This window comes from Aplidium turbinatum, chromosome 13 (genome assembly GCF_918807975.1).
Source record: "Aplidium turbinatum chromosome 13, kaAplTurb1.1, whole genome shotgun sequence".
Classification (NCBI taxonomy): domain Eukaryota; kingdom Metazoa; phylum Chordata; class Ascidiacea; order Aplousobranchia; family Polyclinidae; genus Aplidium; species Aplidium turbinatum.
Genome location: NC_137484.1, coordinates 19,428,257 through 19,490,809, shown reverse-complemented (window position 1 = coordinate 19,490,809; position 62,553 = coordinate 19,428,257). Strand labels below are relative to the sequence as shown.

The 62,553-nt window shown below is 38.0% G+C and overlaps 2 protein-coding genes across 3 annotated transcripts; one reads left to right on the top strand and one right to left on the bottom strand.

Annotated features, from left to right (window-relative positions):
* The first annotated feature begins 34,936 nt into the window (after window positions 1–34,936).
* Window positions 34,937–45,809, top strand: LOC145782053 (uncharacterized). Its single transcript, XM_082593786.1, has 9 exons — window positions 34,937–35,165; window positions 35,473–35,578; window positions 36,039–36,142; window positions 36,944–37,032; window positions 37,134–37,307; window positions 37,660–37,787; window positions 41,872–42,015; window positions 42,963–43,099; window positions 43,404–45,809. The coding sequence occupies exons 1-9, from the start codon at window positions 35,013–35,015 to the stop codon at window positions 43,515–43,517; spliced, it is 1,149 nt and encodes a 382-aa protein (XP_082449912.1). The 5' UTR covers window positions 34,937–35,012; the 3' UTR covers window positions 43,518–45,809.
* A 957-nt stretch (window positions 45,810–46,766) lies between these two features.
* LOC145782100 (prostaglandin reductase 1-like) lies at window positions 46,767–59,415 on the bottom strand. 2 transcript variants are annotated; one of them, XM_082593844.1, is made up of 9 exons: window positions 59,203–59,415; window positions 58,800–58,845; window positions 57,775–57,825; window positions 55,725–55,892; window positions 54,782–54,899; window positions 54,015–54,170; window positions 51,482–51,587; window positions 50,036–50,160; window positions 46,767–46,992 (listed from the first exon to the last, which is right to left on the bottom strand). In XM_082593844.1, exons 1-9 carry the CDS (start codon window positions 59,306–59,308, stop codon window positions 46,834–46,836), a joined length of 1,035 nt encoding a protein of 344 aa, XP_082449970.1. In that variant the 5' UTR covers window positions 59,309–59,415; the 3' UTR covers window positions 46,767–46,833. The 2 variants fall into 2 exon arrangements, with proteins under 2 accessions (XP_082449970.1, XP_082449972.1); XM_082593846.1 differs by lacking the exon at window positions 54,015–54,170.
* Between the last annotated feature and the right edge of the window lie 3,138 nt (window positions 59,416–62,553).

Sequence of the window (62,553 nt, the reverse complement as noted above, 5' to 3'; positions counted from 1 at the left end):
AAATTAAAAGAGTATGTCTTGTTTTATTAACCTAACAACTTTCACGTTTATATGTTATCCACAAAACGAGAAATCGTTGTTCAAACGTAACCGCTCGACGAAGCGTTTTTCCAATGCATTTTTCAAGGCGATTCGATCGTGGTTCAGTATAAGCCGCCCACAGTTTGCTGTGATCGATGAATACTGCCTCCACCAAATATGCTGTAGCTTTCTCATTTCTGCTCGGATTCTAACAATTTTACTATCGTTGGATGGCATTAGGCTTCATCTACAGTCAGTCAGCCGCGCAGCGGCTGAATCGGCGGCTGGAGTCCAAAGGGGGTCTGGGGGTAGTACACACGGGGTAGTCAACGGTACTACACAGAAAGCTCAAACTTGATGAAAATGGCAGTTAATTGGTTTAAATTTTTTCTACTTGGGTTGAAATTAGACTTGTTTGAGCCTTTAAATAGGGGTGGGGTATATCAAAATGTCATATGATGGGTCAGAACGGGGGGAGGGGGTTAGCTGAAACTGTCAGATAAGGGGAGAGAGGGTCCAAAATCAAGAGCGAATCCGCAGAAGTAAGTTACTGTTCCGATCAATGAACCAACAAAAGATATGAAACACTTCAGAACATAAACAATAAGTTAGTCCTCCCGACCTCGAATACCTTTTGAACATTCTCTGCGATTCGCAATGACAATTTACATTTTAATGCGATGGCTGCGCTTGGCAAATATATCAATGACTGCATCATGCTCGAGTACAATATCCTTGTTTAAATACATCTGAGCTAGAGCATCCAAACGTGGCTCGGTCATGGTCGTGCGGTAATAATTTTGCAGGTAGGCTGCTTTATTGAACTGAAACATCGCTCATTGGAGGCAGTTGTAACTGGAAGCGTAGCAAAGATTCGAAGTAATAATTTATGGATAATCGGATAAGTGCCGAGTTGTTCAGCCGCTTGATACGCATCCACAAGAGTCGCAGGTCGTTTATCCACAGAAACTGCAAGCCAATTCGCTCTCCATCTTCGCAATTCAATAGTAGCTGCAAAGCAATTGCTTGGTTCAACATCCAGCATTCCATGGTAGAAGTCGAAAATCTCGTCGATCGTGCAGTCCTCATCTTCAAGTATCAATGAAGGCAGAAATGTGCTGACTTTAAAAGCTGAGCAGTGCTCATTGAATCTATCGTGAATTTGTGCCATGCAATTGTCAAGAAAAGGAAGAAAAACTGTTGATAAATTACATTGCAAAAAGTATACCCCGCCCCCCGCGCTAGGATGAATCATCCAAGCAATTATTGCGCTACAACTTTTTTTTTTGCAAAATTTGTATTTTATTTTTTTACCTGATCATTAGGGGGAGGCCATCGCCCTTTATTCTCCCCCCTAAATACGCTACTGCCTTGGACAATGGACATGCAACCAATTGATTCGGGTAGATGCAGTATCGTGCTTTCCAACGTCAGTAAAATTGTCAAAAAAGCTTCATCGAGCGGCTACGTTTCAACAACGATTTCTCGTTTCGTGGATTAGATATAAATGTGAAAGTTAACATATGAATAATCCAAGACATACTCTTTTAACTTGTGTTGTTGATTTGGTATTTTTATTGTAAAAAATGAATTGCTGAGAATTGGTACAAAATAGTAAAGTTTAAGTTAGCGCTACATAAATGTAATGCCTACTTTAGATTAACAATTAATCCATTCGAGTAGATGAAGCATAATGCCATCCAACGATAGTAAAATTGTTAGAATCCGAGCAGAAATGAGAAAGCTACAGCATGTTTGGTGGAGGCACTATCACCGATCGCATCAAACTGTGGGCGGCTTGTAATGAACACTCGAAACTGATCGCTTTGTGTTTGCATTGTTTTGGTAAAAAGCTTCGTCGAGCGGTTACGTTTGAACAACGATTTCTCGTTTTTTAGATAACATATAAACGTGAAAGTTGTTAGGTGAATAAAGCAAAACATACTCTTTTAATTTGTGTTGATTTGGTATTTTTATTGTAAAAAATGAATTGCTGAGAATTAGTAAAAAATAGTAAAGTTTAAGTTAGCGCTACATAAATATAATGCCTACTTTAGACTGGCAATTAATCCATTCGGGTAGATGAAACATAATGCCATCCAACGATAGTAAAATTGTTAAAATCCGAGCAGAAATGAGAAAGCTACAGCACATTTGGTGGAGGCAGTATTCATCGATCACGTGAAACTGTGGGCGGCTTATATTGAACCACGATCGAATCGCCTTGAAAAATGCATTGAAAAAAAGCTTCGTCGAGCGGTTACGTTTGAACAACGATTGCTCGTTTTGTGGATTAAATATAAATGTGAAAGTTAACATATGAATAATCCAAGACATACTCTTTTAATTTGTGTTGGTTTGGTATTTTTATTGTAAAAAATGAATTGCTGAGAATTGGTACAAAATAGTAAAGTTTAAGTTAGCGCTACATAAATGTAATGCCTATTTTAGATTGGCAATTAATCCATTCGAGTAGATGAAGCATAATGCCATCCAACGATAGTACAATTGTTAGAATCCGAGCAGAAATGAGAAAGCTACAGCATATTTGGTGGAGGCAGTATTCATCGATCACAGCAAACTGTGGGCGGCTTATACTGAACCACGATCGAATCGCCTTGAAAAATGTATTGGAAAAAAGCTTCGTCGAGCGGTTACGTTTGAACAATGATTTCTCGTTTTGTAGATAACATATAAACGTGAAAGTTGTTAGGGTAATAAAGCAAGGCATACTCATTTAATTTGTGTTGATTTGGTATTTTTATTGTAAAAATTGAATTGCTGAGAATTGGTACAAAATAGTAAAGTTAAGTTAGCGCTACATAAATGTATTGCCTACTTTAGACTGCCAATTAATGCATTCAGGTAGATGAGGCATCATGCTTTCCAACGATAGGAATATTGTTAAAATCCGAGCAGAAATGAGAAAGCTACAGCATACTTGGTGGAGGCAGTATTCACCGATCACATGAAACTGTGGGCAGCTAACAATGAACACTCGAAATTGATCGCTTAGTGTTTGCATTGTTTTGGTAAAAAGCTTCGTCGAGCGGTTACGTTTGAACAACGATTTCTCATTTTTTAGATAACATATAAACGTGAAAGTTGTTAGGTGAATAAACCAAGACATACTCTTTTAATTTGTGTTGGTTTGGTATTTTTATTATAAAAAATGAATTGCTGAGAATTGGTACAAAATAGTAAAGTTTAAGTTAGCGCTACATAAATGTAATGCCTACTTTAAACTGGCAATTAATCCATTCGGGTAGGTGAGGCATCATGCTTTCCAACGATAGTAATATTGTCAAAATCCGAGCATAAATGTGAAAGCTACAGCATATTTGGTGGATGCAATATTGATCGATCACATAAAACTGTGGGCGGCTTATACTGAACCACGATCGAATCGCCTTGAAAAATGCATTGGAAAAAAGCTTCGTCGAGCGGTTACGTTTGAACAACGATTGTTCGTTTTGTGGATTAGATATAAATGTGAAAGTTAACATATGAATAAACCAAGACATACTCTTTTAATTTGTGTTGGTTTGATATTTTTATTGTAAAAAATGAATTGCTGAGAATTGGTACAAAATAGTAAAGTTTAAGTTAGCACTACATAAATGTAATGCCTACTTTAGATTGGCAATTAATGCATTCGAGTAGATGAAGCATAATGCCATCCAACGATAGTAAAATTGTTAGAATCCGAGCAGAAATGAGAAAGCTACAGCATATTTGGTGGAGGCAGTATTCATCGATCACAGCAAACTGTGGGCGGCTTATACTGAACCACGATCGAATCGCCTTGAAAAATGCATTGGAAAAAAGCTTTGTCAAGCGGTTACGTTTGAACAACGATTTCTCGTTTTGTAGATAACATATAAACGTGAAAGTTGTTAGGTTAATAAAACAAGACATACTCTTTTAATTTGTGTTGGTTTGGTAATTTTATTGTAAAAATTGAATTGCTGAGAATTGGTACAAAATAGTAAAGTTTAAGTTAGCGCTACATAAATATAATGCCTACTTTAGACTGGCAATTAATCCATTCGGGTAGATGAAACATAATGCCATCCAACGATAGAAAAATTGTTAAAATCCGAGCAGAAATGAGAAAGCTACAGCATATTTGGTGGAGGCAGTATTCATTGATCACGTGAAACTGTGGGCGGCTTATATTGAACCACGATCGAATCGCCTTGAAAAATGCATTGAAAAAAAGCTTCGTCGAGCGGTTACGTTTGAACAACGATTGCTCGTTTTGTGGATTAAATATAAATGTGAAAGTTAACATATGAATAATCCAAGACATACTCCTTTAATTTGTGTTGGTTTGGTATTTTTATTGTAAAAAATGAATTGCTGAGAATTGGTACAAAATAGTAAAGTTTAAGTTAGCACTACATAAATGTAATGCCTATTTTAGATTGGCAATTAATCCATTCGAGTAGATGAAGCATAATGCCATCCAACGATAGTACAATTGTTAAAATCCGAGCCGAAATGAGAAAGCTACAGCATATTTGGTGGAGGCAGTATTCATCGATCACAGCAAACTGTGGGCGGCTTATACTGAACCACGATCGAATCGCCTTGAAAAATGCATTGGAAAAAAGCTTCGTCAAGCGGTTACGTTTGAACAACGATTTCTCGTTTTGTAGATAACATATAAACGTGAAAGTTGTTAGGTTAATAAAACAAGACATACTCTTTTAATTTGTGTTGGTTTGGTATTTTTATTGTAAAAATTGAATTGCTGAGAATTGGTACAAAATAGTAAAGTTTAAGTTACCCGCTACATAAATATAATGCCTACTTTAGATTGGCAATTAATCCATTCGGGTAGATGAAGCATAATGCCATCCAACGATAGTAAAATTGTTAAAATCCGAGCAGAAATGAGAAAGCTACAGCACATTTGGTGGAGGCAGTATTCATCGATCACAGCAAACTGTGGGCGGCTTATACTGAACCACGATTGCTCGTTTTGTAGATAACATATAAACGTGAAAGTTGTTACGTTAATAAAGCAAGTATTTTTATTGTAAAAATGAATTGGTACAAAATAGTAACAGTTTAAGTTAGCGCTAGATCAATAATACTGCCTACAAATATTTAAAAATCAATAGGCATTCCGCTTTTACTTCTATTCCGCGTTTTTACACCCTTCCTAAAAGTAGTTGCGTTTTTTTGCATGACGTCACAGATTTTTGTGACGTCACTAACCAAGGCGGCCGATCCTAAACCAGCACCCAATTATAATGATGCTGGGGGCCAGTCTATCGAATAACACATGAATTTATATGAACAATTTATTTAATGGAAAAATACACGCAATCAAGTTACACATTGAGTTTCAGATATCTTGAAGCTCAGTTTTGTAACAAGCTCAATGTCTTTCTTGTAACCGTGAAATACCTCTTGTTGTTTGCTCAAAGACTTTTTCAACTGCTGCATTTTGTCAACCGTAATTGACCCACAATGCTATCATAATTAGCAGAGTGTTTTGCACAGTAGTGTCGCTTGATATTGTAGGCTACTCTTTCATTACTGCTATAGTGTTTTGACAAATCAGGCAAACAACATCCTGATTGTGTTGAACAACGAAGTAATTTATACACCACTCATTGTTGAACTTCCGCCTTTCATAATCAACCTTCCTTTTCTTACTTGTGGACATTTTTACTATGCTAAGCTTTTTGTAGAATAAATATTAATATATTCACCACACTGCACCCATAAAGTAAGATTTATGTTACTGAATCATTGCCAGAAAAACAAGACCACCGTCATTCTGGCAGAATAGTTTTTCCGCTTTCCGCCTAAAAAAGTCATCCGTGAATAAGTGCGAGGCATAAAATGCGACCTGACATACCTTCGAAAAACCTTAAATAAAACAAAAACTCGCAACACGTGCCACTTAAATTTTACATGCATCGGATTCAGTATTAAATTACCTTTCCAGGGATGTGCACCAATAGGTGGGCATTTGGAAGGAACTCCCAGCAGAACGCTTCAAAGATGGAGGATATATTTACGATAAACATTAAAACAATACGATTTTTGCATAATAGACACCACTTCAAACATCTTCAAATAGAACTATAATCCGCAACACGTGCCACTTAAATTTTGCATGCATCGGATTCAGTATTAAATTACCTTTCCAGGGATGTGCACCAATAGGTGGGCATTTGGAAGGAACTCCCAGCAGAACGCTTCAAAGATGGAAGATATATTTATGATAAACATTAAAACAATATGATTTTTGCATAATTGACACCTCTTCAAACATCTTGAAATAAAACTTTAATCCGCAACACGTGCCACTTAAATTTTGCATGCATCAGATTTAGTATTAAATTACCTTTCCAGGGATGTGCATCAATAGGTGGGCATTTGGAAGGAACTCCCAGCAGAACGCTCCAAAGATGGAGGATATATTTACGATAAACATTAAAACAATACGATTTTTGCATAATAGACACCACTTCAAACATCTTCAAATAGAACTATAATCCGCAACACGTGCCACTTAAATTTTGCATGCATCGGATTCAGTATTAAATTACCTTTCCAGGGATGTGCACCAATAGGTGGGCATTTGGAAGGAACTCCCAGCAGAACGCTTCAAAGATGGAGGATATATTTACAATAAACATTAAAACAATACGATTTTTGCATAATTGACACCACTTCAAACATCTTCAAATAGAACTATAATTCGCAACACGTGCCACTTAAATTTTGCATGCATCGGATTCAGTATTAAATTACCTTTCCAGGGATGTGCATCAATAGGTGGGCATTTGGAAGGAACTCCCAGCAGAACGCTCCAAAGATGGAGGATATATTTACAATAAACATTAAAATAATACGATTTTTGCATAATAGACACCACTTCAAACATCTTCGAATAGAACTATAATCCGCAACACGTGCCACTTAAATTTTGCATGCATCGGATTCAGTATTAAATTACCTTTCCAGGGATGTGCACCAATAGGTGGGCATTTGGAAGGAACTCTCAGCAGAACGCTTTAAAGATGGAGGATATATTTACGATAAACATTAAAATAATACGATTTTTGCATAATTGACACCTCTTCAAACATCTTGAAATAAAACTTTAATCCGCAACACGTGCCACTTAAATTTTGCATGCATCGGAATCAGTATTAAATTACCTTTCCAGGGATGTGCACCAATAGGTGGGCATTTGGAAGGAACTCCCAGCAGAACGCTTCAAAGATGGAAGATATATTTACGATAAACATTAAAATAATACGATTTTTGCATAGTAGACACCACTTCAAACATCTCGAAATAAAACTTTAATCCGCAACACGTGCCACTTAAATTTTACATGCATCGGATTTAGTATTAAATTACCTTTCCAGGGATGTGCACCAATAGGTGGGCATTTGGAAGGAACTCCCAGCAGAACGCTCCAAAGATGGAGGATATATTTACGATAAACATTAAAATAATACGATTTTTGCATAATAGACACCACTTCAAACATCTTCGAATAGAACTATAATTCGCAACACGTGCCACTTAAATTTTGCATGCATCGGATTCAGTATTAAATTACCTTTCCAGGGATGTGCACCAACAGGTGGGCATTTGGAAGGAACTCCCAGCAGAACGCTTCAAAGATGGAGGATATATTTACGATAAACATTAAAACAATACGATTTTTGCATAATAGACACCACTTCAAACATCTTCAAATAGAACTATAATCCGCAACACGTGCCACTTAAATTTTGCATGCATCGGATTCAGTATTAAATTACCTTTCCAGGGATGTGCACCAATAGGTGGGCATTTGGAAGGAACTCCCAGCAGAACGCTTCAAAGATGGAGGATATATTTACGATAAACATTAAAACAATATGATTTTTGCATAATTGACACCTCTTCAAACATCTTGAAATAAAACTTTAATCCGCAACACGTGCCACTTAAATTTTGCATGCATCAGATTTAGTATTAAATTACCTTTCCAGGGATGTGCATCAATAGGTGGGCATTTGGAAGGAACTCCCAGCAGAACGCTTCAAAAATGGAGGATATATTTACGATAAACATTAAAACAATACGATTTTTGCATAATAGACACCACTTCAAACATCTTCAAATAGAACTATAATCCGCAACACGTGCCACTTAAATTTTGCATGCATCGGATTCAGTATTAAATTACCTTTCCAGGGATGTGCACCAATAGGTGGGCATTTGGAAGGAACTCCCAGCAGAACGCTTCAAAGATGGAGAATATATTTACGATAAACATTAAAATAATATGATTTTTGCATAATTGACACCACTTCAAACATCTTCAAATAGAACTATAATTCGCAACACGTGCCACTTAAATTTTGCATGCATCGGATTCAACATTAAATTACCTTTCCAGGGATGTGCATCAATAGGTGGGCATTTGGAAGGAACTCCCAGCAGAACGCTCCAAAGATGGAGGATATATTTACAATAAACATTAAAATAATACGATTTTTGCATAATAGACACCACTTCAAACATCTTCAAATAGAACTATAATCCGCAACACGTGCCACTTAAATTTTGCATGCATCAGATTTAGTATTAAATTACCTTTCCAGGGATGTGCATCAATAGGTGGGCATTTGGAAGGAACTCCCAGCAGAACGCTTCAAAGATGGAGAATATATTTACGATAAACATTAAAATAATATGATTTTTGCATAATTGACACCACTTCAAACATCTTCAAATAGAACTATAATTCGCAACACGTGCCACTTAAATTTTGCATGCATCGGATTCAGTATTAAATTACCTTTCCAGGGATGTGCACCAATAGGTGGGCATTTGGAAGGAACTCCCAGCAGAACGCTTCAAAGATGGAAGATATATTTACGATAAACATTAAAATAATACGATTTTTGCATAGTAGACACCACTTCAAACATCTCGAAATAAAACTTTAATCCGCAACACGTGCCACTTAAATTTTGCATGCATCGGATTTAGTATTAAATTACCTTTCCAGGGATGTGCACCAATAGGTGGGCATTTGGAAGGAACTCCCAGCAGAACGCTCCAAAGATGGAGGATATATTTACGATAAACATTAAAATAATACGATTTTTGCATAATAGACACCACTTCAAACATCTTCGAATAGAACTATAATCCGCAACACGTGCCACTTAAATTTTGCATGCATCGGATTCAGTATTAAATTACCTTTCCAGGGATGTGCACCAACAGGTGGGCATTTGAAAGGAACTCCCAGCAGAACGCTTCAAAGATGGAGGATATATTTACGATAAACATTAAAACAATACGATTTTTGCATAATAGACACCACTTCAACCATCTTCAAATAGAACTATAATCCGCAACACGTGCCACTTAAATTTTGCATGCATCGGATTCAGTATTAAATTACCTTTCCAGGGATGTGCACCAATAGGTGGGCATTTGGAAGGAACTCCCAGCAGAACGCTTCAAAGATGGAGGATATATTTACGATAAACATTAAAACAATACGATTTTTGCATAATTGACACCTCTTCAAACATCTTGAAATAAAACTTTAATCCGCAACACGTGCCACTTAAATTTTGCATGCATCAGATTTAGTATTAAATTACCTTTCCAGGGATGTGCATCAATAGGTGGGCATTTGGAAGGAACTCCCAGCAGAACGCTTCAAAAATGGAGGATATATTTACGATAAACATTAAAACAATACGATTTTTGCATAATAGACACCACTTCAAACATCTTCGAATAGAACTATAATCCGCAACACGTGCCACTTAAATTTTGCATGCATCGGATTCAGTATTAAATTACCTTTCCAGGGATGTGCACCAATAGGTGGGCATTTGGAAGGAACTCTCAGCAGAACGCTTTAAAGATGGAGGATATATTTACGATAAACATTAAAATAATATGATTTTTGCATAATTGACACCTCTTCAAACATCTTGAAATAAAACTTTAATCCGCAACACGTGCCACTTAAATTTTGCATGCATCGGAATCAGTATTAAATTACCTTTCCAGGGATGTGCACCAATAGGTGGGCATTTGGAAGGAACTCCCAGCAGAACGCTTCAAAGATGGAAGATATATTTACGATAAACATTAAAACAATATGATTTTTGCATAGTAGACACCACTTCAAACATCTCGAAATAAAACTTTAATTCGCAACACGTGCCACTTAAATTTTACATGCATCGGATTTAGTATTAAATTACCTTTCCAGGGATGTGCACCAATAGGTGGGCATTTGGAAGGAACTCCCAGCAGAACGCTCCAAAGATGGAGGATATATTTACGATAAACATTAAAATAATACGATTTTTGCATAATAGACACCACTTCAAACATCTTCGAATAGAACTATAATCCGCAATACGTGCCACTTAAATTTTGCATGCATCGGATTCAGTATTAAATTACCTTTCCAGGGATGTGCACCAACAGGTGGGCATTTGGAAGGAACTCCCAGCAGAACGCTTCAAAGATGGAGGATATATTTACGATAAACATTAAAACAATACGATTTTTGCATAATAGACACCACTTTAAACATCTTCAAATAGAACTATAATCCGCAACACGTGCCACTTAAATTTTGCATGCATCGGATTCAGTATTAAATTACCTTTCCAGGGATGTGCACCAATAGGTGGGCATTTGGAAGGAACTCCCAGCAGAACGCTTCAAAGATGCACATCCCTGGAAAGGTAATTTAATACTGAATCCGATGCATGCAAAATTTAAGTGGCACGTGTTGCGGATTAAAGTTTTATTTCAAGATGTTTGAAGTGGTGTCTATTATGCAAAAATCGTATTATTTTAATGTTTATTGTAAATATATCCTCCAATTTTTGAAGCGTTCTGCTGGGAATTCCTTCCAAATGCCCACCTATTGGTGCACATCCCTGGAAAGGTAATTTAATACTGATTCCGATGCATGCAAAATTTAAGTGGCACGTGTTGCGGATTATAGTTCTATTCGAAGATGTTTGAAGTGGTGTCTATTATGCAAAAATCGTATTATTTTAATGTTTATTGTAAATTTATCCTCTATCTTTGGAGCGTTCTGCTGGGAGTTCCTTCCAAATGCCCACCTATTGATGCACATCCCTGGAAAGGTAATTTAATACTAAATCCGATGCATGCAAAATTTAAGTGGCACGTGTTGCGGATTAAAGTTTTATTTCAAGATGTTTGAAGAGGTGTCAATTATGCAAAAATCATATTATTTTAATGTTTATCGTAAATATATCCTCCATCTTTGAAGCGTTCTGCTGGGAGTTCCTTCCAAATGCCCACCTATTGGTGCACATCCCTGGAAAGGTAATTTAATACTGAATCCGATGCATGCAAAATTTAAGTGGCACGTGTTGCGGATTAAAGTTTTATTTCAAGATGTTTGAAGTGGTGTCTATTATGCAAAAATCGTATTATTTTAATGTTTATTGTAAATATATCCTCCAATTTTTGAAGCGTTCTGCTGGGAATTCCTTCCAAATGCCCACCTATTGGTGCACATCCCTGGAAAGGTAATTTAATACTGATTCCGATGCATGCAAAATTTAAGTGGCACGTGTTGCGGATTATAGTTCTATTCGAAGATGTTTGAAGTGGTGTCTATTATGCAAAAATCGTATTATTTTAATGTTTATTGTAAATTTATCCTCTATCTTTGGAGCGTTCTGCTGGGAGTTCCTTCCAAATGCCCACCTATTGATGCACATCCCTGGAAAGGTAATTTAATACTAAATCCGATGCATGCAAAATTTAAGTGGCACGTGTTGCGGATTAAAGTTTTATTTCAAGATGTTTGAAGAGGTGTCAATTATGCAAAAATCATATTATTTTAATGTTTATCGTAAATATATCCTCCATCTTTGAAGCGTTCTGCTGGGAGTTCCTTCCAAATGCCCACCTATTGGTGCACATCCCTGGAAAGGTAATTTATTACTAAATCCGATGCATGCAAAATTTAAGTGGCACGTGTTGCGGATTAAAGTTTTATTTCAAGATGTTTGAAGTGGTGTCTATTATGCAAAAATCGCATTATTTTAATGTTTATCGTAAATATATCCTCCATCTTTGAAGCGTTCTGCTGGGAGTTCCTTCCAAATGCCCACCTATTGGTGCACATCCCTGGAAAGGTAATTTAATACTGAATCCGATGCATGCAAAATTTAAGTGGCACGTGTTGCGGATTATAGTTCTATTCGAAGATGTTTGAAGTGGTGTCTATTATGCAAAAATCGTATTACTTTAATGTTTATCGTAAATATATCCTCCATCTTTGGAGCGTTCTGCTGGGAGTTCCTTCCAAATGCCCACCTATTGATGCACATCCCTGGAAAGGTAATTTAATACTGAATCCGATGCATGCAAAATTTAAGTGGCACGTGTTGCGGATTAAAGTTTTATTTCAAGATGTTTGAAGAGGTGTCAATTATGCAAAAATCATATTATTTTAATGTTTATCGTAAATATATCCTCCATCTTTGAAGCGTTCTGCTGGGAGTTCCTTCCAAATGCCCACCTATTGATGCACATCCCTGGAAAGGTAATTTAATACTGAATCCGATACATGCAAAATTTAAGTGGCACGTGTTGCGGATTGAAGTTTTATTTCAAGATGTTTGAAGAGGTGTCAATTATGCAAAAATCATATTATTTTAATGTTTATCGTAAATATATCTTCCATCTTTGAAGCGTTCTGCTGGGAGTTCCTTCCAAATGCCCACCTATTGATGCACATCCCTGGAAAGGTAATTTAATACTGAATCCGATGCATGCAAAATTTAAGTGGCACGTGTTGCGGATTGAAGTTTTATTTCAAGATGTTTGAAGAGGTGTCAATTATGCAAAAATCATATTATTTTAATGTTTATCGTAAATATATCCTCCATCTTTGAAGCGTTCTGCTGGGAGTTCCTTCCAAATGCCCACCTATTGGTGCACATCCCTGGAAAGGTAATTTATTACTAAATCCGATGCATGCAAAATTTAAGTGGCACGTGTTGCGGATTATAGTTCTATTCGAAGATGTTTGAAGTGGTGTCTATTATGCAAAAATCGTATTATTTTAATGTTTATCGTAAATATATCCTCCATCTTTGAAGCGTTCTGCTGGGAGTTCCTTCCAAATGCCCACCTATTGGTGCACATCCCTGGAAAGGTAATTTAATACTAAATCCGATGCATGCAAAATTTAAGTGGCACGTGTTGCGGATTATAGTTCTATTCGAAGATGTTTGAAGTGGTGTCTATTATGCAAAAATCGTATTACTTTAATGTTTATCGTAAATATATCCTCCATCTTTGGAGCGTTCTGCTGGGAGTTCCTTCCAAATGCCCACCTATTGATGCACATCCCTGGAAAGGTAATTTAATACTGAATCCGATGCATGCAAAATTTAAGTGGCACGTGTTGCGGATTAAAGTTTTATTTCAAGATGTTTGAAGAGGTGTCAATTATGCAAAAATCATATTATTTTAATGTTTATCGTAAATATATCCTCCATCTTTGAAGCGTTCTGCTGGGAGTTCCTTCCAAATGCCCACCTATTGATGCACATCCCTGGAAAGGTAATTTAATACTGAATCCGATACATGCAAAATTTAAGTGGCACGTGTTGCGGATTGAAGTTTTATTTCAAGATGTTTGAAGAGGTGTCAATTATGCAAAAATCATATTATTTTAATGTTTATCGTAAATATATCTTCCATCTTTGAAGCGTTCTGCTGGGAGTTCCTTCCAAATGCCCACCTATTGGTGCACATCCCTGGAAAGGTAATTTATTACTAAATCCGATGCATGCAAAATTTAAGTGGCACGTGTTGCGGATTATAGTTCTATTCGAAGATGTTTGAAGTGGTGTCTATTATGCAAAAATCGTATTATTTTAATGTTTATCGTAAATATATTCTCCATCTTTGAAGCGTTCTGCTGGGAGTTCCTTCCAAATGCCCACCTATTGGTGCACATCCCTGGAAAGGTAATTTAATACTAAATCCGATGCATGCAAAATTTAAGTGGCACGTGTTGCGGATTATAGTTCTATTCGAAGATGTTTGAAGTGGTGTCTATTATGCAAAAATCGTTTTATTTTAATGTTTATCGTAAATATATCCTCCATCTTTGGAGCGTTCTGCTGGGAGTTCCTTCCAAATGCCCACCTATTGATGCACATCCCTGGAAAGGTAATTTAATACTGAATCCGATGCATGCAAAATTTAAGTGGCACGTGTTGCGGATTGAAGTTTTATTTCAAGATGTTTGAAGAGGTGTCAATTATGCAAAAATCATATTATTTTAATGTTTATCGTAAATATATCTTCCATCTTTGAAGCGTTCTGCTGGGAGTTCCTTCCAAATGCCCACCTATTGATGCACATCCCTGGAAAGGTAATTTAATACTGAATCCGATGCATGCAAAATTTAAGTGGCACGTGTTGCGGATTGAAGTTTTATTTCAAGATGTTTGAAGAGGTGTCAATTATGCAAAAATCATATTATTTTAATGTTTATCGTAAATATATCCTCCATCTTTGAAGCGTTCTGCTGGGAGTTCCTTCCAAATGCCCACCTATTGGTGCACATCCCTGGAAAGGTAATTTATTACTAAATCCGATGCATGCAAAATTTAAGTGGCACGTGTTGCGGATTATAGTTCTATTCGAAGATGTTTGAAGTGGTGTCTATTATGCAAAAATCGTATTATTTTAATGTTTATCGTAAATATATCCTCCATCTTTGAAGCGTTCTGCTGGGAGTTCCTTCCAAATGCCCACCTATTGGTGCACATCCCTGGAAAGGTAATTTAATACTGAATCCGATGCATGCAAAATTTAAGTGGCACGTGTTGCGGATTATAGTTCTATTCGAAGATGTTTGAAGTGGTGTCTATTATGCAAAAATCGTATTATTTTAATGTTTATCGTAAATATATCCTCCATCTTTGAAGCGTTCTGCTGGGAGTTCCTTCCAAATGCCCACCTATTGGTGCACATCCCTGGAAAGGTAATTTAATACTAAATCCGATGCATGCAAAATTTAAGTGGCACGTGTTGCGGATTATAGTTCTATTCGAAGATGTTTGAAGTGGTGTCTATTATGCAAAAATCGTTTTATTTTAATGTTTATCGTAAATATATCCTCCATCTTTGGAGCGTTCTGCTGGGAGTTCCTTCCAAATGCCCACCTATTGATGCACATCCCTGGAAAGGTAATTTAATACTGAATCCGATGCATGCAAAATTTAAGTGGCACGTGTTGCGGATTATAGTTCTATTCGAAGATGTTTGAAGTGGTGTCTATTATGCAAAAATCGTTTTATTTTAATGTTTATCGTAAATATATCCTCCATCTTTGAAGCGTTCTGCTGGGAGTTCCTTCCAAATGCCCACCTATTGGTGCACATCCCTGGAAAGGTAATTTATTACTAAATCCGATGCATGCAAAATTTAAGTGGCACGTGTTGCGGATTATAGTTCTATTCGAAGATGTTTGAAGTGGTGTCTATTATGCAAAAATCGTTTTATTTTAATGTTTATCGTAAATATATCCTCCATCTTTGAAGCGTTCTGCTGGGAGTTCCTTCCAAATGCCCACCTATTGGTGCACATCCCTGGAAAGGTAATTTATTACTAAATCCGATGCATGCAAAATTTAAGTGGCACGTGTTGCGGATTATAGTTCTATTTGAAGATGTTTGAAGTGGTGTCTATTATGCAAAAATCGTATTATTTTAATGTTTATCGTAAATATATCCTCCATCTTTGAAGCGTTCTGCTGGGAGTTCCTTCCAAATGCCCACCTATTGGTGCACATCCCTGGAAAGGTAATTTAATACTAAATCCGATGCATGTAAAATTTAAGTGGCACGTGTTGCGGATTATAGTTCTATTCGAAGATGTTTGAAGTGGTGTCTATTATGCAAAAATCGTATTATTTTAATGTTTATCGTAAATATATCCTCCATCTTTGGAGCGTTCTGCTGGGAGTTCCTTCCAAATGCCCACCTATTGATGCACATCCCTGGAAAGGTAATTTAATACTAAATCCGATGAATGCAAAATTTAAGTGGCACGTGTTGCGGATTAAAGTTTCATTTCAAGATGTTTGAACAGGTGTCAATTATGCAAAAATCATATTATTTTAATGTTTATCGTAAATATATCCTCCATCTTTGAAGCGTTCTGCTGGGAGTTCCTTCCAAATGCCCACCTATTGGTGCACATCCCTGGAAAGGTAATTTAATACTGAATCCGATGCATGCAAAATTTAAGTGGCACGTGTTGCGGATTATAGTTTTATTTCAAGATGTTTGAAGAGGTGTCAATTATGCAAAAATCATATTATTTTAATGTTTATCGTAAATATATCCTCCATCTTTGAAGCGTCCTGCTGGGAGTTCCTTCCAAATGCCCACCTATTGATGCACATCCCTGGAAAGGTAATTTAATACTGAATCCGATGCATGCAAAATTTAAGTGGCACGTGTTGCGGATTAAAGTTTTATTTCAAGATGTTTGAAGAGGTGTCAATTATGCAAAAATCATATTATTTTAATGTTTATCGTAAATATATCCTCCATCTTTGAAGCGTTCTGCTGAGAGTTCCTTCCAAATGCCCACCTATTGGTGCACATCCCTGGAAAGGTAATTTATTACTAAATCCGATGCATGCAAAATTTAAGTGGCACGTGTTGCGGATTATAGTTCTATTCGAAGATGTTTGAAGTGGTGTCTATTATGCAAAAATCGTATTATTTTAATGTTTATCGTAAATATATCCTCCATCTTTGAAGCGTTCTGCTGGGAGTTCCTTCCAAATGCCCACCTATTGGTGCACATCCCTGGAAAGGTAATTTAATACTAAATCCGATGCATGTAAAATTTAAGTGGCACGTGTTGCGGATTATAGTTCTATTCGAAGATGTTTGAAGTGGTGTCTATTATGCAAAAATCGTATTATTTTAATGTTTATCGTAAATATATCCTCCATCTTTGGAGCGTTCTGCTGGGAGTTCCTTCCAAATGCCCACCTATTGATGCACATCCCTGGAAAGGTAATTTAATACTAAATCCGATGAATGCAAAATTTAAGTGGCACGTGTTGCGGATTGAAGTTTTACTTCAAGATGTTTGAAGAGGTGTCAATTATGCAAAAATCATATTATTTTAATGTTTATCGTAAATATATCCTCCATCTTTGAAGCGTTCTGCTGGGAGTTCCTTCCAAATGCCCACCTATTGGTGCACATCCCTGGAAAGGTAATTTAATACTGAATCCGATGCATGCAAAATTTAAGTGGCACGTGTTGCGGATTAAAGTTTTATTTCAAGATGTTTGAAGAGGTGTCAATTATGCAAAAATCATATTATTTTAATGTTTATCGTAAATATATCCTCCATCTTTGAAGCGTCCTGCTGGGAGTTCCTTCCAAATGCCCACCTATTGGTGCACATCCCTGGAAAGGTAATTTATTACTAAACCCGATGCATGCAAAATTTAAGTGGCACGTGTTGCGGATTTTAGTTCTATTCGAAGATGTTTGAAGTGGTGTCTATTATGCAAAAATCGTATTACTTTAATGTTTATCGTAAATATATCCTCCATCTTTGGAGCGTTCTGCTGGGAGTTCCTTCCAAATGCCCACCTATTGATGCACATCCCTGGAAAGGTAATTTAATACTGAATCCGATGCATGCAAAATTTAAGTGGCACGTGTTGCGGATTATAGTTTTATTTCAAGATGTTTGAAGAGGTGTCAATTATGCAAAAATCATATTATTTTAATGTTTATCGTAAATATATCTTCCATCTTTGAAGCGTTCTGCTGGGAGTTCCTTCCAAATGCCCACCTATTGATGCACATCCCTGGAAAGGTAATTTAATACTGAATCCGATGCATGCAAAATTTAAGTGGCACGTGTTGCGGATTAAAGTTTTATTTCAAGATGTTTGAAGAGGTGTCAATTATGCAAAAATCATATTATTTTAATGTTTATCGTAAATATATCCTCCATCTTTGAAGCGTTCTGCTGGGAGTTCCTTTCAAATGCCCACCTATTGGTGCACATCCCTGGAAAGGTAATTTATTACTAAATCCGATGCATGCAAAATTTAAGTGGCACGTGTTGCGGATTAAAGTTTTATTTCAAGATGTTTGAAGTGGTGTCTATTATGCAAATGTCGTATTATTTTAATGTTTATCGTAAATATATCCTCCATCTTTGAAGCGTTCTGCTGGGAGTTCCTTCCAAATGCCCACCTATTGGTGCACATCCCTGGAAAGGTAATTTAATACTGATTCCGATGCATGCAAAATTTAAGTGGCACGTGTTGCGGATTATAGTTCTATTCGAAGATGTTTGAAGTGGTGTCTATTATGCAAAAATCGTATTATTTTAATGTTTATTGTAAATTTATCCTTCATCTTTGGAGCGTTCTGCTGGGAGTTCCTTCCAAATGCCCACCTATTGATGCACATCCCTGGAAAGGTAGTTTAATACTGAATCCGATGCATGCAAAATTTAAGTGGCACGTGTTGCGGATTAAAGTTTTATTTCAAGATGTTTGAAGAGGTGTCAATTATGCAAAAATCATATTATTTTAATGTTTATCGTAAATATATCCTCCATCTTTGAAGCGTTCTGCTGGGAGTTCCTTCCAAATGCCCACCTATTGGTGCACATCCCTGGAAAGGTAATTTAATACTGATTCCGATGCATGCAAAATTTAAGTGGCACGTGTTGCGGATTAAAGTTTTATTTCAAGATGTTTGAAGTGGTGTCTATTATGCAAAAATCATATTATTTTAATGTTTATTGTAAATATATCATCCAATTTTTGAAGCGTTCTGCTGGGAGTTCCTTCCAAATGCCCACCTATTGGTGCACATCCCTGGAAAGGTAATCTAATACTGATTCCGATGCATGCAAAATTTAAGTGGCACGTGTTGCGGATTATAGTTCTATTCGAAGATGTTTGAAGTGGTGTCTATTATGCAAAAATCGTATTATTTTAATGCTTGTTGTTAATTTATCCTCCATCTTTGGAGCGTTCTGCTGAGAGTTCCTTCCAAATGCCCACCTATTGATGCACATCCCTGGAAAGGTAATTTAATACTGAATCCAATGCATGCAAAATTTAAGTGGCACGTGTTGCGGATTAAAGTTTTATTTCAAGATGTTTGAAGAGGTGTCAATTATGCAAAAATCATATTATTTTAATGTTTATCGTAAATATATCCTCCATCTTTGAAGCGTTCTGCTGGGAGTTCCTTCCAAATGCCCACCTATTGGTGCACATCCCTGGAAAGGTAATTTATTACTAAATCCGATGCATGCAAAATTTAAGTGGCACGTGTTGCGGATTAAAGTTCTATTTGAAGATGTTTGAAGTGGTGTCTATTATGCAAAAATCATATTATTTTAATGTTTATTGTAAATATATCCTCCATCTTTGAAGCGTTCTGCTGGGAGTTCCTTCCAAATGCCCACCTATTGGTGCACATCCCTGGAAAGGTAATTTAATACTGAATCCGATGCATGCAAAATTTAAGTGGCACGTGTTGCGGATTATAGTTCTATTCGAAGATGTTTGAAGTGGTGTCTATTATGCAAAAATCATATTATTTTAATGTTTATTGTAAATATATCTTCCATCTTTGGAGCGTTCTGCTGATAGTTCCTTCCAAATGCCCACCTATTGGTGCACATCCCTGGAAAGGTAATTTAATGCTGAATCCGATGCATGCAAAATTTAAGTGGCACGTGTTGCGGATTATAGTTCTATTCGAAGATGTTTGAAGTGGTGTCTATTATGCAAAAATCATATTATTTTAATGTTTATCGTAAATATATCCTCCATCTTTGGAGCGTTCTGCTGATAGTTCCTTCCAAATGCCCACCTATTGGTGCACATCCCTGCAAAGGTAATTTAATACTGAATCCGATGCATGTAAAATTTAAGTGGCACGTGTTGCGAGTTATTGTTTTATTTAAGGTTTTTCGAAGGTATGTCAGGTCGCACTTTATGCCTCGCACTTATTCACGGATGACTTTTTTAGGCGGAAAGCGGAAAAACTATTCTGCCAGAATGACGGTGGTAAAACAAGGCGGTTTTCTACACAAGGTTGCCAGATTGCTAAAACAAAAAAGGCCAAATGCATCCCCAAAAAAGGCCAAATTATAGAAAAAAAGGCCAAACCTGAGGTTCTGTTCTCTTTGTTGAAATCAGTGGTGTTTTTGCACTTATTTTCAACAACAAATTAGAAAATATGTACCCAGTTTCTATTGTTCTACATGTTATCTGTTAAAGAAGAATATTGCTTAGTAAAATTCCTGAAAAAATGCAATCCATAAAATACAAACAGATAGGTGTGGAAACAATTACAATACAACTGAAATATGTATATAACCAGAGATGTACGTATATTATACGCCGCAAATTTTATGCTGCATACTTGCGGCGTATACTTTTTGTTTGCGCTAGCGCTTACGGCCACATTTTTTTGGATAGTTTGCGCTTGAGGCTACGCCGTAAAGTTTTCGCAGTTTTTGAGCGCATAGCGTCAACGCATACTTTTTAATGTATTTTTTTTGCTACAACACGCCAATACCTTCCAGCGCTGCAGTTGAAAGAATGTTTTCAATGGGCAAAGACGTATTGGAACCAAAACACAGCAAAATGCCAGATGAACACTTTCAGATGCTTGTGTTTCTATGTGGAAATTCAAAATAAAACTTGTTTGTTTCGAGTGGTTTATACCGTGTGAATGTTTGGCACCTAGCAAACAAAATGAGTTTACGCTAGTGTATGCGTTCAACCGAACACCACCAACTTTTTTTACAAGTTACGTTGACGCATACGGCGTATGGTTTTTCGAATGTTTGCGTTTACGCTGACGGCGTCAATATTTTTTGTATACGCGTACATCATTGTATATAACATTAAGCTAAGCATCATCCTGTTGCATTTATGTCCAACATCCTTCCACAATGAACACTCCTTATTCTAGGAATGCCAACGCCTCTGCCATTTCGTTACTGCTAGTTTCACCATAAACGATATCAGATGTGAAACGCCTTATCATTATGGCACTGGCATCAAAGTTTGTGCAACATGTTCCATTCAGCAGCATGTCCTTTCGTATTCGCAAAATCGCTTCCAAAAGCTCAGTCTGCATTTTGTTTCGTGGTTTTGTTTTTACTGCAGTAAGTAATGAAAAAATCCTCTCTACTACTGCATTACTGACAGGGATGCAGAGACATGTTAAAGCATAGCTAGCAAGGTCTTTGAAATGGGCATGATGTAAAACGCTACACCAAAACTTTTCACTGTTGCTAGGAATAACCAAAAGAACTATAAAAACCAAAAATAAAAAAGGCCAAACAAATGCCAATCGGGAAACTAAAAAAGGCCAAAAAAAGGCCAAGCGGCCAAACAAAAATTGTCCGGCCAAACACTTTTCAAAAAGGCCAAATTTCTGAAATTTGGCCGTAAAAAGGCCAATCTGGCAACCCTGTTTCTACAACGCTTACTAATGACGCAACAATAATGCTAATGATGTAATAATGCTAAAAGTCAATAATGCTAATGATGACGTTACAAATAACAACATCCTCTGATCTAACAGTGAAAAGTATTTAAAAATAATGGACTACTTGATGAAGAATGTGCGGGCCACGTAAATGGGTACCGCGGGCCGTGCTCTGGCCCGCGGGCCGTATGTTGCACGCCTCTGCCTTAGAAGCACTATGGGGCAGGACAGGCTTTCTGGACTAGCTCTCATGCAAATCCATCGTAGGCTACTCAAATTCCAAGCGCGGAATTGGCGTTAAACGAACTTGCCAAATCAAGTAGAAAGTTAGACATTATGCTCTAAATTAAAATGTAATTTTGCATTTGCAAAGTCAACTTCTTTGGGCCTACAAACATAAAAACTTGTTGAGCCAACAAAATGCTTCAGGATTGTAATTTGTAGCCTAATTACCGTGTTGAGTTTATTCATATGTATCTGTTTGTTTATGTTGATGTAAATATATGTTATTGATTAATTTATGACTCCAGTTGTGCCAATGCAGTTCGTAGCCTACAGATGTTGTATTTTATTTGTAATCGACTGAACACATTACTGTATTATCGTAATTTTCTTCCTTGGGTAGTCATAGCTAAATGAGAAAAGGTTACAAAGACTAGTTTCCTATGCTGTACGGTACTAAACAAAAACGTGATTGACATAAGTTATGACCAATGAACCGTAACATGGTAGTGCCACACACTCTATCAACGGGCGTGGACATTAACATAAAAATGTCACAATGCATCATTTTAATGTTTGTTCTTTGATAAAAATTAAATGCCCCCCCCGAAAATATTTGCTGGTTGCGGGCCTGACTAGTGGTGTATACTGTAGAGTCAGGTTTTTTGAACTCCTGCTCTTTTTCGACTCTAAATCCACTCTGCTCCAAATGTTTTGAAAATATTGACTCCAAATGCAAAACATAAACCACAATCCAGATTTTTCTTGTCTATTACGTATAACACTTAGGGTCGAATGCAGAAAGGTAGCTCAAAATAAGCCTAGCTTAACGCCAAGCTCTTCTCAGGCAAGCGGAGGTTTAGTCAAGCTCGGTTTAAAACTTGAGCGCGATGCAGAAACTAATTTGCAAGGTCGCTTGGCCAAGCCACTCTTTGAGCTGCGCTTCCTAATAAAACTGGTTTTAAGCCACGTTTTTGACGCAAAGTGTGACGTCACTCGACTAGCCATGGTGATTTTTGACAAAGCATGTTGACAGCAACTAGCAAGCATGTAGTGGTAGACAACAATTTGTAGGCTACAAGTAGCAGTTGTTTTTTAACAACATTGTAACTGAAAAATAGCAGTGAACCAAAACTATCTGGAGGTTTGTCAAGGGGCTAAATAGGGAAGGGTAGGCTATTAATAAAAATTAAAAGTATTATTGAAGTCTACAAAATGGCGAGAGAGAGATGATTCTTTATGAGAGCCAAAAAATCAACTAGCAAGTATGAACAAACAGCAACTTGTACACATAGGCGCCGACTCCGGGGGGGCGGAGGGGCGGCGCCCCCCCGTGAATTTAGCTCGGGGTGGCTGCCCTCCCGCAAATTATTTAAAAAAAATCCTAAAGCAAATGTTTCTAAGTTCAAATTTGCGTTAGTTTGACCTTCATTGCGGATCGATCTCTATTAAAAGATCTACTTGTTGCAACAAGAGCGCTGCTCCTAAGATAACAAAAGAAACAGAAGTACGGTAGCTGATAAACGCCAGCATGGTGCCGTTGAAGCATAGTAACAATGATTGAAAAACGTTTTTCTTGATTTCTTCCGCTTTGTTTTTTCTTGGAAGTGTCAATAACGAGGTACAGTTTGCTCAGTTTAGCATCTACGCGTATTAAGAGCTAAAGTTCAAAGTGACCAGCATATAATTCGAAGTAGCCTACAGGCCTCGAAATTAGTTTTTGTTGACGGCGGACAAACGTGTCCCGTCTGAGCAGCTATCTCGGCGGACAAATCAAGTCTCACGGCGGACACACCAGTTTTAGCCGTCGATCGTCATGCTTAATCACTTTATCTTGATAATAATTCTTCGCCATTTCAGAACTATAACTACGGTTTTAGAAGGCTTTTTAAAAAGTCAGTAAAGTCACTCTGAAAGGCTTTCATCACACCAACGACTTGCGCTTGAAGAGTCAAAGCGTCGTGTAGCTGGTCAATACGTCACATAACTGATTAACTTCCCCCGATCGAGGTTGTGTGGCTTATTGCGTCACAATACTCTGGGCAGGAGTCGGAAAATTTCTACACCAACGCTACTATTTTCTGCTATGCAAAGTTTCACAGGCTTTTTTCTTTAAGTTTATTTTTGGGTGTCATTTGAGCGAAAGTGAATTTTCCTTGGGTCTTTTCTTTCTTACGGTAATACCAAAACTTAACAAATTTTGTTGCATCTTGCTGTAATAGCCTACTCGTATAACCTAATTTAGTAACCAACCTTGCCGTGCCATTATTACTCGGAGATCAAAGCCAGACATTGTGACGTAAGCAATGTCATCAATCCTGGAAGCAACGTAAAAATCGAAAGTTTTCCTCCTTGAATGGAAGCTAAGGGATACAGTATTCACATTTTCTAGATGCGCGCTAGAATGCGCGCTAGAATGCGCTGGAAACTATATTATTGCAACAATTGTTCGTGCTATGCAATGACGATTTGTATCGCTAGTTCCTGTGTTATTTATCGGCGGACAAATATGACCGATCTAGATGGTACTTCCCGCGGACATCACATGCGGGGATGGCGGACATGTCCGCCATGAATTTCGAGGCCTGAGCCTACATTACAAAGCTTGGCGTTACACAATGGCAGATAGACGCAAACAAACATCAATGCTGACAAACAAACATCAGCATTTTGAATGTAAGCAACCAGTCGGCTAGAAAGTTTGCCCCCCCGGCAATTTTCAAAACCCGGCGCCTATGCTTGTACAAGTACTGTAGAGTTTTTTCTTTTATATCTACAGAACTTCGTTGATAAAAAATGGTTGTAGAAAGGCAGAACCTCATCTTACTGAATGTATAGCCATAAAATAGCTTACCTGCATGCTGTACTACAGCCTCTGCAGGCAGTGGCGTACGCAGAGGGGGGGGGGGGCCATTGGGCCATGCCCCTCCCCAGGCCCGCAACCAGGGGGGGGCATTGGGGGCATCTGCCCCCCCCAAAATTTTTTGAAAAAATTTTAAGCGTTCTATGCAGTATGAAATGTACTATGAATAGACGTACGCGTACACGTACAGCCATACTATAGAGTGTAGACTATCGAAACCGAAAGTAGGCTACGCTGGATGGAAGCCATGCTAACAATTTTGTTCGATAAATTAGGCTGGCATCCTTATTATCTGTTTCGTTAGCGTATACACATAATGTCAGCATCCATCATCACCATAAAAAGCGTTTAAAAACAACTAAATAATGCGATGTCAGCAATAGAATCCCAAAAAGAGTTTTATCCAAACATTTACAAACTCTTGAAAATTTTTGGCTACACTTCCAGTCACAACTGCTTCTGCAGAAAGAACATTTAGCTGTCTACGACGCTTGAAAAATTACCTTAGAAGCACTATGGGGCAGGACAGGCTTTCTGGACTAGCTCTCATGCAAATCCATCGTAGCCTACTCAAATTTCAAGCGCGGAATTGGTGTTAAACGAACTTGCCAAATCAAGTAGAAAGTTAGACATTATGCTCTAAATTAAAATGTAATTTTGCATTTGCAAAGTCAACTTCTTTGGGCCTACAAACATAAAAACTTGTTGAGCCAACAAAATGTTTCAGGATTGTAGTTTGTAATTACCGTGTTGAGTTTATTCATATGTAGGCTATCTGTTTGTTTATGTTGATGTAAATATATGTTATTGATTAATTTATGACTCCAGTCGTGCCAATGCACTTCGTAGCCTACAGATGTTGTATTTTATTTGTAGCCTAATCGACTGAACACATTACTGTATTATCGTAATTTTCTTCCTTGGTTAGTCACAGCTAAATGAGAAAAGGTTATAAAGGCTAGTTTCCTTTAATGCTGTAGCCTACTAAACAAAAACGTGATTGACATAAGTTATGACCACTGAACCGTAACATGGTAGTGCCACACACTCTATCAATGGGCGTGGACATTAACATAAAAATGTCACAATGCATCATTTTAATGTTTGTTCTTTGATAAAAATTAAATGCCCCCCCCGAAAATATTTGCTGGTTGCGGGCCTGCCCCCCCCCCCCTTAAAATTGTTTTAGTAGTTAACGACGTAGATTAAGGCATTTAATTTGTTTTGCATTGCTCTGTCAAAGCAATTACTGTAACAATGTTGTTTTATAAACTAAGCCAATACGAAATGCATGGCCCACTCCACCTACCCCACCCCAGGTATGCCAATGTAGCATAGTGTTTTGTAAGCCTATTACAGTGATTAGTGAGAGATAAATGGATATAGTCTAAACTAAAACCATACTGGGATATCATGAAGACATCTGGGATATCAATGGCCAGTGGCGTAGCCAAGGGGGGGTGGTTACAACCCCACTTGGCACGCGTGTGACGTCACGATATTGAGAATGATGCTTTCAGTCTCTTTATGCTTGGGAATGATGCTTTCAGTCTAAAAAAACTAGCCTAATTTTAAACAAAACTGCATTAAAAGAGCGAGTTTTGCCAATACCAAACATTCAAACATTTCAGCCAGGAATTAACAAGAAAACATAGAGACTTAGCTTTATTTCCGAAAAATGCCGCAGAAAACATGATCTTATCCTTTTGCTATGCCACCTGACAGCGCCATTTTACAGGAATATTCATACCCACATTTTTGTTGAAAATGCTCTCAGAATGCACCAAATTCAAAGTAATTTTTCAAAATTTTCTGGGGGAGGGCCCCCAGACCCCCCGCCGCTGGGTGTCGTATTAAGCGAAAACGCAGTCGGGCTTCGCCCGCCGGTCGTCAAAACCCCCCCTTTCAAAATTCCTGGCTACGCTACTCTCAATGGCCCCCCCCTTGAGAAAATCCTGCGTACGCCACTGTCTGCAGGTATACTTCGAAAATAGTTTTTACACCAAAAACATAAAATTGCCGAGGTGATAAGCATTGGTTAATCATGCATCCAATATTTTGTTTGCTAGCAAGAGGAGGATAACAAACGTTTGTTTATTTTTTACCAGAAAACGGTTTACTTTTTAGCAATAACATACGGTACTTTATGGATACATTAGACTTGCTTGAAAGATTCATTGAAAATGAAGAACCAACGGTTAACTTATCACGCAGGATGATTAGGGATGCACAAAATCCATTTGATTATTACGATGATGACCAGCTTCATGCACGCTACAGATTTAGCAAAGCTGTTGTAGTAGAACTGTGCCAGCAACTATCCGATAGTTTCACAGAGCGAAGTCAATCCCTCTCACCAATGCTACAGTTGCTTGTTACCTTAAGATTCTATGCAACTGGACATTTTAAACTGAGTGATGGTGACTTGATTCAATGTCACCAAACGACTGTATGCCGTACAGTCAGGCCCGTAGCCAGCCGGGGGCCAGGGGGGCCTTGCCCCCCTGGCAAAATCCAAACATTCTCGAGCAACAGCTACAGATATAATGACTTTGCCCATTTAAATTTTTTCGCCCCCCCCCCTAAAAAAATGTGGGCCCCCCCTTGCTCTGCAGTCTGGCTACGGCCCTGCGTACAGTAAAAAAAGTTTCAGCGTACATTGTTGCAAGGAAAAACACATACATAAAGTTTCCATCATCGCCAGCAGAAATTCTAAATACCAAACAGAAGTTTTATGGTATTGCCTATTTTCCTTGTGTGATAGATGCAATTGGTGAAAACGCTGAAATTTTCTGGAACAGGAAAGGCTATTTCTCAATAAATACCCAGTGCATTGTTGATGCAGAATTACGCATTACAAATATTTTCGCATCATGGCCAGGAACTTCCACCGAACACACAACTTCACCGGAATCCTTTGAAATCCAGTTTGCAAAAATGCTTAAGTCAAGATCTGCCGCTGTTAAGTCGCCATTTTTGGCGACTTAAATTGGTGGCTCAAAACCTGAAATGAAACGAGTTTTAAGCTAAGCTTAAAGTAAGAATAGTTTCTGCAGCGCAAAACTCGGCTCAAGCCACTATTTAAGCCCGGCTTGCTCAAAACTAGTTTTAAGATGATTATTAAAACTAGTTTTAAGATTGTTATTTTAGATGATTGGATGTTGATAAAACCTTAACAAAACAACCATTACTCCTAATTGGGAGGTCTGCTTCCTACCCAGGACATAATTTTAGCTTTCTAGCTCCCAGATAAAATGCAAAAAAATCTTAACAGTCGAAGTTTTGCCAGGTATATTTCAAACACAAAAACGAAGAAACGTGCTCTACAACAAATTGTTCAGCATTCCAAGCAATTCTGAAGTTCTTCTGAAGTTTTCTGTGTCGTAGGCAAACCCGGCGGCTACAAGTGACACATGCAGATCGAGTATGCTTTGCACATCTGTAGCATCTTCCCCGTTTGATACTTTGAGCTGTGCGACTGAAAGTGCCTGAAGTAGCAGCATCGATGAACCCCAACTTTTCTACAAGTAGTTCAGTTTCTCCGCCAATTTTCTTTTGTTGACATACGGTTGAGCAAGCTGAAAGCTAAGTTGTTTGAGAACGTCTATTTTTTGTTACTTTTCCCATTGCTTCTCATTATGAGAAATGCGTTATTACTGGCATTTATCAAATTGTAATTTATAAGCATTGGCCAATGATTTTTTTCCTCAAGCAATTGAATTCTTCACAGTTTTCATCAAGAGTGTCAACTCCATCATTAGTCCATTATGCTTGTTGTAATGCATAATAACTGTAGGTTTCTAGTGAGAGTCAGTGATGGAAACAGAAGAGTGTGAAGAAGACATCGTGAGGACATTCCTGTTTCGTTTTGGTACATATAGCAGAATCTTGTTCAAATGGTCATTGGTCATACAACGCTTCAGTACTTTCCACCTCTCTTCCCCTTGCTGATTTGAGCTGCGATGGAACTTCACGGCGACTAGCCATTACTGTTCCTACCAATGTAAGATTTAGAAGCAAAAGATTGCAAACTAGACTATGAGATGTAAAACATCTGTCAACGTATATATCCTGACCAATACCAAAGTAAACAGAACACAGGTTCATCACTATATCACTTGCAAGATTTCTGTGAAGAGCCGAGTCGGGTTCTCTTCCGGAATAAATAATGCCACTTAGAGCAAAACCTGATGTGGCTTCACACAGACAAAAGAACTCTATACCATATTTCCACGGTTTCGATTGCATGTATGTTCTTCCAGGAATTTTGCCTCAATATCCAACCAGTTGTTCATCCACAGTCAATGCCTCCTTAGGGATGTAGGCGTTGCGCAGATTGCTGTTGAATGCTTCCCACACCTCTCGAACAGCAACTAACCTGTCGTCCCTTTGTCTTTCTGATCGATTGCGATAGTCATCAAAACGCATGCATCGTAGCAGAAATTTCAATCAATTTAGTGCCATAGCCACTCTATAAAATGGCCTACTATCAAGAGGATCCCACAATCGACGTAAATCGGTGAAGTTATCTCTGTCCAAGCCAGCACGTATCATAATTCCAAGACCTGCCTCAACTTCTTCAATTGTGAAGTTTTTGTGTTTAGAATTAGGCAACAGTTTATATCCGTGTCTCACGTCCTTTGTTTTTCTGTTCGTCTCACGTACTGTCTGAAGTATAATTTCAGGCCAATAAAATAATTTGAAGGCATCCACTTCAAGTTCAGGAGCAGCATCAATCCGAGGCTGTTGCGTCAATATATTTCTTCTTCTGAGCTTGCCTGGAAAAGGATTTGCATAATAGATTGCATTGCCAGCTGTTATTGGTACTTGATCTTCATCTTCTGAGGAACCATCATTAGATTCTTGATCTGCATCACTACCAGTCTCATCATCTTCACTTTCTTCCTCAAAGACATCTATATCGGACAGTTCCTCTTCTTCCAAAGGCAGTTCATCAACATCTGGTAAGGACTCACATTCACTACTACTTGTAGCCTCAGCATTAGAGTCTATCAACATCATCAGAAGTTATTTGCAGGTGTCTTAGGGCCTCTTGAGATGAAAATCTTCTCTGTCTGTCTATCAGTAAATTTGCATCTTGCTGTAATTAACCGAAACGACCTTTGAATTTCAAATAGTTAGCATTTCATGTAAGAGCTAATACACATGTAAAATCTTATAAGAGCTAATTAGAGGTAGGGCAAACGTTTCCAACACAACTGCTTAGGAAGTATTTTTCTTCTGAGTTATATCAACTGGCAGTCTAACTCCAGTCTGACTATAGGACCTAGTCACACAACGATTCACTAAATACACGTGCAACCTTCCTGAACGTCGCCAGTTATCACTTTGTAATAATAGCTAGCTACTGCATAGTGGCTTTAAATTGAAAACTCCTATACTTTCTGATTGTTGACATTTTGTCAACAGATGTGCCGATTAAGTTAAAACGCAAATAACTCATTGTGTAAACAATTTAACGTTTTGAAATCGCTACAGTAGTAAGCTACTCAGAAGTTCTCCTTCGTCACTGAATGTTGTTGAGCTAATGCATAAGGGGCGAGAGCAATCTCACACAAAAAAGTCGATGTTGACAAAATGTCAACGCATGTGCTGATAAGGGTTAACGCGTCAGGGACGAAAAAGATACTACACTAACTACAATAGTCGATATAGACCTACCAGCAAGGCAATGAACGGGAAAAGGTGGCAAAACCTTGAAAGGTTAATTAAAACTTGCCAGAGTAGAAAATCATGTAGTAGGCTACGGTATGTCTGTACAAAAGTTACAAAACCCAAAAAACAAACAGCAAAAAATAAAACAAAGAGAAGCACACATGTAGTAATGAATGACAGCCAATTGAAAAGTGTTGTGGATTGAATTTGCCAGTTCTTACTTCCAATATTGATGTGGATGAACATTGAGCAGTCATCATGTAGCCTGTTCGACAGAAAAGGGCAAAGTACAGAATCTGTGCTTCAAAGAGGTTGATTCGTTTGACATGGCCAGTACAGACTCAACAGAAAGGACCCATTTTCAGTTGCCTCGTTATTACCTAGTCTTTGTAGCGTTAATTTGTAGAACAATGTCAAAACTTACTCCAATAGGCTCAGGGGTAGATCCAGCAAGAAGATGTGGCACGAAGTTAGCTAAATCCGTTTTCGGGATTTTGCTTTACTTTGTTCTACTACAAGCCTAAGTTGTTTCTGATAGAACACAAGGGTCGACTTGCCTTCGCTGAGCACCCTAACATCGGGAGCTCCCACTCTCGCATGTAAGGCAACGTCGACCAACGGGTGTGAGGATTAGCAACCCTACCCCGCAAGAAGAATTAGAGGGAAGAGAGAGAGAACGACCTTTATTTTGTCTGTTGCGAGAATAGTAGTATGATACACAGTGACGATCGGTGAGGGAAAGCAAGGAAAGCAGTGCTTACCTGAGCGAAAACTATGCAAAATATAATGACTGAATTCTAGGTTTAACTTCTTATTATTTTTATCAAGTCTATTTTAACTTGAAAATTACTGTGTTCGTGACTAGAATTACTCGTAACTCTTGTGAGTATCTAAGTCCTCACCAAACCGCATTTCTTGCCTATAAATGCCAATTAACGCAAACGCTTTTGTCAGAAACCATCACTGAAGCTCCAGGGAAATCAACTTTCAAAAGTGCTTACCTTACATTGAAAAACGCCTTCGTTTTATCCAATCCTCAATCGTTTTGCAAAACGACACCAGCTGCTTAGCCAATCAGATGTGTTATCTGGTGTTATGGTTAAACTTGCTTTCCCAGTGACGTCAATGCGTATCTCATAGCGGCTGTTTTTGGTTTCAGGCGAAAGGAATACAGCCTCTACGCATGAGTGATTTTCGGGCTTGTAACTATAGGCTACTGAGTACGCTGAAAATAAAGCTGGTTCTCTTACCAAAAAAAACATAGATTCTACAATAAGACATGCAATTCCAAAGGGTACATTAACCAACCAGTACTGAAACAGCACAAGTGTTTTTTAAATTCTTTGGGTCAATAGACTGACATCACAAGTTCAGAGCAAACATACTTGTGTTCTTCAAGAATGGACTAGCTTAATTTATAGGCTAATTATTTGCTCTTTACTAGTGCACCAGTCCAATGCATGTTGTAAATGCTTACAGATGACATTGACAATAAGTTTTTGTGCTCAGTCTAAAAAAGCAGCCAACATTCTAGACTAGTCCCAGTTTGATTGATTGATTGAATCTTTATCCTCGGGCTGGGAAAGTCCGAAGATTTTGTTTTGGAAATGCTCTCAGAGCGCACCAAATTGGAAGTGTTTTTCAAAATTTTCTGGGGGAGGCCCCCCAGACCCCCCGCTGGAAGTGTTGCCTTCGGCAACACGCCTTCGGGCTTCGCCCGACGGTTACGCCCCTCGTGCCTACTAGCTTGCTGCAACATATTTCCAAGTTGCTTTCCCAATGGTTTAAGCCACCGAACGTCACTGATGATACAGTTATAAACAGCCATAGACAGATAAAACACCCACTGTCATTCTGGAAGAATAACTTTTCCTCTTTCTGCCTAAAAAAGTTATTCTTGGGTAAGTGCGAGGTACAAAATGCAACCTGACTTACTTTTGACAAATTTTAAATAAAACTATAATCCGCAACACTTGCCACTTAAATTTTATGGATGCAACCTACCGGTAGTTCGTACCCTGAACAGTTCGTACCCTGAACAGTTCGTACCCTCAGTTTGTACCCTGAAAAGATCAAGAGAAAAAATTAAAAAAAGCGGAAGTCGCTGATCGCAGTTTCCGCTTACATTTTTCCGCTAACCCTAACCATAGACTAATCTTCTATGCTCTAACCCTAACCTTCACTGACCGCAGTTTCCACTAAACTTTACCCTAACCTTAACTTTAACATAGAGTACAGTAATCTATGCTCTAACCCTCGCTGATAGCAGTTTCCGCTAACCTTTACCCTAACTAGAGATGTACCGATATATCGGTATCGGTGATATCGGCCAGTTTTTGAGTATCTGCATCGGTATCGGCAAAATTTGGCCGATACTGTGGCCGATACTAAACATGTAAAAAAAGGCGTTTGCTGCGGATTTTCTGCAGAAGCAAAGATATAGATTTTTTAAAGTAGTAACTAACGTCACATTGATGTAGAAAAATAACAACCTGTTCAAATTTTTAATACCTCACACTCCCATGACTTCATGCGCGCACCTTTTGTCATTGTTTGCTTACAGTGATTCTTTCACTCAAACAAAACGTTTTGTTTCAGCAGTTTTGCGTTGTTCGATTCTTAAGTTGTGAAGGAGACTCAATTTCTTCAATATTTATCATTTGTGTTTCTTTTTTACTCTCAGCAGAGGATAAAACCAGGCCAATACTACCCAGGTTGCAGAAATGTATAATTTTGCATCGTTTTTGCGTTGCTGGGCGTTTGAGGGAGTCATGTGGCTTGGTTCATTTTGGTGGGCTGGTTCTGTCAGTTTGTGATTTGGTTTCCACCTTTCGTTGTGGTGGACTCGCCGGGCTTGGGCAATGTCATGGCGGAGTGGGTGGGCTCGGGGTGGGGGCGGTGGGACTGCGGGTCCTCGCTGGGCTGATCAATAAATGGTCTTGTTGCGCCTGGGCTGTCGGCGCGGGGCTGAGCACTCACTGGTGCAGCGAGCTGTTGCGGTTCGCTGGCCACAACAGTGTGGCTTCCACGCTAGCCATTTACACTATCCAATCTCAACTATATGTTTCTCAGCAGCCGTTTTGTAGCAAGAATTGACATCGACAAGAATTGAAGTGGCTGGTGTGGAAGCTGCACCGTTGTGATTGGCGAGTCGCTGTGCTGGTGAGTGTTCGGCCTTGTGCTGGTGGCCGGGGGGAGCGCTCCTTTCTTTGCGGTGGGGTTGTCGTCTTAGGCGCAGTGGGACCATTTTGATTGGTTTGATGGGGATTCGTGGTCCCATTGCTTTCATTTTGAGCCTGCTTATTCTGCCATGACATTGTTTGGGCTTGGTGGGTTTGTTGCGGCGAGGGGTGGAAGTTAGATCGTGGACTGGTGGTGCCGGCTTACTGGGGGCAGCCGGGTTGCATGGGTTTTTTGGATGTTTGGCAACGTGGGGGCGATGCAGAGTTGTATATTTTTGCTGCCTGGGTAGTCTTGGCCTGGCAAAAGCTTTTCAACCAAACGACAAGCGCCCTTAGGTTGCACATTACTTGTCGAATAATTTTTGTACGACTACACAAATCACTTGGTTTACATTTTACATCTTATCAATTATGATAGCCTATTTGGAGAGTTTGCGCAAACACTTTATTAATTTTCAAGAAACCCCAATTATGATGTAATGTTAAAATTGAATTGAAAAAAAAATAAAAAGTGACAAGTTTCCTGATCTTTTTACCTTGAGAGTTTTCTGAAAGCATTTTCAAAAATGAATTGTGCTGTCACAGAAGATTCAGCAAGGTAAAAAATTGCAGGAAACCGGCTCAGTGTGACTGCACAAATGTAGAAAAAAAAGAAAGAAGTTAAAAACAAAGATACAATTGAGCAGATCATAAAAACAAGGTGATTAGTAACGTAACTGATGTACTTATTTAGACAAACTTTGATCTTTTAAGACTCAGGGGCATTTCAACAGAACACCATAATGTGTAGGTCTGCATTACTCCAACCTTGTTAGTACACCCTAAATACCATTGTTTTCTTTGTTTTAGTGGGAGCGATTGCCCCCTGGATCCGCCACTGAGTTTGCTAACTACCGGATACGCACAGTTATAGGAATGTAAAGATGTGCATTTTTTAGAATAAGCATTTGTGCAATATAAAGAGTTACACAATTCAGTGAGCTCTCATTATTACAGCGAGACTGAAACTCGAGTTTACCAACTTCAACCAAAACATTAAACTAGTCATTTTGATACAACATGACCTGATCTGCTGCTTTAAAAAGAAATTGTGATCTATTTAAAGTGTTTTAAAACTATTCCACATACTGTAAGTTTTATATACTTTTTGTGACATCATACCACCCCAAAACAAACCTGTTCAATTTCGCCCCTTAGAAAAAGCTCACCTGGCAAAAGTTGTTCCAAGGTAAAAATCAGACTTTCCAAATATTATTTATACAAGATAATAAAACGAGGCCTTGATTCATATATTTTATATAAGAAAGCTATAATCTGCTATTATGTTTTATTAACTGGTATGATAAAAAATTAATGCTTTTTCTTTATTGTATTAGATATTGATATTGTACCAATACTGGTTTTGTCACCGATAGGTTTACTACTTTTTATACTTGAGTTTCTATCGAGTTTGAAAAAATGGCTGAAGTACCTGTCTACATGCAGTCCATGCAGCAAATGGACAGAGAAGAACTGTATGTTTGTCCTTATGATCCTGTTCATCGAATTCGTGCAAACCGTTTTATCAGGCATTTATTAAAATGTCGAAAAAATTTTCCAAACACTGACTTGGTATGTGTCTGTACATTGTATGTACATTGTACATGTATGTATGCTTTAACTGTTGTTGTTGATACTAGAAGATACTGTACTTGATACTACTTTTTTAATATATTGGTTAAAGCTACAGTTTACATTTGTTGCAATGCGCATAAGTCTACATAGTACTTTGTCACATTAATTTTGATATTGATATTTTGTTAGTCGTGTTCTTTTTGCCGTATTATTTTGTATTACAGTAGTCGAACCTATAAGGTACCAGTAGCTTTATATATTTTAAGCTGCCGTGATATTTCACTTTTCACAAATTTTTTGTCAGGCTGTTTGTGTTTTCAATGCTCGCCATGTTGTTCCAAAGCCAGAACTACAGCTGCATCTTAGCACTTGCCCAGACAAAAGAATGATTGAACAAGAACGAGCTTATGGTAAGATATAACAATTATATATGAAATTCTGAAGGTTTTCCTGAAAATTCAAATCCCTTTTTTTCAAATGAAATTTACATACTTTTCTATTGGGATAAAGCTTGAAAGTATGAATGCATAAAGCACTAATTGGTGACAATTTATGACCTTATCTTATGTTGACTTATTGACAAAAGATCTGGTTTGTATTTTTAACTGAGATCTAGAAGCCAATGCATGTGTTTTGTATCAAGTTACAATTGTTATGTACTCAAGTACAAACTTTAATTTTTTTCATCATATCATAAATTGGCCATAATCCTTGTATTTAATAACAGTCATTTCTCTCTAGAGCACGCTTTAACTTCAATTCACGTTTTGTTGCTTTTATCTTTTCCCAGACCCCTGCTATATTGTGGCAGGTGATATTGTTTTTTTGCTTTGATGGCCGGAAATAAGACTGAACCGAATCTATTTTTAGAACGCTTAGCCATAGATGGCGACGAAGCAAAAGGAGACACCAGTGTTCCGCCTTATCATGATCAACCACAGGAAATTGACGATAGTGAAGATTGGGATAAAGAGGTATCAGGCCATCAGTTAGGCTAGTCGCTTAGATTCTACAGTATGGGTTGATGTATGATCATCCAATGAATGATCACCCAATTTAATAAGTTAGTTTTAACAATCTTGCTTTCTGTTGCTTAACATTAAGATTAAGGTGTTTTTTGGTACCGTACTGTCATAAAGGAAACTGCTCGTAATTATGCAAACAACTATGTGTGGTATCAGCCATCATTTCCAAATGATCGCATGAACTGGTATTTTTTTGTTTGTTTTGTTATTTGACATCGATTGAATCATCTCCGGCGTTTTTGTATTGACTTACTAGGGATTGAAATTTTCCGATAGTTGAGGATTCGAATATATTCTAAGTTTGCATACAGACGGCGACGCAGCATACATGTCAATTTTATGTGAGCAAACATTTTAATTTAATAGTTCAAAAATAAATTTAATTCGCTTTCTATTCTTCGCTAAATTTCAATTTATTTTTCTTTTTCGGAATGCAAAAGAAACGATATTGTGAAATACAATACAAATTCTCTAAATAAACAGGAGGCAACGTTGGATTTTCAAAAAAATATCCGAAAAAGGCTGTCTCCGAATAGGGATTTCTCCGAAACGGGCCATTCTGAAAGCCACTTGAGATCACTTTTAGAAATATTTCCTTCTCTAATATGCTTTCAAAGTTTCCATTCCAATATATTTCTTGATTGGTTAACTTTTAGACGGTTTTTCTGCTCAAGCTTCAATTAAGGCTCTGTGATGTAATAATTTAAAGACAAACAACCGATACAAAACTCAGCATTTGCTTCATTGCAGGTTGCTGAGTTTGAACAACACCGGCCAAGTTACAGAATTGTGAAGACAAGCACTCGATATACTTGGGATGACAGGAACAGCGAAGAACCGTAAGTCTGAGTGACACAATTTCTTCACACTGGGAATGTGTTTCGGATATTTCTCAAACTCAAACAGATTTTTTATTTTAAGTTTAATATTTTCTACACAGATTCCCTGAAGAAACACCAGCCCAGATTCAAGCTCGGCAAACTGCACAGACATGTCAGCCCTTCCCAATGGAAAGACGCCCCCGAAACAACCCTCAGCTGCGCAGTGGCGTTACAGGAATGGGCAGAGGACATCTTATAAAGCAGCAGCTTCAAAATCAAGGAAAACAAAACAAGTAGGATGTGATTGCTATTTTCTTTTAGGTAGTGCTGTATTTGGCATTATCAAAGTTATCGTTTATACAGTATATTACGTTTTTATGACAAAATAGATGTTTTTCTGGATTGGCAATGTATTGTATAGTATTCTGTGTATCCACAGTACATGAGAAGAACTGGTAAAATAGCAACCGAAATGGAGATAGATTTAAAACTTTATCTCATTAGGAATCTAAACCATTCTTAAAGCTACGCTGTTGTATCATGAATTAGTTGCAACATACAATTGAATGAAGTTGTGAACGTGTTTCACTTTTATTGACGAAACTGTCACATTGTGAAAACTAGTGTTGCCGTTTTTTTTTCTAGATCAATGGGTTCAAGAACGGGCCCCACTGTTGCGTCTCCATCACTTGCTGCCAACTTTAAATTCAAGCCTAAAACGCAGATGGTGCACCCCGAAAGAGAGAGGTTGTGTGATAGACCTACTCTACAACGTAAGTGATGTATTCAACAACGGAGCTATGAATTTAAGAATGCAGCTACGAGCATAAACATAAATTATATTGTCACTTCGAGCAAAAGTTGTGGTGGGATGTATAGACAAGTTATATGATTCGCGAAATGCTTTTAAGCTGCATAGCCAAACTTTTTTCTTACTATAAAATACCTTTCAAAAAAGCAAATCATGGTGAATAAACTTATTTGGTAAGGTGGCACGATAAGTAGCGGGCAATGAGTAAGAAGCTGGACTGAACTTGGCGGTTATGCCACTTGTATTTGACTATCTGATTATTCGAATGATATCCGTTTTAATAAACTTGTCGTTGAGTGGAATATCACAAGCATGTATCAGATCTGAGAACAAATACACAGGGTGTTCGTGCTGCTTTTGTTGGACCAAAGTTCCAATTTTGCCTTAAACTTTTGCGAAACCAAACCTTCTGTGGCTTGTTCTTCAGTAAGCTTAGAATTGTTGATTTTTGTTCTCCGGATAAAGCCGAGTGAAGACAAAACGACACTTCACATTGTTATGCAAGTTAGCGTTCGGTCAACATTTTTCACAAGTCGCGCGGCCAGCACCAGGGGATTTCCCTTCACTTCCCGACAGGGAAACTTTTTGTTGGTGCAGATGTCGTTTTGTTTGAACACTTCAGCACCATGGAAACATGCGATATATTTATAGAACCAGTGATGCCACGGCTTGTGTTTTAGCACAAGATCTTGTATTTTTACTTTTGATCTTGTGTTCATGTGCTTTCCGATCGATTTTTGGCTAAATCTTGTGCTTTTTGATCAAAGTCAAATTAATCGTTGCTACCATTGTTTGAGTTTGGTAGAGAATTAAGGACTGGAACTAAAGGTTTTGGTAACTAGGTTTCCGGTACCATATGGTACCGTACTTATACTTAGGCATATTGACCAATTTTACTCATTGAGTTATCAGGCCTGACAAGATTAGCTAAAAACTTGATCTGAAGAGAGTACGGTACCGGTATGTGCTTGTCGTCAGACTCAGAGGTTGTGTTGCTCGATACTAGATAATAAGAGCAGCGAAAAGAGTAACTTACATCAGCATCAAATAATGACAATCATTCACCAAGTCTCAAAACGATAAGTGGTATAAACAGCCTTTTAATCGTCAATGGTTGGATTATCCTGATTTTAAAATTTCGATACAAGAAGACAAAACTGATCGATACGCAGCCTTTTGTGAGATCATCATCATAATCCATCGTCGGTTTGTTCCCCACTAGTGGGGGTGGCCGATTGTTTCCGCGCAGCAATTGTTTTAATCCCTTTTCTCCATTTCACCCTGTCCCTTGCATCTTCCTCCTTCAGTCCGACTTTTTTAAATTCATCCTTCACTTGTTGTTTCCACGTTCTTCTTGGACGACCGCGTTTCCTCTTCCCATCCACCTTTAGATCCAGTGCCTTTCTAAGAAAACTTCCTTCCTCCCTCCTTATCACATGTCCATACCATCTTACTCCATTTGCCCTTGCCAGTTGGTCTATGGTCTCTCTCATCTCTAGCATATCCAACAATTCTTCAGTCCTTTTTTCCCTTCTCGTTTTCACCCCACACATTGCTCTCACCATTGACCTTTCCGTTCTTCTCAGGATTGCCAGTTCACTCTCTCTCAATATCCATGTCTCGCTACCATATAGCATTGCAGGCCGCACACAGCTCCGATATACTTTCCCTTTCATCCTTAGTGAGAATTTTCTGCCATACAACATTTCCCCACATTCCCTGAACTTTGCCCAGCCCAATCTTGCCCTTGTTGTCACCGCTGCTTCACATCCACCACTTCCATTTATCCGATCACCCAGATAACAGAAGTCTGTCACTGTTTCGATGCCATGGCAGAACTCATCATCATGGCCTTCCACTTCATTCCTTCCTTTACTGCATTTCCCACAAACAAAACACTTCGCCAATCTTGTTGCGGCTCTCTTGACATTAACACATCTTGCATGTACCCACTTTCCACATTCCTTGCATTGCATTGAATTTCTCATCACTCTCTTGCCACATATTCCACAGGGATCTACTTTGCTCTCAACAACTGTTCCTTCTGCTCCACTCACCATCACTTTTGTTTTTTCAAGATTCACCTTCATACCCTTGGTTTCAAATGCTTCTTTCCATTTCTCAAACTTTCTCTCCATTCCCTCCATACTATTACTTGTCAAGACCAGGTCGTCTGCATACAAAATTTCACTCAATAAGCCCTCCCTCACTCCTTCAGTTACAACGTCAACCACAATAGCAAATATCAGAGGTGACAAAACTGATCCTTGGTGTACACCAACCTTCACAAAAAACTCGTTTGAATAATTTGATCCAACTCTCACTTTTGTTCTTGCATCCTCATACATAGACATCACAGCTCTCACTAATACCTCCGGTATACCTCTTTTCCTCATTGCCCACTCCATCACTTTCCTTGGTACTCTGATATTAAATGTTTTGATATGATGGTAAACTGTTGGTAACTTTATACTGTAAACTGTTGGTAACTTTATCATTGCTGTTGTTTTCCGACAAAGAAAAATAAATTGAATTGAATGGTCAGAAATAAAAACAACTGAACTAATTAAAGACCACGAATAGAAAGAGAACAGTGATTAGTAAGCATGTATCTTCTCTAAACTGTTGATTTCAGAGTCATGTTATTCTTCAAATTCGCACAAAATGGGTTGCAAAGGTTCAATTTTGCAATCTTGTGCTTTTGTATCCAAATCTTGTGCTTTTTTTTCTTATATCTTGTGCTTTTTCCGAATTTGCTGTGGCAGCATTGTATAGAACTACCAGAAGCCTTTGTGTACGGCTGTACGCATGGCCAATCAACTAAAAAGAATGAAAGCCGCAATCAGCTGTTTCTGTCGCTGCTTCTCACTGCTAAAGCAACAAGCAACATGAGTGACATAACACAATAGACGCGTTACCTTTAACAAAATATACTGCAGCTGGGGATGGGAAAAATCGGAAACTTTACTCTTCTCCCTTAAAACATGTTCTTGAGGTGCAGGAGGTTTGGTTTGAATCTTTATCCTCGGACTGACAAAGCTTTGATAGGTTATTCCTGGTACTCTGGTAGTTTCGCATACTTATAAAAGCTTTTGACGCAGGGCCGGTTACCGAGATTGACAGGGTGAATTTTCCGATTGTTGAAGTGTTGTTACGGGGGAATTATATCATCCACTAGGTACCGGTGAATGGAGAGCAGTGCTTAGAATGCGTTGCTCAAACGCACACGCCGAGAGTCGAACTAGCTCCGCCGCTTGATCTTGAAGCTTCTACGTTCACGAAGTCACGCGCTAACCAACTGAGCCCGTGTCGATATTGCGCGTATTATTAAGTAATCATCGTTTTGTTTTTCCGTCATCGTGCCCTACAAAAAAAGCTTTTTCTATTAGCATTGTGGGAACTAGGCTAGACGTAATTGTATAACGGGATTTTGAGTTTTAAATTTGATGACAGTTTTTTGTAGAAATCCAGTCTTCAAAAAGTACCGTGTCCCATGATGTACCCAATCAGAAAAGTTGTTTTAATGTCTAACGACGTTGAAACAACATGAAAAAGCAGCCTTTTCTGATTGGCAACAATTTCCTTGTATGACACTTCAAGCGATCACTAGTATAAACAATAATTCGCCCTAGCAAAATGAGGCAAGAAGTTACTTGTGTTGTTCAACTATAGAACAAGGAAGGGGGTAAATGTGAAACAAGACTATGTTAGGACAATTTTTTCTCTACATATCTATTTTAATTATAACCCCTCAGACTGCATCCTTCCTTTTGAAAAGGCAGTCACTTTTTTCGTTTTATACTCTCATCCAGAAAATAGCTAAGTATTTTTTATAGATTTAACATCTGCCAATTAATCAATATTAAAAATGATTTATTTGCTTTGGTCTGACGTTTGGCGAGGAAAATCTAAATGCGGATTGAAGCGTTTCTTTAATCTGTCGTTTGGTTGTAAATGTCCCAAAATTGTTGCAAAGTTGGTAATACAGTACTAACACAACAGCTGTGGCCACGTTCAGATGATAATCGTCTGTTTACGTTTTTTAGATGTCGAGCGAACCCGTAAGCCAACACACACGCCAAAGTTTGCCGATCAAACTGCAACGCCCAGTTATGTAACCACAACAGTGCAAGATGAAGAGATCGGAAAATCTATTGGTGCGGAGATAGGAAGCTCGTCTCAAACGAATGGTATTGAAATGTTTACACGTAAACTTGGTTTATTCCTCAGTCCGATACCGTTGCTGCGAAATCAAATGATTTAGAAATTGGCTTTCATTTTATCACAACTGCCAACCTAAAAACGTGACCAATTTGACAAATCTCTAGAAAACTTCTACTTCATTTAATCATTTAAAACTTATGTTTTGTGAAAACATCTCTACTCAAACCAACACAGCCTTTTGTAAAATTTGCTTCACTATTTTGCATTCTGAAGTTACAGTAGATATACAAAGTTTGGTCGTTAACCTAATCGGAACGAAAACGAAAGTATTATCTGCAATGTGCCAGCGTGCCACTGGATAGAGGACGGTGGCAAACCTTCTGGTGTTTTTATTGTGAATCAACATTGAAAAGCTGTTTCGACGTTTTTGGTGGCAGCCCAGGCAGTAAATGAGTTACTTTTTACAGACGTTGAATCAATGTAAAACACGACTGATTTGCTGTCTGGGACGGCATGAGGTGGTGCGCGTTTGCGTTTGTACCACCACTAAACCTCCCATGTTTTTACCGTCCAAAACCGTCCGTATATGCCAAATATAATACCTCGCTCGAAAGCAACGTATTATATTTGGCATGCCGGGTAAATTTGGATCGAAGTGAAATGAACTTGGGAAACAGGAAATATTTCTAAACAGCGCATGGAATTACGATCTGATCATTGTGCTCAAGTTTTGTGTCTTGTCAGCTTGGTTATAATCTAGTCCTGCAAAATCTACTATTTTTATGTTGCTTCATCGTCTTCTAGCGACTTTCCAAACAGCAAATCAGTCATTTTTACATTGATTCAACGTCTGCAGACGTAAAAGATGGCTGGTTTGCTGTCTGGCTTGACGACAACTTTGCTGGCTGGGCAGCCTACTGTGGCCAGTGTCAATTTATATGCAAGAACTTCACGTCCCTCTGTGAATCTTTAGTCGCCCCACAATCGCCGCCTCGGTACGGGCAGATCTACAGCGAAAGGGCGAGCAGCCAGTCCCCTGCAGAAGATAGCCAGAGCCCGGCCGACATTTTGAAGAGGGAGAAACGAAAATTAGTGAAATCCTTAAAGCAGGTGGGTTGATGCCATAATTTAAGGTTGAATAATGCTTTATTACTTTTTGGTGCAATGGGAAGTACTGAAAGCGGTTCTATGTACGGTACAGTATTTGATTGTGAAAGTGCTTGATCATTTAAAAACCCAAAGTTTTACTGAATAGAGCTGTGTTCTCGTCTTGTCTAAAGTTATTTGCTGCGGCTTTGCCCGCAAATACTTTTTTACCCGCTTTAAGTGTTGGATGGCATTGGTCCTGTATGTTTTGGTAAAAAAATACTTCTCTCATTTTTAACCCGATTTTGACATGCCTTGTGACTTTTAGATCTCCAACATAGAAGCAAAATTGCGCGACGGAAAATCCATCAACGATGATGAAAGAATAAAACTGGAAAAGAAACAAACGATTGAAGAGAGATTAGAGGAACTGAGTTTGTAGGCGGACAGTTAACCTGCAACAGTATTAGGCCAATGACATTGCAACTTTCGTACATCAAGCGAATGGGTTTGGCACTATGCCGAAAAATGTGACTTTTTTCGTGTTTCTACAACTGAGTCAACCTGTGCACAGTTGAGTGTTGTGCTGATGAGTTACCCGGGCGCGAAATTTTTTCCCCACGTACTTTCTGTCTCATTTACATATTTTGGTAAAATTTTGTATTAAAACCGTGTGAATGCAACAGTTTCTCGTTGGCACGGTTGATTCAGTGGTTTCATCCTCTGCCTGGTGTTCGTTAGAACGAGGGTTCGACGCCCGTCGAAGTCAAACTTTTTTTTTTCTTTAAATTAATTTTTGCGGTGCACAAGACCTTTTCAAAAAAAGTAGGGTTAGGGAAAGCTTATATTTTATTATCATTGCAGAATTTCATTAGTAAATAGTTATTTCGCAATCTGAATCAACCAATCTCTCAAAACACTTTCGGAAAATCTTACTTTTAGAGTGACTAGAATCAATGAGACAGAAAACTCGTGGGAAAAAAAATTTCGCTACCCGGGCAACAAATCAGTCACCTTTTACATTGATTCAACATCTGCAGACGTTGAATTAATGTAAAATATGACCGATTAACACGTCTGGGTAGCATCACTTTCTTAGTGAAGATATTTCATCTGCCTTTTAATATCTGAACGTTTACAACCTGCGACCTGCGTTAATGCCAATCATGCAGCCGTGGCTCTAGGCCGGTTTTACCGAAGCATAACATGCCAACGTGTTTTTTTACAGACAATCATTGCTTTGTATATTAGCTTCAGTGCTTCACAGTCTTGAACAAATGCTTAGATATTTTGATCTTCAATAATATTTATAACTGAAAAAAATCGATTTAGTGGTTCATTATTGCTTGTGCGTAGTCAAATTAAGCTCAGCGGTGGTTCTCGTTTCGGTACAATCATGTGCCGGCCATACTATCTTTTAAGTAATTCATTTTTGCAAATGCCGTTACAAAATCAAGGAACATGTAATTGTGGCCGCAACATTATGTTGCATGTGTGATATTCAAGATGATCATGTCCACGTGAAACCAATAATCGAAGTGTATCGTGGTCTTTTCAATGCCTGGAGGTCTTGGCTTTGTGACTTTTGGTTTCGTTGGCACCACCAGACGAAGGTGAACTTTGGTTTCGTTGGCACCACCAGACGAAGGTGAACTTTGGTTTCTTCTTTAAAACTAATTTTTCTACTGGTGACGTGATTTCAAAACCGCAAATTTTAAGGGTATTTTGTTTCATCGACTTTCTTGAAAGCAACTTTTCCAGCGGAAACTTTCAGTTGTGATTTTGTCCTGCCAAAGCCCAACAGTCGAGGGTTTGTGTCACAGCTTGGTTTATCTAAGTGAAAGGAAGACAAAGGAGCCGATATTCTTGTCTACCTTCAAGCATGTGATTGTTGTACCCAAACCCTGCGGCGTGTACTGATGAGTACTAATGAGTACTGATGAGTGCTAAAGTACTAATGAGTGTCGAAACGACGTCCTTTCGAACGTCTGGCACTCCCAGTCCTTGTTTTAAGTGCGCTGACCAAAGCCGTAAACATCAAAATCCGTTATGTTTACATTAGATGTAAAAATGACAGATTTTGATGTCTAGAGCCTTCTAAAACTCTAAAACCAAGGAAATCTTTCGTTGAATTGATGAGTTTTGATTGAAATTTGATATCACGAAGTTGGTTGCAGTTTTCCAACATACTAAGTTTGAAGTTGCAAACATTTTACTGAAGTGGCTATAGTTGTCATTTTTACGTTTAGTCTTGTAATGTTGCAACAATGTAGCAAAAGTTTTGCGAGCTACGAAAGCAACGAAACGAACATTTTAGACAAAACAAACGGCACGTTTTCATTTCAGAACTTGCATGAACCTTTTTAATTTCACTGTTTTTTCGTTGACGTCATTCCTGTCGCTTTACGTCACACGTTTGTTTGACCAAAGTGATGTTTATCAGAGATGCAAGCTTGCTTAAGGTGAAATCATGACTTTGCTGCGTCGCTGATTTGCTTTGTCGCTTCCCAGATTGAAAATTAGTCGCTTTTTTCATTGATTTAACATCTGCAGACGACTGATTTACTGTCTGGGCTTTCATACACCATAAATGGGAGCTTTGAGACAAACAAATGGTCTCGAGTTGGTTTCGGTGTTTTTATTCCGCTGGATGACATCATCAATCATCATTGCCTTTGAGTTTCTTTTCGACTGTCGTCTGCTTAAGTATTTTCGAAATAAACAGAATTCAAATTTCTAACCAGTTAGTTGTTATCCTTCAAAATGTGAAGTTACACAGCGTATAGCGGTGGTGTTTCACTATTGCAACGTGTAGTTTGATGTTCTTCTGTTTAACTCGGCCGCGGTGGTACATTAATCCTGTGCAGTGCATGCGAAAACAGTTGCTTTTCTAGCAGCCTTGGACTCAAGACTTTAGCGTTGACGAGGGACCCGGGGAATATTTTTGTCAGTTTTTTAAGCTCTCGACTTTGTGTAGCCTACAAATAAACTGCAAGATCAAGCGACGCCGGATCGACTCAGGTTGTGCGCAATCCAAGCGCAGCTCCCTGCTCAACGACACCTGATAGATGGAATAATCGCACAAAGACACTTCAAGAAGCGAAAAGTTCTCTCTCAGTTTCGGTGACTTAGCTGCGTCAGTGTTTTAAAGCCTCTACAACAAGTATGTAAAACTGCCAAGATTAAGCTTTCAGATAGAGCAGTAATATTTTCTCAGTCCGAGAATAAAGGTTTCCATGATCATTCAAAACCTCGGATGATTTTGCAGGGCCGGAATCTTTCCAGTAGGTCAAAGTCATTTGCAACACTTGGTTCTCTAGAACGGTGACTTACCGATGTTCTATCGAGAGTCGCGGGGACGTTCTTTCACTTGGCCAACAACCAACTTTTGGAAAGATTTTATTTTTGGTAAGGTCCCATAAAATTTAGTCATTCATTAAGTGACACGCTTATCTTAGAAACCGATGTCTATGTTCACCTTCGAGCAAGTCTACGCTTGTGTTTTGCTAAAACATTAGCACGTGTTTTTGAGATATGTCTAACCGAACTGCTCTTAAAACATTCAAACGGTTTCACCGCTGAGCCGCCAATATTGCTGCACACCAATTTAATTAACCTGCACATTGTATCTCATATGTTAGGCCTGGTTGAAAAGTAGGTTATACATTTATACAAGCTTGCAAAGCATTAGTACATCGCCAATTCATTAGTTTATTGAATTCAATCATTCAGTCTACAAAAAGAAACAAAAATCAGCATTATAGTCGTTTGAAGTTGCCGGAATGCTGACACGCGCACATTGGCATCCGCAGACGAACAAGAGCTTTTCCTATTTCATCACCGCGTAGCATTCCAAGAAAAGCTCTGGCTGTGTTTTCAAAATCATCGGTGATTACTTCTCGGATTTTTATCCTTCGCTGAAAATTAGTCAAATGGTACATAAATAGTTGAAAAAAACGAGTGCTCACACAAGATGCACACTCTTCAGTGCACAGCACTCTGCAATGTACATCCAGTGTCGTAAGATAGTCTGTTGGCAGACACAGGGCCGGACTTAGCTGATGGGAGGCCCGGGGCACTTTTAGATGGGGGGCCCCCCCGTGCAAAAATTTTTTCGCGCCTACGGTGCAAAAAACCACCTCTACGTTGGCCCAATGTTGGGTTAGTTAGTTAGTTAGTTACTTGACAGGGTTAGTTACTTGGCTGTTGGCCAACTGTTGTACCAACTGTTTGGCCTCATGTTGCCCACTGAGTTTCCAGTCCAGATGCTACTATTTAGAAGTCCATGGCTGAAAGAAAAAATAATAATAACACAAAATCACATGTTTTTCACGTAAGGGGGCCCTTGAAAAGTCGGGGGGCCCGGGGCACCTGCACCCTCTGCCCCCCCTTAAATCCGGGCCTGGGCAGACAGAGACTTTAACTTATAAAATTGAAACAAAATTTTCCGAATTTTACTAAACGCTCTTTTTCGCTACGGAAACTAAAGCTGCAGTTGAAAATTTCAACGTAGGCCTAAATGTTTTTGTGTGTTCGTGCTATGTTCCCACAATTGAAATAAATTTCATTTATATATTTTTTTAATTTCAATTTTGCATTTTTGATACAAAAATTGTAGGCTAGCCTACGAGGATTAAAGAAAAAATAAAATATGAGTAGGGATAAGGTACCGTAAACTACTAAAATAATTACTTAATTTTACTCAACATCAAAACAGTCTTTATCTTAGAACAGCGTTTCTCAAAGTGGGCGAAATCGCCCCCCTGGGGGCGATTTTGAGCGCCAAAGGGGCGAAAAAATCAAAAGGAGCAATCGGGGAGCGAAAACATTCAAAGGAGGCGAATTTATCAAACCACCAATAACAGTCCAACGCTCAAACCATTCACTGCAAGTAGATGAATCCACCTTGACTGACAATGTGTCGCTGCTGCTTGGATATGTGCGTTTTGTTCATAATATGAGAAAAAGAAGAAATGATTTTTGCGCTCAGTCTTCCTACACATATAATTCTGGCATCAAGCACCTTTCATGCAGTGAAAAACTTCTACGAAGAGAAGGGGATTCCACTGAAGAATATTCTACAATGCGCAACTGATGGTGCTCTGGCAATGGTTGGATAGCATCGAGGGTTCATTGCACTGATGAAAAGATAAATTCCTGACATTGTGTAATTCACCGTCAGCATTATTTTGGTTGCCCGTAATCTCAGTCCTGAACGGCATGAATCACAGAATATTGTGATAAAATGCGTCAACAAGATAAAAGCGCATGCTTTCAACGACAGATTATTTCGTTCACTTTGTTGGCAAAATGATGAACAATTTGAACGTCTTTGCATACCGCGGTAAGATGGCTTCAAAAGATGCTTGTTTGAGCCGCTTTTATGCCTTTTCTGTTTCAGTTATCGAATTCCTATCAAGCACTGACGTGACATTAGCTGAAGATGTGATACCCTTAAAGAGCGGGGAAACCCAAATTAACTTTGCGAGTTTTTTTGTTTCAGCGTGATGTCATTGTGTACAACATGCGTTTTAGCAATAAAAAAATCCAAATTTTGTTGCCCTCGTCTCGCTAAGGCCGCTTTTGTTTGATACCTGTTTGCGAGGTCTCGTTGCGCATCAAGCTGTGATTCTGTTCACTGTGACGTCACAAGGTACATATAGTTGTGGCCAAAAGTTTAAGACCAGACTTGATTTATGACGATTTTTGCATTACTTTAAAATACTGCATCAGATATAAGATGATGCATAAAGATGATGCAACTGAAACAATATATGATGCAGTATTTTGAAGTAATGCAAAAATCGTCATAAATCAAGTCTGGTCTTAAACTTTTGGCCACAACTATATGTACCTTGTGACGTCACAGCGAACAGAATCACAGCTTGATGCGCGCGAGACCTCGCAAACGGGTGTCAAACAAAAGCGACCTTAGCGAGACGAGGGCAACAAAATTTGGATTTTTTTTTTGCTAAAACGCATGTTGTACACAATGACATCACGCTGAAACAAAAAACTCGCAAAAAGTGAATTTGGGTTTCCCCGCCCTTTAAAGAATGACATCGCATATTTGGCGGGCATTTTCAATGCCATAAACGAAGTAAACAAAAAGCTTCAGGGAGAAATGATAACCCTCATCAAGTGCAAAAGCGTGATTACCTCATTCATTGCAAAGCTATCTTTATTCAAACAAAGTTTGGCTCAAAATGTCTTAACTCAGTTTCCCAATTTGAGCGAGAATGTTATTACAGAAGAACAACGGCAAAAATACTGCTCACATTTAGACATGCTTCATAAAGACATGAAACTTCGTTTTGCAGATCTCGTGGACTTCCATGTTTCAAACTGGGTGGTACAACCATTTTCTACCGAACCCACAGTCAGACATAGAAGTGGAACTTCAAGAGCAGTTCATTAATATGCAAACAGATGATGAGTCAAGAGTGAAATTCAGAAAGGATCGATACGATTTGTTTTGTCCCAGGTTGCTGGCAAATATTAGCTTCTCTGGAAAAAAAGCTAGAATGTGGATTTTGTCGTTTCCTACTTCATATATGGTTGAAAGGGGGTTTTTGTCTGTGACATTGATGCTTTCAAAGCAAAGAAATCACTTGCTAGTTCATAAACGGGATGATCTTCAACACTATCTTACGAAGATGTCGCCAAACATTTCAAAACTTTGTAAAAGTCGTCAAGCTCATCCTTCCCATTGAACATTATCATGTTACTGTCAATTTTGTTGATTAAATTCCCAAAACTAAATTTGTCTATCACTCTATTATCAATGTTTATTTTACTTGACAGAATTAGGGGGGCGAAATTTTATTTCAATAACGAAAAGGGGGCGATGGACTAAAAAAGTTTGAGAAACACTGTCTTAGAATGTCAAATTTTTGACCACGTTCTACGGCTAGCTTTCCATGAACTGAAGTTAAACAAATTCAAAAGAACAAATTGTACCTTTGATACCCAGGTAGCCAAGTCTCTAACCGCTTCTGGAAACCTTGATTTGAAACGAGAAAGTGTAACTACCACCCCTTTCATTTTTAATTGTTTGGAAACTATGGCCGGCTGCACAATATCAGCTAGAAAAATTGCTCAAGTTATATCTCAAAGCAATGAAATAGTTCTGGTTCTAGAGCAGTGGTTCTTAACCTTTACTAATCTGCCGAACCCTTGTGTTAACCTGCGAGCTTTCGTTGAACCTCAAATTTTCACTAAATCACAAAAACAAAAATCTACCATATTTAATAGCCTACATTACTGTATCAATGAGACTTTTGTTGTTGTTTTTCCGAAACCAATAGTAAGATTCGAGGCTTTGTCTCGGAATTCTCATGTCATTCTCGCATATTCTCGAAACAGCAATTCTCATGTCATTTTCGCATGCTGCATCGCTGCAAGCTGGTTTCGTTTTTTTGCTTTAACATCCACCAGAATAGAAAACACATGCTTGCATAAATGAGTGGTTATGAATGGCATGAGGACTTCAAGGTCAACTTTTGTAATAAGAGGATAACTTTCCATTAGTTGGCACCAAAACGTTTGAAGATATTTTGTATTGAAGATTCTTTTTTTTGCACCTCGATTTCTTGAAGCTCGATAATTGTCATCCAAGTATGGATTGTTTCTGCTGTTGTAGTATCATAAGCAAATGGTTGACGAATCCATGCTGGATATTACGTTTGTTCAGGAAAGTAGTTTGAAATGAATGTTGCAACTTCTGCAAATGCTTAGTAAATAGGCTACTGGCTTAAGCCTCTGAACTTCTGTTACTTCGCCATTAATTGCTGTATCGGAACTACTTACTACCTCATCCAGACGTGGAAAGTTAGCAAAGTTGTTATTTTTCAATCGCTGCCACCACAACTGCAATTTCCTCTGAAAAGCACTCATTTGCTCTTCAGCTTCTATTACATTTTGACCATCTTGTTGCATTTGGTAACTTAGCTGATTAAGATTGGTTGACAAAGCAGAGCACTTTTCAAGAACTTCAATAATTCTGTGCGCAAAGCAAAAACGCGATTCATCACTTTGCCCCTCGATAGCCATCATACTTCAGTGTGGTTCAAAAATGTTTCCAAAAATTCGGGCGTTCGCGCCGAACCTCTGAAATAGCTTCGTCGAACCCCAGGGGTTCGATTGAACCCCGGTAAGAACCACTGTTCTAGAGTTTGTAAAATGGTATCTTACGTAATCACACAAATGTAATAAGCTAGTCTTAGGAATTGTTAGATAGGCTGCTATGTAATTCTTCTATCCAATCTATCTTATTTGCACAACTGCTTGCCACTTGACTTAAATTGCGTAGGTTTACAATTTGTTTTGAGGGATAAAATTTAGCAAAGCTGAGAAAGATATTTCTTGGTTTAAAATTAACTTTGCAAAACAAAAAAAGATTTGTACCTTTAGTCGGATTTGCGTTGCCGTAAAAGTTAATAGAACCGCAAACTGCAATTCTTCCATTTTCATTCATATGATTGATGACGTCAGAAGATAGCTGTCCTCCAACCTAAGCTGACATAAAATAATAAAGTAAAAAAATGTAGGTAGATTTTGTGCCCCATTTATCTGTTGCAAGTATTGAATGAGAATCATTATCCTTGGACTGAGAAAGTCTTAAAAGGTTGTTTCTTGCAGTTTTGCGGACATGCAGACGGCTTTAGCGTCGACGCAGGCCCGGTCTTTGAGGTTGCCAATGAAGTTTTCGATTGTATTGAAATTGTGCTGTGGTTCTTCTATGACTGCCTTTTGCATGGTAATGAGCATCATCTTCTTCTTCAACAGATTGATCATGTTTGATCAGCTGTGATCTCCCTTATGAACTGCCTCCATTTTGTTCTGTCCTTTGTTTTTATTAGTGTTTCCGGTATGCTTTTTATTCCTGTAATTTGCTTGATATTGTCAAAATATTTCATTTTTTGTCGTCCTTTTGTTCGTTTGCCTTGCGCCATCCCAGTCAACATTGAATTTTCCAACGAGTTGCTTCTTGCTATGTGTCCGAAATATCTCAATTTTCTGAGGTTAATGTTATTAATCAGACTCCATTTATCGTTTATTTGTTGGGAAACAAATTCATTTGTTTTTCTTTCCATCCAGCTGATGCGTAATAGTCTTCTGTGACACCACGTTTCAAAACTTTTTAACTTTTTAATGTCACGTTTTTTGCATGTCCAAATTTCACATCCATATGTGGCAATTGGGAAAACGAGAGTTCGCAGCAATCTTAATTTTGTGTTTTTACCAATTGACCTCTGTTTCCACACCGTTGTAAGTGATGTCACAGCTGTTTTTGCCATAGTAATTCGCCTTCTAATTTCAGTGCTATCATCATAAGTGTCAGTTATGACACTGCCAAGATAGCAGAAATTACTTACACTTTCAACAACATTACCACCAATGTATAAGTTTGGACAAATTTCATCCTTTTTACTTATGGCCATCACTTTTGTTTTTGTGGGATGTAGTTGCAAACCATATTCTTCACTTCTTGACTTGACCCTATTCAAAAGTTCTTGCAGTTCCGTTACACTTCCACCGACCAACACTATGTCGTCAGCATATCGAAAGTTGGTTACCATTTTTCCTCCAATTTTCACAGTGCCATCAAAATTCTCCAAAACTTTTCTCATTATGTGTTCAGTATATAGATTGAAAAGATATGGTGACAATATGCATCCCTGTCTGACACCTTTTCCAATGGAAAACCACTCGGTGAGGTCATTTCCAGTTCTTACTGCTGCTTTTTGAGCAGTATACAGGCTTCGCATTAAATTGATCAGATGTGTAGGAAAGCCATAACCTTTCAGAATTGTCCACAATTGTTGGTGCTTCACTGAATCAAAAGCCTTTCGATAGTCTAGAAAACATAAGTGAGTTGAAAGGTTGCGTTCTCTTCGTTTCTCTATCAGCATTTTAAGATTGAATATTGCGTCTTTTGTTCCTTTGCGGGGTCTATAACCAGCCTGTTCAGGAGCTAATTCGTGTTCAATTTTGTTTTCTAGTCTTTTTTTAATTATTGTTAACATTACCTTGCTGGCATGACTAATTAAAGCAATTGTTCGGTGGTTGCTGCATTCCGTTATATCGCCTTTTTTTGGTAATGGGACAAATATTGACTTTACCCAATCATCTGGCAAAATGTTTCCCATATTCTGATACAAAGTTTATGAATTGTTCTTACTGCATTTTCTCCAATATATTTCAATAGTTCGATGGGTATATCATCAGATCCGGGACTTTTTTTGTTTTTAATAGTGTTTAAGGCATTTTCTACTTCACTCAGCAGTGGTCGTGGCTCTGTATCATTTTCATCTTTGCATTGTGTAATTGGATTTGTTTGTACATTATCGATAGGGTCTTTTTCTTTGTATAATTCTTCGCAATATTCTTTCCATCTCTTTTTTACCTCCTCTTTCTGCCACAAAACTTCACCATCTTTACTTTTTATGTTGTCTAGCTTTGGTTTGAACTTATTGGTTAAGCTTTTTACCGCTTGGTATAAATCGCGACATGAGTTATTTGATGCGTGTTTTTCGATTTTACAACATTGTTGTTCTATATTGTCTCGTTTGTCTTTTCTCATGGCCTTTTGTAGCCTACCTCCCTATTGAGCTGAGCGTACTCTTGTCTGGCCTCTTCTGAATGGAAAATGTTTGCTTTCAATTTTTTCCGTTGTTTTATTTTCATTAATGTCTCTTCTCTAATCCAGTTGTTTCGCTTCCTGTTTTTCATTGGTAATGTGTTCTTGGCTGATTTTAAAATTGTTTCCTTTGTGTTATTCCAAAGCTCCTGAGGTGATGATTCCCCCTCTATACCCAATAAAACCTCAAATTAATAATTGCAATTTGTCCAATGAGCATCATACCAGGATTTAATCCGACATTCACAGTGTTTGCACACATCACTGTTTCGGCCTGCTATTTATTAAAAAGCTTACGTTGTCGAAAAAGCAATCTATTCCATCACGAGCACATTTCCTTATCATTCTTGACCACTGCGTGTCTTTCTTGTAATTGAAAACTTCGTAAAATCCAATCGATCTGGCAAATTGAACCTTTTCATCGGATCCACAACAGCCAACCGCCCTGCAACCCTACACAATGAGATGCTATATTTTTGTTCATTGCATTGTGATTATTGTACAGCAGTTGTCCAGCGGACTTCACACTCCACAGGCATATCATACCAGATGCAAGCGTATGCATGCAACAACAGTGCCAACACAATTTAGTTTTCAGTGCCTTAGTTCTTCTTTCAAAGCAGAAAAATAAAAATTACTGTATTAGCTCTATATTGTAGCTCTCGCATTTCACGTAACGGACCGTCTAAGCTAGTGGTTTTGAAACTGTGACCTAAACATGGGTTGCAAAGGGTACAAAAATGGGGCGTGCAGGGACGATTTAAATCTTTAAAAATGGGATAAAAAGAAAAAAGTTGAAAAAAGCATTGAAAATTGTTTATAAGCTATAAGTTCTCCGTGGTCTTGGATCGTGAGATGTTCACAAAAATCAGATTTGAGTCTCACTTAAAAAGTTCGAAAACCACTGATTTAAGCAGTGTCCGGCCTCTAATGGCGTTCCAGGAAATCTTTTGCAATCGTCCACTTTGCTATTGCGTGCCACAGGATTGGGTACCGTAGGCTGCCTAGCAAGCTGGCATGAAAATACAAAGATTAAGAGAAAATCTCATTCTTAATTTTTTTACCTTAATAATTGCAATTTGTCCAACAATGCTTCCAACAACACTTGCACACCCGCTCACAAAAACTGTTTCCCTTTGCTGTGGCTTGCAAATGTCCAATAATCCAAAATACGCTGTTAATCTAGAAGTGATGCATATTGTAGTTAGCTTTGTAGCAAATAAAATAGTAATAAAATATTATATGCTGAGATATTGGGAATAGCCCACTGTAGCGTTTAGATCGAGATTACTTTCATTTTTGGAAATCATTGCAACATTTTTCAAACGATCTTGAAGAGCAAAGATAAATATCAACCTACTCAATAAGTTAAGGAACATCTTTCAAAAGTGGAGCTTTCTTCTTTAATGTGAGCCTTATCTTGTTTTAACTTCAGGACAGGGTGTAGCCAGCGAAGTCAGAAAAGCTTTCTGTTACGCACTGGGCTGTTGAGAGGATAATTTGGGCCCGGTACCAATGAGATCTTCCCGCCCCAAATCAGGACATTTCTAGAAAAACTAGGCCATATCTAAAAAAGACGCCCTGGTTTCATCAAGTTTCAGGGTCTTTAAAATCCCCCTGGGCCCGTGTCCAAAAGTACCCCCTTTACCACCATGTCAACGCTACTGGCTACGCAAATGGCATTAGTCTCATTTGGTGAAATATTGGTGGAGCACTCGAATGACACAGTCATCAGTTTAAACGGAGCCTTTTGGCGCTAGCTAGGTGTGAAATTGCTCACAGCTCGTAGTTTTTTAATTTCTTTTTAAATAGTTCACGGCAGATCTAATCCTGTTGGCCTTGTTCACAGCGTTTCGACGAGGATAACCTAATTCAAACACCGAAAACTGGTTCTTAGAAACTTTGTTTATAACCCAGATAATAAAATTCGTTCATTCTACATTGATCCAACGACAGCATTAATTTAAAAACAACGAATTTTGCTCCTTGGAAAAAGGGAAACATTACCCTGGCATTCCAACCACGCTCACACAATGCAATATATCCACTCTTGGACGAAGATTGTCAACTCTATACCAGATGAAATCGTCGTCAGAAACGCATATCGTCTTCCATCCAGTTTTTTGCAATACCATGCAGCCCTTCGGATAGTTTCCATTTTTGCTTTCCAGCACTCTGGAATAAAAAAATAAAAAACTGCAATATTGATTAATCTATGTCTGAAATACTTGCGCTCCTAAAAAGTTGGCATCTTCAACCGTTTTATACAGGGCTTTGGAGCCGGGGCCCCGGAGCCATGCATTTTCAACGGAGCTGGAGCTCTACGTAAAATTCAAGTGGAGCTGGAGCAGAAGCTGGAGCCAGTTGTTTGAAAAATATGTCCGGCTCCGATGGATTTCATAAGATGCTACTACTATTGGCTGAATTCACATAATTTTACAGCAACTTTTCACAAAATTAAAAAATTATTTGCGTAATCAGACGTCAAATTAACGAATAAGCTTCTGTTTTGAAACGCAGTTCCGCATGACATTTTGATGAAAGTACCTTAAATTTCATAAAGTTGTGCCATGTTTTAGCAACAGTTGACTGCAGGCAATTTTAAGCTTTAGAAATTAAATTGATATGTCATCATTATTTTAATAAAAGCACTTTTCGAAGCCTGAAGCTGGCGCAGTGGTATCAATAAGCTCCGGAGCAGGAGCTGGAGCTAATTTATGATAAAAGAGAGCTCCCGAGCTGGAGCTGGAGCAACTTAACATGTACGCCTGCTCCAAAGTGCTGGTTTTATGTTAGGTCTTTAAATAGTAGGCTACAGAAAATTTGGTTAAATAGGCTACTATGCCAAGATATAGCGGTTATAGCCTCGTACTTTCCGTAGCTGTCAAACCTATGCACTTCCTGCAAGCAGGCCTTAGCATCTAATTCCACAAAAAAAGACAACATGGATAAACCAAGCTTCTATAAGCTATATTTGAAACTAATTTTGCCTCAATGTAATTTTGAACTAATTATTTCATTAAGCGGTAAGTAGGTGAATATTAAATTTAATTTTTTTGTTTCATTAACTCAGTGATAAAGTTAGGCAAACCGGGGCGTGTTGTCACAGGTTTGGGGTTTTTCGATTTGTGCTTTTGCTATATACAATGCAAGTGATTTAGTTATATCATTCGCACGCTGTCCACTTACACTTCCTTTTGCAACTAGTTAAACTTTTTAACCGTAAAAGGATTTCAAGAAAATCAAATTTTTGTAAAAAAAAAATTGTGACGACAATTTTTCACAATTTTTTTTTTTACAAAAATTGCAACTGTTCTTTTGCACGTTTGCAGTAACTTAAAACCTGCTAACCGGTGCCGCATCAAGTCCATTTGGGGCCCCGCCCAAATTCTAGTAAAAAGGACCCTCTTAAAATTAGCCTATGTTAAATATTTACGGTTTGAAATCCTAAAATGTACTTTTTAGCACTTTTACGTTTTCACTATAAAGTTAATAGAAAAATCCGTAAACTAAACAGAATTCAAAGAAAAGGCTTGTGTTGATGGGGTAGTGTTGTTGAAGTCCCCAGTTTTTGAAATTGTTTGAAATGTTTCAATGAAATTTATTAATATTCTTGCATTAAACTTGTACGTTGGGGCGTGTTGTCACAGCTGTGACAACTCGCCCCGGCGTACGCAGTCAGACAAAAGTTTTAATGGCGGCTAGAAAAGGTACGCTATTAACTTCTAAAGTGTCAGCTAAACTCCTAACATTATAAGCTATAAAACTGATTTCATACTTGCGGTCAGACTGCTCTTACGAAAGCGTCACACAATTTTGAAAAGTTAGTAAAATTTATATCGATGACCAAATTTTTGATAATAATTTAATTTAAGCTAAACCTGCTGTCTTTTCTTGATTTTGCTAACCTCAAAATGAAGATGACACATAACGAAGCACATGCTACAAATATAGACTAGAAGTCGTCAGTGTAAGTACAAAAAAATTGCTGTGACAACACGCCCCGGTTTGCCTTTTTATGTTTTTCTAATAGTAATGTAATGCTAAATTAGATGACCTGGCAATCTGAAAGCCAACAACCGGACTGTCTGGTGGAAACGGATTGTCTCTGTAAAAACAGTAGCCTAGATTACGATTTAATTTACGGTTGTTTGTAGTAGGCCTGGCCTAGCCAGTAGCCGATAACGGATCTAAAAAAAATTGGACTTTTCGGACCAAAGTAAAAAGCCTACAAGAAAATTTTGTGAAATCGGAGAGAAATTATAAGTTGTTTTCTTTGCTTTGGAGGTGACGTGACCAAACTTCCCTTTTGTATCCGTTATTGAACCTACTTAGGCTATATCTAGCCTACAATATTTGCTATTATAAGTTATAGGCTATTTCTGAAAATTAATTGGAATTCGATGGAAAATAAAAGCAGTGGTGGATCAAAAAACCTTTAAAACACCTTTAGGCTAGTTCAACTTCAAACCAACATCGCAAGACATAATAAAACAAAGAGCCAAGTTAAAAAGGGTTAAACTTCAGATCTGGATGTTTGGGCAGTGAGCAGAGATGAGCGTTCGCCCACCTTTTGTTAGTCATACCAAATTATCTTCTTTTTACGTAATTCAATCAAATGCCCGATAGATCCATAATTATATGAAACGGTTTTCAGATTAATGTATAGATTCAAAAATCAGTTAGGTGCAAAGTAATTGATTGAAAATCTCATTTTTAATATCAGAAATTGTGATAATCTTATCTTAAGAAGTAAGAAAGCCCCTTTAGAAGTTCAGTGTCGGTAATTTCGCATATTTGTGTAAGCTTAAACCATTCACGTAGGCCAAGTTAGTTGATAATGTAAAGTTTCTTCTTGTATGGGCTGATAAATTGAAATTGAAATATTGTCTGTAGATTATTCCATCCACTAAAGATCGTTATGAAACTGCGTCGGAACTTTTTCATAAAATTATTATTGCTTTTAGCCTTTTGTCTATTGTTGTTTACATAAGAAAAACAAGTTTTTAAAATAAAAGTTAGCCTACAAGTTAGTCGGTTCAGTGGATAGGCTACTCAAATTAAATTATTCAAATATCATACCTGATAAACGGGTCGATGCTGATGCACAAGGCTTCAGTCAAAACTTCTGTCAATGCAATCAACGTTATGGATAAAGTAATTTTTACACTCGTATTGATAAAGTAATAGTTTTAACTTATTAGTTATGGTATTACGATTATATTATTTTACAGCGATTAATTGAACTTAATTGCACATTACGTTTGAATTTTTTATGCTAAATTTTTTCTGAAGTTATGCGGAGATTATTGTAAATTTAGCCAACAAAGTTGTTTTCTTAAACCAAAATAACCCATTCCCCAGACTTCCAATCAACCGTTTTTTACATTAGTTCAACGTCTGAAAACGGTCGATTGCTGTCTGGGCAGTATAAATCCAGTCTATAAACCTATAATTGAAAGCACTGAACCAGCCACCCATCTACCTCCTTGTTTAAGGTCATCCTCCACTTCACCTTCAACAATACAAAAATCTTCTAAACGAGGAGCGCCATTAAAATCTTTTTTCTTTATGAAATATTCTGTTAACATAGTTTCAAAACTTTGTGGTTAACGAAGAACTAATTGCATATTTTTTGTAGATAATGAAGTGGAATTGGTGAAACAATCATGCAAAATAAAACAAGTTCACTTGAGTTTTTTTAAATTTAACGAATAAACAAGTTTTGAAGCCAAACTGTTGTGGTATGAGTGTATTGTGACGTCATAATTGTATCAATATAGAAAATGCTTCCGCATTTTCAGAATTTTTTTGCTTGTGGAAACATCAAACATTTAATTGCCATTGCGGAAATTTGATGGATTATGGAGAATTTCTCAATGTGACTTAGGCGAACTTCCTGTTTTTAGCAAAGAAGTGTGCCGATGGTACCAGCTCTTGGTTTCACATAGCGATATCATTAAGTAGGCTATTTAAAACATGGCATTTGACACAAATCAGTGCCTCCACTGGAAAGATATCGCGCTAGGGTTTAAAATAACTTTTTCCCAATTCCTACTCACTTTCCCCTTCCAAAGTACGGTAGTTTATTCTCTAATTCTTTCAAACTCGGAGACTTGCCTACACTTAAGCCCGGCATTGAATCGAAATACAAGCCTAGAATTAAAGTGCAGTGCAGATAAGTGATCCATTAGCATTGATAGGTGTAGAAGTTCGTTCAATCGATTTCCTGTTTTCAACAACATCACACTACTGAACTTTCCCCTTCATTTTTCTGTTTTTGCATTTCCTTTTTTTGATGAATAAAACTTTTTCAAGAAATGACACAATCAATCGTTTAAATACAATTTTAACTTTCTAAACATGTTTTTAATATTATAGGTTTGGGAGAGGAGCAATTTTACAATACCATAAACAGATGACTGACAGTAACTTAATGGGATAGAATAGCATTATTCAAAACAAATACAATACCGTACTCTAATTCTAATACAATAACAACATAATAAACTCAAACATTTTCGTCAAGAGTTCTTTGTGCCCTCTTCAGGAAGTAGCCTACCTAATTTAATACATCTAAAACAGTTCAGTTTATTCAGTTCAGTTTATTTTTTGAGTTAAAACAAAAAACAAACAAACAAATAACTGTAAATAGTGGTAGTGATAAGTGACTGAAATAAATAAGTGCAATATGTAGGCTACTTAGCTAACCTACCATACTAAAAACTTAGGCTACGTGTTGTGACCAAAAATCATTAAAAAATTGTTTTCCACCCAATAAACCACCTCAACTTTCACCAGTGATTCTGTTCAATAGCGATTGATCTCTTTCAGTTATCTCCGTTTTATCAAAACATTACATTATGCCATATGCTCTAACCAGTTGTTTTTGTCAATATCTTGGACCGCACCGTCGCACCATTGTTTATCTATCACTTTTTTTCAACATAGGCCTAGTCCAGGGGTGGGCAAAGTTGTTCAAAGAAAGAGCCACTCGCGGATAAACCATAAACACCAGCGAGCCGCGAAATCAGTTGACACAAAATAACATAACAGCAATAAAAACACAATGATTGCTTATCCATATGAGTTTTGTACTTGGCTCACTAATCTCTGAAAATTGGACGATAAGTTGTTAATGCTGTGCGAATTAATTCTTCCAAGTGTTCATTTGTCAAGATTGCACGATGTTTTGATTTACAAAGTTATAAATTCTTGTAAAAATGAATAAGTAAATTCTGGTACTACTTCTAAGCTTCAACTAATCGCTGCTTATAGCGACTTTACTAAACTTCCAATTGTTGCTGACTGAACTCAAAATGAGCCCGGAGAAGCACAATGTTGCTTTTGCAAAGTCACAATTCCATTGTTTAACAATGGCTACAGTAAAAGAGAGACTCTTTTTTGATCTTTGTGTTGTATTGGCCGCAAATTAGATTTTGAAGGCAGTGTAGGCTGAGTCACAATTTTAATTTATAGCCTACTAACCGATTTTTGCGCCTCTATCAATGTGGCGCCCATGGCTTGAGCCATACCTGCTATACCCTAGGTACGCCACTGCTTGATTGACAGTCCGAGATAATATATTTATAAAGTATAATCTTAATTTTTTGTAATATTACGATTCAATACAAGAGCCACAAAATTTATGCTGAAGAGCCGCATGCGGCTCGCGAGCCGCAGTTTGCCCACCGTTGGCCTAGTCTAATGTGCCGAATTGGATTAGACTACTTTGTTTATTTTGGTCTAACATGTAAAACATAACCCAATATTACTGTGACTTGCTGCTACTACATCTTAAAATTATCCCTCTATTCACGTAACTTCACATTAAAGCACGTTTGATACCGTAATACATAGGCCTAACTTCCTTGGGGGTAAAATTCAATTTCTGCAAGAAGATGATGTTGCTTCTACTTGTTCGTCGTATTGTCAAATTGTAACAATTTTGTAAGTCGTGCAAGACCTGATGCGTTGCGATTGAAATGGCTTCTTCCGTGGTAGGATTTCTTTGTAGGGGTTTCTCTGCCTGCCTTGCTCTTGTTTGCTATGAGCTGAACGTATCAAGATGTGTTCCCCTTCTCTTACGATCATCAGCACTCTGAATAACGCATCATGGCCGATCTTCATAACAAGTGTCTATTTATGCAAATCTTGAAAGTATCGGCTAATAGCTATATGGGCTGATAAACCTATAGCCTGCATATATGTTGTTCTTATTATTTTTGTGGGTAATTTTTTTTCATTTTATCGTAAAAATTTCTGAAGGTGTTGCGACCGTGCCAATTTTCTATTAACTTAATTAATTATTTCGGCCTCAAGAATGATATAACGTTCTCGTTTTGTCGCTTCTCTTTTTTGGACGTTTGCTTAGTTTTCTACGTTGACGTACGTATATTGTTTTGCTGTGATAGTTTACGATGTGAAATCTTACGATGAGCGACAAATGTGAAATAAATTTGCAGAACAATGTGAATGCCGAAATGCAAAAAGTTTACAACTGGTTGAAGCTTAATAGATTATCATTAAATTTCTCAAAAACTAAATACATGCTAATAACAAATAAAAAACACATAAAAAATTTTAACATTAACATTGGTAACACAAGCATTCAACAAAAAGATCAAATAAAATACCTTGGCGTTTACATAGATAACAAATTAACATGGAAATATCACATAGATAAAATTTGTGGAAAAGTAGCAAAAGGTTCATGGGCGTTGCTTAAACTCAGAAATTATGTCAACACAGACACTTTAAAAGATGTGTATCACGCTTTGATTTACTGTCATTTGCAATATTGTATTTCAAGCTGGGGAAAGGCCTGTGACAGTGC

Bases quoted from the DNA above. Each gene is read 5' to 3' on its own strand.
- LOC145782053 (XM_082593786.1), top strand. From the start codon at position 35,013: ATGGCTGAAGTACCTGTCTACATGCAGTCCATGCAGCAAATGGACAGA. The intron at 42,016-42,962 runs GTATTGAAATGT...GTGAATCTTTAG, and splicing joins AAGCTCGTCTCAAACGAATG to TCGCCCCACAATCGCCGCCT. The intron at 43,100-43,403 runs GTGGGTTGATGC...TGTGACTTTTAG, and splicing joins TAGTGAAATCCTTAAAGCAG to ATCTCCAACATAGAAGCAAA.
- LOC145782100 (XM_082593844.1), bottom strand. From the start codon at position 59,308: ATGTTAACAGAATATTTCATAAAGAAAAAAGATTTTAATGGCGCTCCT. The intron at 51,588-54,014 runs GTAAGCTTTTTA...ATGTCAGCTTAG, and splicing joins TAGATTGCTTTTTCGACAAC to GTTGGAGGACAGCTATCTTC. The intron at 50,161-51,481 runs GTACAAATCTTT...CAATTTTTCTAG, and splicing joins CAACGCAAATCCGACTAAAG to CTGATATTGTGCAGCCGGCC.